Source organism: Lagopus muta, chromosome 2 (genome assembly GCF_023343835.1).
Source record: "Lagopus muta isolate bLagMut1 chromosome 2, bLagMut1 primary, whole genome shotgun sequence".
In the NCBI taxonomy this organism is placed as follows: domain Eukaryota; kingdom Metazoa; phylum Chordata; class Aves; order Galliformes; family Phasianidae; genus Lagopus; species Lagopus muta.
Genome location: NC_064434.1, coordinates 2717464 through 2789552, shown reverse-complemented (window position 1 = coordinate 2789552; position 72089 = coordinate 2717464). Strand labels below are relative to the sequence as shown.

The 72089-nt window shown below is 43.4% G+C and overlaps 1 protein-coding gene across 3 annotated transcripts; it reads right to left on the bottom strand.

The window, feature by feature from the left end:
* Positions 1 to 34083: 34083 nt before the first annotated feature.
* On the bottom strand, positions 34084 to 60057 carry TFAP2B (transcription factor AP-2 beta). 3 transcript variants are annotated; one of them, XM_048935359.1, is made up of 8 exons: positions 59956 to 60018; positions 54697 to 55155; positions 49411 to 49471; positions 41619 to 41838; positions 39534 to 39652; positions 36969 to 37110; positions 35201 to 35316; positions 34632 to 34733 (listed from the first exon to the last, which is right to left on the bottom strand). In XM_048935359.1, the coding sequence occupies exons 1-7, from the start codon at positions 60001 to 60003 to the stop codon at positions 35229 to 35231; spliced, it is 1137 nt and encodes a 378-aa protein (XP_048791316.1). In that variant the 5' UTR covers positions 60004 to 60018; the 3' UTR covers positions 34632 to 34733; positions 35201 to 35228. The 3 variants fall into 3 exon arrangements, with proteins under 3 accessions (XP_048791314.1, XP_048791315.1, XP_048791316.1); XM_048935357.1 differs by lacking the exon at positions 35201 to 35316 and having other exon boundaries at positions 34084 to 34733; positions 59956 to 60057; XM_048935358.1 differs by lacking the exons at positions 35201 to 35316; positions 59956 to 60018 and adding an exon at positions 56556 to 56953 and having other exon boundaries at positions 34084 to 34733.
* Positions 60058 to 72089: the final 12032 nt, after the last annotated feature.

Below are 72089 nucleotides of genomic sequence, written 5' to 3'. Positions count from 1 at the left end.
TGCCAGGGTCATCTTTCCAACAGAGCTAATCTGTCCACTTGCATGCTTTAAACTCTCCTACCCCCCAAAATGAGACAGACACATCCTGACTCCTTGTTGGCAGTTTTGGTCTGTGTGAATGCAACTGAGTCCTAGAAGATTTTGAGAGTGTGTCAATGGGCCTCAGACAAAACCATGCAAGATCTCTGGGCCTTAGCACAATATACATTGCTTTAAAGTCCACTATAACAGAAGATGAATTGTTGTCCAGTATCACTGTGTTAACCAAGATTTCAATTCAAGTGCTCAGTCACAAATGCTTAGTGTCATTTATAATGACATAGAATATTACAATAAAACCAGTTCTCTTGTATGTCCCACTTCGTATCTAATAGCCTGACTTGGATGTTCAATATCCAGCACCCTAATTAATAAGCACTATGGACCCAGCTGACTCAGTTAAGCTTGTGTTGGGTTTTCAGACATCTTTACATAAACACCCTAATTCAGACACATTAATCAGGAAGAGAATCCCATGCTAGAACTCAGATTCACCACTGCCTCCACTAGCTCAAGAAAGCAAGAGCAAAGAGTTCATTCTCACTCATACTTCAGTCAGGCATTTTTAATATTCTAGCAATTGAGTTTAAAATGAAGCTAAGTGGTTTCTGACATCACACTAGCTCGAGTCAACAGACTAGTTCCTGATGCAGCTGATGAGGAAATAAACTTGAAATAAAGTGTTTGCCACAGTGAAAAATTCAATACTGTAAATATTTTTCTGTGAGTAGAGCCTGAGTTACCAAGGATTTGAATCAATATGTTACATTATATTAAATTTCAACATTATTGCAGTCAAGTTAGAGAGCTATAAGAAGCCATCCAATTACATCTATATATCTTTTTTTTTTTTTCTTATTTATAATTAAATAAACCAGTATTTAAACATGTTCCTATGTCTTTCATACAGACTGTGAGACTGTGGTCTTTGAAATTAGTCAAGATACTCTGCATTGAGGCTGTTAGGTTGGAGAACGCAAGGAGCAAATTTCAGAACCAAACATGTATGAAAATTAATTAGTTGATAGTAGAATCATACAATGACCTGGGTTGGAAGGAACATTATAAATCATTTAGTTTCAACCCATCTGTCATGGACTGATTGCCTCCTACCAGATCAGGCTGTTCATGGACCCATCCAATCCAGCCTTGAACACTTCCAGGGGTGAGAAATCCACAGCTTCTCTAGGCAGCCTGTGCCAGTTCCTCGACATCACCTGAGCAAAGAATTCTCTCCTAACAGCCACTCTAAATGTCTCCTCTCTTAGTTTAAAATCATTCCTCCTACTCATGTAAATTGTAAGTCTCCATCCTTTTGATAGGCTCCCTTCAAGTACTGAAAGGCTTCAATGAGGTCTCCCTGCAGCCTTCTCTTCTCCAGGCTGAACAAGCCCAGCTCCCTCAATCTTTCTTCATGGAAGAGGTGCCCCAGCCCTCTGATTATCATCTTTGTTCCTGCATAGAGGAAAGCCATCCATCCCTCTCTGCAGTGGTTGTTTTCAAGTTGGACATGGACACATTTCATCTGTGATCAATTCAAACCCACTAAGATTGCTGATCTCAATGTATTTTAAATACAAAGTTGATCTAGGTCATCCAAGACTTAGTCTTGTAGACTATTCTTTGCAAAACACAGGAGCCCACGAGTGGTCCAAAGAGATCCCAACAAAAATTCAATTATCTTTCACAGTTACACGAGCTTCTACTGGTCTGTGCAATGTGTATCTGTGTGTACAGCCTTGATGTATTCAGTGGCCTCATTCTCTAATTTGTTTGGACCCCTTGCAGTCTGATTTTTGGTTACACTTATTCATTATTGTTTGGCTTCTCATAACTACTACTCCACCTTAAATGACATTTTTTAAACAGAGTTCAAGCAAGGAGGAATTTCTGTAAACAATGGTTGATGTATGTCTTCCTTAAATGTTTCTTCCAGGTGCTAAGATATGCTCATAACTATTTCCGTGGTGTTTGTATTGTGTTTATGTCCTGCCTCATGTCCTCATTTTACAACCTTTATTGCTCTCAGTTTAGAAGCTGAGGGGAGAGGGTGTTTCGTCTGTCTCTGGAAGTGTTCAAGGCCAGGTTGGATGTGACCCTGGGCAGCCTGGGCTGCTATGAAATGTGGAGGTTGGTGGACCTGCCTGTGGCAGGAGCACTGGAGCTTCATGATCCTTGAGGTCCCTTCCAACCAAGGCCATTCTGTGATTCTGTGAAAATGAACAATGGTGAACCAAAGTCGGGTCAAATTTTCAGATCCATATTTGACAAGTTTTCAAAACATCGAATTTACAAATCTTATGTCCTACAAGACTGTCCACTATGGTAAGATCTGCTTGGCAATCCATACCAAGATCAAAAAGGTCCTCAAAGTTGTCTTGAGTAATTCTTTTGTGTGTTTGTAGATATCAATGTCATTTTTGCCATTGCCTCTAATTGCACTACAGTTTCTTTCTTGCTGCTTTTTGTACATAGCAGGCTCATTTTTGAATAAAATATCTATTTCATAACAAATTGTGAGTTGACAAGAGCTTGTGGCTTGGATTTATGCTACAGGGTAATTCTTGAAGTGGAAGCGCTTTTACCCTGTGAAAATAGTGTACCTCAGTGCTAGAAGGCTTTGTAACAAAATATAGGTGGTCAAATAGACTCAGTGATGATATTAGGCCAGTCAAAAAAATCAGTATCTCTTTCAGGGAAGACTGGACAGTAGCATGTAGCTGTACGACTTGCTCACTGTTTTTGTCTGTTTCTGCTGCTCATTTTATAATGCATCTATTTGTCCTGGGAGTGGATATGGATGGCAAAGAAATTAGAAGCAGCTACCACCGAGCACAGCTGTTCATTGTCATCATTGATAGCAACAAATATAATCAGTCCAAAGGAAGATCACTCCTCTAAGGGGAAAGTATATTTAGCTATCATTCAAAATCCTCAGCCTGATATCCTTGATAGTTCAGTAACTCGCTGTTTCGCCAGTGGGGCTGGTAGAAGTTTTTTTGTTGTGATGGATGCATTTGCCATCACTCACCATACCGGTTCTCCCCTCCTCTCCCCTCCAGCTGTTTTACTGTCGTACAATATCCAAAACCCATGAATCTTGCAGTATCCTAGCAGCCCGGTCTGTAACATTCCAGCTTGACAAAATTAGAGCTAATAACTCAAATAAGCTAAAACACCAAGTGGGAATAAGTCAAAAGACACTTTTCATTAGAGACATTGAGTATTGGGAAAGCTGGGAGATAAATTGCAATCCAGTAATCATCCTTGTCAGATCAGAAAGTGTCAATGTATTGATTGCATCATTATAATTGAGTTAATTACAGCTGTGTCTCTCTGAATATTTAACTTACAGCTTGATATAAAGATTTGTTTCGCTTGCCAAAAAAATGAGGTTTTGTTTCACGGCCTTCATAAGTTTATTCTAGGGCCTTTGGTATTTTGGTTTCTATGGTTTTAGTTTTGTTGTGATTTTATTTTTCTTTTCAAGATGAATTTCACATTTTACAAAATGATACCTGGAAAATAGATCTCTCTATTTATCTATGCAAACAGATTACCTCTGTAAATCTGTAGTCTCTCAGCTTCTTATGAGACACTTCTATGAAGTATAACTAGAAGAAAAAAGATTTTGCATCTGTTCCACTAGAATCAGAATGACAATATATTCCACAGCATGATGGAATTGATGACTGCCTTTTTGATGTGCTTATCAATCTAACAAGCAAATGGACTGGGAGAGCCAACTCAGTCCACAGGATCCAGTGGATGATCACAGCTTTATGGATAAATGAATTTCAGTGATCTAGCAATCAAGCATTGACCTCCTGGTAAAATATCTGTACAGTAATTACAAGATCAAGTTGCCTTTCTGGTTTTAGCTATCTGTCCAAGATCTCTTTGCCTGAATGTCCCTCATATAAGTCAACAGCAAGAGGGAAACTAATACTTCACTGCATTAAATGTAGCATTTCAGAACAGAAGCTCCATGTAAAAGGGAGGGTGTGGTGTTTGCTCTCACAGCTGTTTTAGTAAATGTCGCTTTAATTTATTTGCTTAGCGCTGTTATGTTTGACAGAGATGATGTCTGATTTTTCTATCTCTTCACTCATCTATTTCCTGGTGCTCTATAGCACTGCTCCTTTAGTCACAGATGGAAATATAGACTCTGGAATACTGTGTTGTTTTTTTTTAAGTCCTCTCAGGAAAATAATTGCAGATTCAGATAGCTTGGGTGTCAGAACAGACAGGGCAGCAAGTTGTTCGGTAAGCTGTTTTCTCTTTCTGCAATGCTATGACAGCAACATTTAAGTATCTTGTTCCTATTTAAAGCTAGTATATTTTCTGCTTTGAAAGCGTCCTCATAATTAGAGTAAACAGAATGAAATCTAATACTGTCTCATATCTGCTGGTACATCAGAACAATCATTAATAAATCCAGTGCTGTTAGACAGCTCAGGCTAAGCTGTCTTTTATGTCAAGGACATAAAAAGTACTTGTGAAAGAAAACAAAAATGTACAGTTCTGTCATGATGAAAGGTATAGGTCTTTGCAGTTGCATGTGAGGATTATGTGAGGTATAATAGTTTGCTTTTAAGCTATCATAGTTGTCAGTGTTTGACTTCAGGTCCACAGTCAAAATTTGAGAAATCAAGAGAACATGTTTTTTGATTGTTAGGTTCTTCTGTGAATATCATCCTGCCTCGTGGCCCTGTCTCAGCAAAGGGTTGCATTAGCAAAGTGTCTCAAGTCACCCCATTCTCTCGTCTGAGATCCATTCACTATTTCTTTCTCCTGAAGTATGTTCAAGTTTCTTGGAGGCTAAGTCCTGTTTGACCACAACACTGGTAGTTTCTCCTGTGCAAATCTATGCTCAGCCTTGGCTTTGTCCAGTAGGAGAGGAGAAACCATGAGGTCTGAATTGAAATGCATCCCTTGCTTCCCATAATAAATGCAGGACAGTTCTCTTCGCTGGCAGGGGAAGAAAATGATCATTCTTTGAAGAACAGAGCCTAAGAAACCACATCTATGAAAACAATGTGATAGCAGGAAGACCAGAGTTTGAAAAAATATAATTCATCGTCTCTAGTTCCAAAACCTCATGAAGACATGGATGAATATCTTCTTCCTGATAGTTATCTTTTGGAATAAAAAAAAAAAAAAAAAAAAAAGCACATACAAACTGATTCATCACTAAAGCCAGGAACTTTCTGGTCCTTGAATTAGAACACTGTGTTCAATGGAAGCTGAATAAAGACACTTGTTGGCTGTGTTGAATATGTATTTCATCTCTACCTGCAATAGAAAGAGTCACTGTGTGTTTAGAAAGAGCAGTAAGGTGGACTCTTTCAAATCCAGATTCTATAATAACACTTCCCTTGATTTTCACCAATCAGTTATTCTCTATTTTTCCTTTTTATATTTTTCCTGATGGAGTGTAACTTCTATAATAATAATAATAATTACTTCACATGAAAGATATGAAGCTTTATTAAATAAAGGCTGAGTATCAGCAACTGAGAACATATACAGAGCCTGTTTGCTATAGCCAGGTTTTTGCTAAGCTTTGCTAGAGATCAAGCACTGGTTGCACAAGAAGTGATATGAATCATCTACATCAGAAGAAATATGACTCATTCAAACCAGAGCCATCCAAGACCACAAATGAGGCTTTATTTTGATAATGAGAGATTTATAGCAGATACATGGGGAAAAGTGTCTCCTGGTTCTTTAAGCAGCCTCTATTCTAGCCATACACAATCTCCTTTAAAACGTACGTAATCGTCATTTGAACATCTTGACTGAAAAGGACTAGCCAGCAGTTCATAGAAGATAGAAAGCAGATGAGCTTCACTCATTTTTACACCTAAACTCAAACCAGACTTCATCAAGTTCCTCTTCTACTGCCGTTTCCAAGCTGGGACTGGAAATGGAAATGCCAAAGCATCCCGAAGACAGACAGTGGTTATGATAGGATGAGAAACAGATGTTTTAGAAATCTCTGAAGAGATGATCTTCTCACAGAAATATCAGTGTGCTTTGCACAAATGAGGTCAAAGACGAAACAAACAGGTGTCTTCAAGCTTCATTCTGAAAGAGATCTATTTACTACATCACCTATGCTGTAACCAACTGTTCCATAGTGATTTGAAATATCTTGGAGCATCTCAAAGGGATCATGGCCTACACATGAGTTGCTGCCTCAAGCCCTCTGCGTACCCTGCCTCCATTGTAATGCTGCATTTGGAAAATGGAAACAAAAGGTAAGATTCCTCTCGCCTGAGTGTGTTTCAAACACATGGCTTAAGTCATACTTATTCACTCAAAGACATGGTGATCTTCTGCAGTAGTAAGTTCTCTAGTTAAGAGCAAGAAATAGGACGCCCAGAAAGTCATTCATCTCAGCTCTGCAACATTCTTGAGGCACAGGTCCTATGAGGAGCATCTGAGGGGAGGTTCAATTTGGGAAGAGGAGGCTCAGGGGAGACCTTGTCATTTTCTCCAGCTCCCTGAAAGGAAGCTGTGGTGAATTGAGGATCTGCCTATGCTTCTAGACAAGGGCTGTTGGCCTCTATTTGTGACAGGGGAGGATCAGCTTGTGTATTACAAAATATTTCTCCTCATAAAGAGCAGTGATGCCCGGGGACATTGCTGGAATGTTGCAGAACCATGGGGATGTGACACTGAGGGACATGGGCAGCGGGCATGGTGGGGTGGGCTGGGATCTTAGTGGTCTTTTCCAACCTGAATGATTCTAAGATTATATTATGCCAGTTTGTTGGGTTTTGTTTTGTTTTGTTTAAAAAAATCACTTCTCGGTTGACTACAAAAAAAAAACCAAAAATAATCAATATACACTTCTAAATCTTCAACATGTAAATTCCACCTTAAAAAAAAATCTCCTAGTAGAACGTTTACAATCACTTCCGTATATTAGATAACAGTACTTTTATTTTACTTACAATTTTAAGAATGAATGCATTACATTTTGCATTTTATGGTTCTACGAGAAACCAACAGAATGTAACGTTTTGACTAAAGAGGTTTTTTTAAGAGCAATCAAACCAAATGGATATTAAATGAGGATACTGTAAACACATTCATAAAATATTATTTCTTTCTACATGTGCACCATCTTTATTGTTGCCATTTACCTGAATATCATCATTTTTGTTCCAATTGTTACAAAAAATCTTTACGTGAATTAATTAATTAATTATACCTTAAATCTCTCTGATAAGAAAGCTACATCAGCTCCCTGAGGCACAGAGTGCCTTATAGTTAGAGAATAAGTGGGTAGGAAAATGAAATCTTTTTGCTTCTTTCTTTATCCCCAAGGAGAGACTTATACAGTATATGTTGGGGTTCAGGCTGCAATTTTTCATCCCTGCCCAATTTACTCATGGATATCTGAAGGTGCATGTCGCCATGGATGCTGATGGGAAGGTTCATGAGATGAAGAACAACTTCACATTCCATCAAATGCTCGGTTTTGAAGTAAACAGATACTTCACGCAGAGGATGGCAACAAACTGGAACAGGTTGCCCAAGGAGGCTGTGGATGCCCCATCCCTGGAGGCATTCAAGGCCAGGCTGGATGTGGGCAAGGGCAGCCTGGGCTGCTGGTTGGTGACCTGCACACAGCAGGGGGTTGGAACTGGATGAGCATTGTGGGCCTTTGCAACCCAGGCCATTCTGTGATTCTATGATTCTGTGATTCTATGATTCTGTGGTCTATTCCCATATACTGAACACAAAGAAAATTACAAGACATATGGAAATTCCATTTCTTAAAGAATGGGTGGCTTCTCAATAGAATTGGAGTGTTTATATTTCTGAATATCTCAACTCACAGAATGGTTGAGGTCAAAGTCATCTGAGGCAATCCCTTCTGTTGCAGGGTGCCCCAGAGCAGGGTGCCCATGGCCGTGCTCAAGTGGATTTTGAACATCTCCAAGGAAGAACCTCCACTATTTCCTGGGCAAACCGTTCCACTGCTTTGTCACCTGTATAGCACTGAAGTGCTTCCTGGTATTTAGGTGCAACTTCCTGTGTTTCAGTTTGTGCCAACTGACTTTTGTCCAGTCACTGGGAACATGTTGAAAGAGCTTGGCTCTGTTTTTCTGAAGCCTACATGAAGTTTATAACAAAAGCACCTAATAGTGGTGGAACTCATCATACTCATCCCCAAGTTAGGCATCTGGACCAAACCATACATCCAGCTTCTGTATATGGTTTCAGTGCAAGAGTAAGAACTTCCAGATGGTGATTTATTCTATCCTAAAACAGGATGCTAGTTGGTTAACCAGAACTAGGTGACAAAACTGTAGACAGCTAACACAAACAGCATAATTCATAGAATCATAGAATCATAGAATCATGAAATGGTTTCGGTTGGAAGGGACCTCAATGATCACGAAGATCCAACTCCCCCACTGTAGGCAGGGCCACCAACCTCCCCATTTCATAGCAGCCCAGGCTGCCCAGGGCCCCATCCAACCTGGCCTTGAACACCTCCAGGGATGGACGGGGCATCCACAGCCTCTCTGGGCAGCTGTTCCAGCACCTCACCACTCTCATAGCAAAGAGAGAGTTCCTTATGAGCAGCCAGCTACTGCTACAACGTAAGTAATACCCAAATTAAATCAGTCTCTTTTAGTACCAGATCAACCAAACCACTTGTTTCAAGTCCAAATAAACATCTTCCCTAACAACAACAAAATGTGAGAATTACCAACACTAATGTTCATTTTGAACAGTAAATAAATAAATAAATCCCTCTTTTCCAAAACGGTTCAGCTTAAATCAAACACCACCCAGCTAACCTTTGAACCAACTCTGGGAAGTTTCCATTCCAATGAAAGCTTTAGGAACACATGCCAACTACCTACACTCCATCCCCAGTTGGCAAGAGGTTGGCGGGGATACAAAAAAACATGTTAACAATGATGCTTTTTTTTTCCCCTATATATACAGTAAACCTTATGTGTATCAGCACACTTGTTTAAACAGCTATGTGAATCTGACTCACAATCTTCATGAATACATAAAAAGTTCCAGATGTTAAAATATCCCAGGACGTGCATTTTAACCAACTTTGTTCTGCATTTGTAGCCTGACATGCAAAGGGAGCATATTGATTAGAATTACCAGCATCCTTACTAATTCAGTTTTCCTGCTTCCTACTGAGTGGTATTTGCTATGAAATGTCTTGTCTTTGTGCTATTTATTCTTGGCATGATGCTCTTGGGATCCTGGTGCTTTGGGAATTCCTTTCCATCAGCAGCTGGACAGCTGAAAAAGGAAGAAAGAGGGGGGAAAAAAAAAAAGCAGTTTGAGACCCCACAGGTGCAATAGTGGAAATGGTGAGGAGAGGGAGAGAAGAAGCTGTGTGATAAGAGCTATTTCCCCTCCTTTAGCAATACACAGAGATCAGGTAATGATCAGATAACAAATCTGTGTCCAGGAAAGAGAACTGTTCAGCTACAGTTCACCATTGGCATGTCCATTACAAAGCCCTCCACACCGGTGCAAAGTCACTGTTTACTTTAACTCTTACCCGTTATTAAATTTAAGACTCAGAATCCCCTGTAGCCATTTGCTTTTATTAACAGCGAGCATGTGTGCACTGCCAGAAAATCCAGGGCCTGGGAGAAATAGACTGCAAAATGTTAGAGCTTCAGAAAAAGCCCGTTAGAAGCAAGATATTCTAGATGATTTGCATGGGAATTATCATGAAGGTTTAGTGGGGCTTAAAAAACAGATTTTGTGACTGATTCTGACCATGCTTGACTTTTTATACCAGTACTGCTTTGCTGATTTCAGTTCAGCTACTTCTGGATGCAAATAAATCACGCTTAGGTGCATTTTTTTTCTTGAAGTAACCCCATTATTCTGTTTTTAAACATGATGAAGTGTTTAGCTCTCAATCCATGAAGGCCTGACAGAGCACGTTGTCCTCTGCACTTTGATCCAGATCTTAGAATCTTATCCCAATTATCCGCTATAATCACACAGGAGAGACAGCGCAAAAAGCATCGGGTCCTCACTCATCTGGGTAACCCAGATAATGGCTACTAGTGCCCAAAGGAGAACAACAAAGATGAGGAAGGATCTGGAGGGCAAGGGGTGTATGGAGCAGCCAAGGCTCTTTGGTTTGCTGGGCCCAGAGCAGAGGAGGCTGAGGTGTGGCCTCATATAGCTCCCCTCAGATTCTCCTGCTCCTTTAAACTTTCCATTCCTCTCTGCAGAAGGACCTATGCCTGGTGGCGACAACTGTGAACTGCTGCTTGCTTCCTTTCCCCCCTCCATGCCAAATCTTGAGATGTAGAGTAGGTCTTAATGTGGAAGATGCTTTCTATGATTCCTTATGGGGAGAGGGATCGATGTCCTCTTCAGCCTCTAGCTGAGCCATCTCTGTGCAAATCTGGCTTCCGGGGCAGAGGTGACACCACAAAGCTTTTAGGTACTGCAACAGTTGATTCAGCAGAGAGACACTGCTGTGGGCATCACTCGGAGCTAAAGGGGAAGTGGGGCAGCAGTGTGAGCTACAGAAACTTGCCTGCAACTTTGGCTGCACAGACTATTTCAGTGTCAGGGGGTTAGAACAACATAACCTACATTTGGCTTCTGTGGTAGCAGATTAAAATTAAAACTTCATCTTCTCCATGCTCCACTGGCCACATTGATGAAGTTTTTGCTTCCCATAGTGGGATATTTGTTGCTTGGAGAGCCTATAGGCACCTGCACACTGAAAACAAGATCTAATGGCCTTAAACTCTCACTCCATCGCTTTATCTTTGGATGATATTCTAGGTATCCATGTGCTTGGTTTCATCTGGTATTTGATTAAGGGTGAACCCTAAACCTAGGAATAGGCTTCAGGTGTTGTCCAGGTGGCATTGATAACAATGAGAGAGAAAAGACAGATGAAGAAAAATACTGTAGCAATATAATTAGTGCTTAAAAACTGGAGGAGTACCAAAGCTTGAATAGTTCAAAGCCTTTGGCTTTCTAATATTTCAGTTAGCCATCTAACCTAATGCATCTCAAATATTAAAGCTTTTTATTTGGATTGGAAGTGTTAACCTGCAAGCACAGGAAAAGCAAATTCACCTCACCTAACTTTAGCCATCAGAAAGTTAGGCATGTGTCTACACTGCTTAATCAGTTCCTCAATAGCTAGTGAAGAAAGATGCAAACCTGCAGAAATGGTCTAACTCCTCCAAGTGTTAGAGGGATGAGACACTCTGGAGGATGCTGTCTGCTTCCACTGACTATGGTGGGATGATCAACAGCTTAGACAACTAGCTTAGATTAGGTACCAACCGTCTAGACATGTAACATTACATGAGACTAATCTACCCCCAGTTATGCGTTATCTTTTTAGAAATCTCATGAGTCTTGTTGCAGTAACAAATACTGCTTTTTCATATTTATGCTTTCCAGAAGCAAATTTTGATTTGTTGGTACATCTTTTCCTTCAACAGCTATCCATTAGCACCCTCTGATACCCCTCCCTAAACACATGTATGTGTACATGCTTGTGTGTATGAAGATGTAGATACATATATGTAGTACATATGAGAGTATGTCATGTCTTCATACGTAATGTAGCATTCATGTATTTTACAGCTGTTGGTTTCTTATGCACAGAAAACTTGCAGTCATATCTAAAAACCATGGTCTTCCTCATGTTGTGCTTAGTTTGTTCTGGGATACTTAATTCATGTTAACCATTGAACCTCTCCTCTTTTCTTCAAAACTGAGTCAGATGTTCAATGTTCATGTTCAGGATTACCTCCTTGTCTGCTGAGTCTTATGAACATTCTTCTAATCTATAGCTTGTGGTTCTATGGTTGGTGACTACCATCTGCACAGCAGAAATCGTCAGGTGTTTTCAACATCTGAAACCAATAAAAAAAAAAAAAAAAAAAAAAAAAAAAGAAAAATAGGTAGAAAAAGGAGGCAAACTATATATGAATATACAAAAATAGCTTGTGTATACCCTATAGTATCAGATTGGCTTATTTGCAGGAAAATAAATTACCAGATAAATAGCTTGCTTGGATACTAAACAGATTAGCCCTTCATACCATTTAAAGAAAGAAAACTACTTTGCAACAGGAAAATTATTTTTATATCTCCTATCTCACCTGGTGCATTTCCCTTCCATTCTACTGATAATTTCAACATACTTTTTACGAAGAGCAATTCCAGACCCCATTATTGTTCCAAGCTCTGACATTCACATAGGAAATGAAAAACTGCCCTAACCTTCCTTCCTGCTCATAAAGTCCTGGAAGAGGTGGATAAGACCACAGAATCTTTTGACTTAGGGTACAATCTTTTCTGCATTTGCATAAGTCCCCCAGGCAGGCAGGAAGAGACAATATTTCAAACCCAATCCCAAATATTTCATTTGGAGCGGTTATCTCATAATTACAGAGCTGCTGCCAATTAGCAAAAAGAGAAACCTGTCGAATAATTTTGTGCTGTTAGACATGGAAGGAGGGATGGCGTTGATGGGCTTTAGCATGCAGTGAATGTAGATACATAGTCCTGAACTAAAACCAGCAGTCCCACAGAGTGACCAATGATTTCTTTGCCTGGAGGGTACACACAGCCTATACACATCGATCGAAACTCCTTTTTCTCTAGAAGACATTTTCTGTTGTCTGTGGGACAACCATTGCTGCCACAGTGATTTAATAGAACAACACAATGTTATAGTCAATCTGAGGCACGGATTTTTTTTCACCCATCCAAAAAACAGTGAAAATTTGGAGGTAATTTGCTTTGGCAGAATCAAAGGGTTTCTGTCCACACACAGAACTTCCCTGGAAGTTTGACTGTTGTGGAGAAAAAAAAGGGTTCCCTTTGTTCTCACCTGAAATACAATATCTCCAATAGCAGTCACCCCCAATGTCATGGGATGTGCTCATAATACAGCTACATGAGGTTACCTTTGCTCCATCTGCAACTCCCACACTCTCCTTTTCCTCAACAACAGATCAAACTTTGTGATTTAATCCGATACATCTTAGAATCATAGAATCATAGAATTGCTCAGGTTGGAAAAGACCATAAAGATGAAAACCCAACCCAACCACAACCTAATCATGCTACCCTAACTCTAACAACCCTCAGCAAAATCATGTCCCTGAGAACCACATCCAGATGTGTTTTTTTTCTTGAAGGTTTCTAACCCCCTTACTTACTGGTTTGCACACTTCTTATATTTGTAGAGCTCATAAAAACACAGCTTCACAAGTCTTTTACACATAGTAAGGAGGGGATAGGGCAGAAGGGAAAAAATGAAGAACTCTTCCACTCCATGCTGTAGTCCATATTTATGAAGCAAACAGGTTTTTTGATATATCCTTAAATAAAGAATCTGCAGCATTTTTTGCAAATGAAAGAGTGAATGTGTTTTTCCTCACCTTAACATCAAATCCTGTGCCTGGATATGAGATCAGAGTTTGCTTTGGAGAAGCGATTAGTGGGCTTTTGACTCAGCAAAGGTGTGAAGGGTCTACTTATCTGGTAGAAAAGATCTGTTCATCACTCCTCAGCCTCAGAGATGAGAATGACACATCTTAAAGCATGTAGCTTGGAGAAGAGAAGGCTCCGGGGAGACCTCATTGTGGTCTTCCAAAGCTTGAAGAGAGTGTATAAACAAGAGGGAGTACGACTGTTTATGAGGGTGGATGGTGATAGGACAAGCAGGAATGGTTTTAAACTAAGACTATAAAACAGATCACTCAGTATTTTCTTTGAGAAATGTTTAATCGGGGCTTTAAAAACATTTGCATGACTTCTGGGACCTGCAGCCCCATAGCATATATCTAGTAAAGGCAATCACCATTTTCCCCCTGATATTAGAGGAGTATGATTATTGGCTCTAGGGGTGACAAATACATGGATACTGGAGTCATTGCTAATTGTGGGCATGACACTAGAAGGTTGTTATTGTCTTCTCCTGCATTAAAGTCACCTGAATAAAGAAGAATCAGCCCCATCTGGGTATGGCTCTGTTGTGTTGTCTCAGATAATATTTGCTAAGTATATGTGGCCTGATAACACCAAGCTGCCTGCTGTTGAGGATGGATTTTTTTATTTTCTTTTTTTCACATAGAATCATAGAATGGCATGGGTTGGAAGGGACCTTAAGGATCATGAAGCTCCAACCCCACCACCACATGCAGGGCCACCAACCTCCATATTTCATACCAGTCCAGGCTGCCCAGGGCCCCATCCAATCTGGCCTTGAACACCTCCAGGGATGGACGGGCATCCACAGCCTCTCTGGGCAGCTGTTCCAGCACCTCATCACTCTCATAGTAAAGAACTTCCCCCTGATATCCAACCTCAGTCTTCCCTCTTTCAATTTAAAACTATTTCCCCTTGTCCTGCTGTCATCTCCCCTTTCAAAGAGTTGATTCCACTCCTGTTTGTAGGCTCCCTTTAGGTGCTGAAAGGCTGCAATGAGGTCACCCTGCAGCCTTCTTTTCTCCAGGCTGAACAAGCTCAGCTCCCTCAGCCTGTCTTTGTAGTGGAGGTGCTCCAGCCCTCTGACCATCTTTGTGGTTTTCCTCTGGACCCTCACCGACAGCGCCTTGTCTTTCTTGCATGGGGGGCCCCAACACAAGATTACATTTTTTAACATCCAGAAAGGTTCACCACACTGGATGCAACCTGCTATACTTTTATTTTCTCATGAATCTTTTCCAATTGGACTTGTTGATCTTTGCAAGCCCCTTCCAACTGAGCTATTCTATTCCATTCTATTCAATGTTGTTTCCACAACTCCAAGAAAATGACTATGAAAGAAGAAGAAAAAAAAAAAGTGGAGAAGAAAAAAATGGAAGAATAATAAAAAAGAAGAGATTATAAATAAGCTAACATAATTAGCAAATAGAAGAAAGATTAGAATGTTATTAGTCCAGACTGTTATTCTTTTTTTTTTTTTTTTCCACATTTGCATCAAGTTAACAGAAGGAATAGAGGAATCAAGAAAGAAGGGTCAAAAATATCTCAGAGCTCACTTTGCTACTGTTTTTCCCATACACTTTGCCTCTCTGTTGTGCACTACACTGTTTTGTTTGGCTAGTTGGCAGACAAATTAATTTGTTAATTTTGGAAAGCCAAGTACAAGCTGTTCTGCATCAATGTTAAATGCTGTTGCTATCTAGTGAAAACTGCTGTTCTACCAATCAAAAGGAAGAATGTTATGGCTCTAGTTGGGAGCATAGGAATAGGTGCTTGAGTAGTCGGGCTCAATTCACCTACATACGGTTGTGAAGGTGCTTAGGGACCCTGCCAACACAGCATCTGTAAATGCAGTACATGTTTTCAAACCATAGGTCACAGCCAACCTTTGGAAAGTTTGCTCGTGTTTCAGCCTGTAATTAATCAAGGAGGTCTGAGGGATGGAGGGAATCCTATCCCTGTTTGTGTTTCAGCTGCCAAAAGCTTCTTCTGCAGTTCACACTTCCAGGGAACACCTCACAATTTTCAGCTGATGAGTGCATCAGAAAGGCCTCTCCCTGTCTCACTGCCACCATTCACACCCGAAGTTATGGTCTCTAACAACCTTTCACACGGCCTGATAAAGGCCTGTCCAGTTCCTCTGTTTTCCATATAATAACAAAGTGTAGAAGAAACTTTGCCGTTTATGGACACAATAATCTCATTAAAGCTTCTCTGTGGCTTCCAGAAATTTTAATAAACCAGCTGGTTAATCACAATAATATCCCTCCCCCCTTCACTTTATGGAAAGATCCCGCGGTCAGGAAATATAAAACTCTCAACACATTGACCACAGCAAGGATTACAGCCTCATGCAGTGACACTTTTCCAACTGTAGATCTTGTGTGCAGCACAAACCTCAAACAACCTCATAAACAAGTTTGAAGCAGACCTAACACCAGGCTTGCCAAGAAGAACATCAAGAGTGATTCTGTTAATGAGGTCTGGCTGTAGCTGAAACACCTCTCCTAAGTGTGTTATTTTTAATCAAGTCATTTCCAGCAGGAACCTTTACAGAAGTGTGCAGTGATTCATTCCTTAAAATTTACACTTGAAGGTCCCAGTTTTAGACCACTGACGTCACTGAAAGCTTTGGATGGGTGTTGAATCAATACTCAATGACTTAACACCCAGAGATCAGAGTAAAATCTGTGTCCCCAGACTCTCAGATCTCAGTGAAAAGGTTGAAAGCACGATCCAAGATCTCATTTCTACAACTGATAGAAAAATTAATAAAAAATCAGAGAACAACTCTTGCATATCATCACCATTCTCCTGAGCTGAGCTAATCTCCGTGAGGCATCCATAGGGGCCCTGCCCAGAAAAGTTGCTCTGATTTGAGTACGGTGGATGGCATCACTTCCAGTTCATGACCATTTTCAGTCAGTGTCTGTGACGTAATGGCTGCTTTTGTCCAGGAAGAAGGAGATATAAGGTCAACTTCCCACTCCTCATGAAAGACTTCATGTCCCTTTCTCCCCTAAAAAAAGCCTGTTTAACCCCTGTGCTACTTGAGAAGGAAGTATCCAGGTAGTGAAACCAGAGTTTCAGAGGAAACAAGAGGGAATATAATTTCCCTTGGGAAATATTTTGCATCCTACACCTGCCTTGATATTATAAATGGCTGTGATTATTAAATATTAAATATGGAGACTACATTCAAATATCCTCTGCTATTAGCAGAAAACATGTTACTATCAAACCTACAAATGAAAGCAAAGCAACACCAAGAAATGGTGCTGGAACAAAGCGGATGTAGTGAACACATCTATAGCTCTAAAGATTATGTGTAAGTTCAGTTGATGTTTTATCCAGTTGACTACAAAAAATTAATCCTCCTCAGTCAAACTGAGGGGTTCACCTCTATGTGTTACAAGCTAAATTTGCTTTTGTAAAGAAACACAGGACAAAGAAGAAGCAAAGAAAGAAGAAGCAAAGTTTATACTAGCAGTGAGATGGCTGAGGAAGCACAGTTCCACATATCTGAAGAACTCAAAGTCCTTCTCAGAATACAGTAGATAGCAATGGCCATCTTTACACTACTTTTCTGTGCCTAATTTAGCAGTACATTCATTAAGAGTAAGTGGACCACAAAGCATAAAAGGCAACACCTTCCACCTCCTCTGAGTCCTCTAGCTACCCATCTCTGTGGAGAAACAAAGGATGTAGAGATGATGTTTATCCAGGTTCTCTAATCACACTGGGGTGGCGCGGATCAACACACAGCAGGAGCTTTCTCCATCCATGTAGGGAGAACATCTACATCTTATTCGGGTTCAGACAAGTAAGATCTAGTGAAGTTAACCTTAGACCCTTAGTAAGCCACCAGAATATAACTCCTTATCCCTGTTGCAGGCAAATGGCTGAGCTGAAAAATGGGTGTTCTCCTCCCTCTCATGCCGTGTCTCTACTCACTGGGCCACGTTGTTTCTCTAACATTTTTTTTTCTCCTACAGATTTACTATTCCTGGGTAATGGTTCCCAAGTAGTTGCTTAATTGAAACCTCCATGTAGCCAATTTTATTCCAGAAGTCTGGAATAGCTATACTGGGAAATTCTGAAGCATCAAGAAGCTCAAAGGCATGTGAAGAGAAGTGTGTGCCTGTCTCAATGAGAAGCAGTAAAAAGGAAGGTAAAAGTAATAGGAAACTTGCGTACATTGGCAAATGGCATTGAGAATGTTGCTGGTAGCATCATTTTCAATCATTCTGGCATACAAACAACTCGACCTGAGCTGCTAGGTTAGAAGGAAAAAGAATAATTGAATGAATTCAACTTCTTTTTAGACTCACACATGATCTTTGAGGTTGCAGTCTATTCATTATCTGAAGTAACTTTACAAATGATTTCTTTGTGGTATCTTGATCTCCAGTCTATGGGCTGTTTCTTGTGTATGCTTGATATATGAAAATAAAGCGGGGCTAATTAGTTTTGATTAGATGCATAGTTTATGATGTGTTAGTTTTTTGCCTTGATTGGATTAATGTAGTTCCTGGAAACATGTGTCAGACATGAAAAAAAATTATTTGGAAATACCTCTGCCACAAACATCCTCTAAAAGCCATTTGAAATTCCTTGCTTATAAAAACCTTCCTCCAGTAAACTTACAGACTAAATTATGCATAAAAAATTAATACACTGGGAACAGAAACACAGCAAGAAAAAAAAAACAGGCATTAAATTTTATTTGAGCTAGTAGTCAATGTTTTGTAGACTAGCCCAGCACCGTTCACTACTGGCTTGGTTAATTACATCCACTAATTTTGTAGCCTTTGTTCCTGGTACTGAGCACTTATTCATGCATGTTCAGCTGTGTTAAAGTCAATGAGATTGCTTGTGACTTTGAGCACACCAGCGGAAGAGCTGTTCCAGCTCACCCTTCAGTTTAGAAAGCCTAGGCTGTGTTTTGATTCTACCCTCACTTCTTACACCTCCAGCTCCAAAACAAGGTTGCAGCTGGACTCCTGTGATCCTGCTGGTGCCACCCTGGTTCCTTAGAATCCTCCAGCATGCACCAGCTCCATTGCATACACACTCAGACACATTCACCTTCAGCTTCAATCATGCCCTCTTCCCTCCACTAACATGTACTCACTCAGACACTTTCACATTTGGTTACATACCCAACTCCTGGCACTCACATTCACTTATGTCCAGAGTGCTACACCCACACTTAATTACAATCACACCCTCACACTCCCCATTCAGTTACACCACCAGTGCTGCCCACCTCCCCCCACACTCAATTATAATCACATGTGATTAAACCTGCAATTCTGCACCTACGGTATAATCCTTCACTGGCATTCTCATCCACTTATGCTCAGCAGCCTTCACTGGGATGCACGTCTGCTCGTCACATTCACGCATGCATGGAAACACCAGATTTCTTCTTCTGTCCTGACAGCAGAATATTTTTAGAGTTGTTTTTTGGTTGTTTTTTGTTTTTTGTTTTTTTTTTTGTTCTTTTTTTCCCAGGAAAAGAAAGAGAATCCACTCCTCACTAAAGAGCAAAATAATACTCAAGGATTGCTGTTTTCCCATGACATTGCGTTGAATCCTCATTAATTTGTACCTCCTGAAGAATGTATCCTATGATTGTTATTATTTCAGTACCTAGCAGAAATGAAAACCAAGGTGCTATTTCACAAAATGCTGGTGTCTTCTAACAAAAGACAGCTCCTACCCTAAAGAGACACGGGCTGTGCCTGCCTTTCAGCTAGGGAAAGTGATAGAAGAATTTGAAGGTCACCGTCTTAAACCACTGCTGCATCAGTGGAAACATTCTGAGAGCAAATTATGGATGTTCCCTAACACATGGACAACCACTCACTGCTGCAGCAACTGGCTATCCAAGCCAGCTGTGTATCTACATTTCTGTGACATAATCTGCATGTATCATCTCTTCTGCACAACTACATGGCCACATTTTGCAGTTTGCGAGTAGAACTGCCCAGGTGAACTCCTCCTTTTGAAGCCGTAGAGTGATAGACTGATAGAATCATAGAAACGTAGAATGGCCTGGGTTGCAAAGGACCACAATGTTTATCCAGTTCCAATCCCCTGCTATGTGCAGGGTCAACAACCAGCAGACCAGGCTGCCCAGAGTCACATGCAGCCTGGCCTTGGATGCCTGCAAGGATGGGGCATCCACAGCTTCCTTGGGCAACCTGTTCAAGTCACCAAAGAAGTTGTTTTAGTGATCATGGGTCTGGTCCTTGTCTCTGTTCTCCCTGATGAGAAGAACTCAGATGGGTGTGAAGCCCAAAGAAATGCTAACAGGAATGCTGGGCTGCCAGAAACACCCAATTCCAGTAACACTAAACATTCTCATGAATATTCAGTAAAGGTCAGAGAGAGAAGAGGGTCATCTTTACCAATCCATGTGCAGATACATGTGTGGGCACCTTATTATTTTGTCCCATTATTTAAAACCCACAGTCAGTTTGAACCAAACTGAAGAGAAAAATGGTAATCTGAAATGAATTCTAAACATTTTCCTTTAGAAAGATATGGAAAACTTCTGACTACAACAAATTTCCAACCACTTATTCCCGATTTGGATTTTTTTAAATCAAGATATGAAAACCCAATGAAATTCCAGAAGAACAGAAATAATAATAATAATAATAATAATAATAATAATAATAATAATAATAATAATAATAATAAAAAGAAAGAGGAAAAGAAAGAAAGAACCCACCCTGCAGGATGAGATGGACTCTATGGGTAAGTGCCTCCTGACACAATAAGATACACATGGCCTGCTCAAAGATGCCTTTGCAAGGAGCCAGGCCACAAATAAATAAAAAAAGACGTGGTATAGGGTTGAATTGACCACTTTTTATTAAATAAACAATTGATCCAAATCAAGTAAACCTAAATCATTTAGGAGGCCTCTGTTGATCCTGACCAGAACTAACCGTGCAGATAACCTACATTTGCTCTTATAATTACCATTCCCCGAATGGCTACTACACATCAGAAATCCCACTTCTGTGAGAAAAGATGAGGGGGAAGATAGTAAGGGACAGAAATAGGAGGGATTATCTATTTTCTCCAGCCACACATCTTATTTAGCATCTAAGTAGACTTATGACAAAAGGGGGAGAACAGTCTGAACATTATGGGGCTGCTCCCCCAGGCTGTGACTACCACCAGGTGTTGCACTGAGGCTGCTCCTACCATAAAGGTTTATGAAGTTGACAGAAGGGGAATAGAAAAGTCAGAAGGGCAGAATTCATCCCACCATCTACTTAAGAAAGGTCAAAGACAGATCTTTCATAGGATCGTGGAATCATCACGGTTGGTAAAGACCTTCAAGGTCATCCTGCAGCCTGATGATGTTAAAGATGTTATTTCCAGTGGAAATGATAATGCAACATGAGGAAATCACAACAGCATTTGTCAGCGTCTACAGATCAGAGGGCTGGAGCACCTCCCTGTGAAGACAGGCTGAGGGAGCTGGGCTTGTTCAGCCTGGAGAAAAGAAGGCTGCAGGGTGACCTCATTGCAGCCTTTCAGCACCTAAAGGGAGCCTACAAACAGGAGGGGAATCAACTCTTTACAAGGTCAGATAACAGCAGGACAAGGGGAAATAGTTTTAAATTGAAAGAGGGAAGACTGAGGTTGGATATCAGGGGGAAGTTCTTTACAGAGAGAGTGCTGAGGTGCTGGAACAGCTGCCCAGAGAGGCTGTGATGCCCCATCCATCCCTGGAGGTGTTCAGGGCCAGGTTGGATGGGGCCCTGGGCAGCCTGGGCTGCTGTGAAATGTGGAGGTTGGTGGCCCTGCATATGGTGGTGGGGCTGGATCTTCATGATCTTTGAGGTCCCTTCCAACCCATGCCATTCTATGATTCTATTATATGATATGATGATTTCCATGATATCCAAAGGGCAACACAGAATAACTGTTTTGACCTATAGATTTTTGAAAGTTGCCTGTTTAAAAAGAGTGAAATTCAAGCTAGGCTGATGTGAATACTGGAGGTTGTGATTATTTTAGCTGCAGACACAAAGTTTGTTCTGCCGTTCTTGCATGTTGGATACAAGGCAGAGCACTTTTGGTCAATGTTCTTCAAGGTCTCTGCTGTGGACTATTTATTCCTTTTCTTTTTTTTTTTTTTTCAGGGCATTATATTTTAGCCACCTTGAAGAATAAAATAAGCAAAGATCTGGGTTCACTAGTGTGAATAATAATGACAAGGATAAATATGAGATCATTTACATCCAACATGAAATATTTTTTTCATGATGTCACTGTCAGGGAAATGAACCTTTTTTTTTTCAGTTGGTGATCAGTTGATGCTTAGAGATGAATCTTAGAATCATTCAGGCTGGAAAAGACCTCTAAGGCTCCCAAGCCCAATCCCAACCCATCCCACCATGACCATTGATCACATCCCTCAGTGCCACATCTCTGCAGTTGTTGAGCACCTCCAGGGGTGGTGAACCCACCACATCCCTGGGCAGCTGTGCCAGGTGAAGGTGATGTCAAAACATGGATAGTGCTTGCAAAGAAATAGTTTTCTTGGAGACGTGGTGATCCTTAAGGATCTGACTTAGCCTGAAGGGTCCTGCAGGATCTCAGCAGCATTCCCACGCCAACAGTGGCATCCCAATGCACCATTAAACTGCTTCTGTGAGAGTTATTGTTGGTTTGTGCCCCAAACAATCCAGAGACCATGTTCGTAGTGATCTTATTCCTGTGGAGAAAAGAAAGTGAGGTGTGATGACGCACAGGAACAGGTTGCCCAAGGAGGCTGTGGATGCCCCATCCCTGGAGGCATTCAAGGCCAGGATGGATGTGGCTCTGGGCAGCCTGGTCTGGTTGTTGACCCTGCACATAGAAGGGGTTGGGACTGGATGATCATTGTGGTCCTTTTCAACCCAGGCCATTCTATGTTTCTGTGATTCTATGATAATTCATATCTTAACACCAATACGACAGCTGGGACAGAACGGAGAGAAACTTGGTGGTAAAAAAGTTCACAGTTAAAAGTTTGGGTTTGCACCTCTCGAAAGGCTTGTGGGGAAATGATTAATAACAGGAACGATAAACACGGGAGGGACAAAAAAAATATGGGATCCCAGTGCCCGTGCCCACAGTGAGAATAAAAAATGCAAAGCTTGGGCCACCTCGCCTTTAATTTCCTAACTGCTGTTTTGTAAGGCTGTGTCATGCTTCTCAGTTCAAACACGCTTTGGCTCTTTATTATTCATGGGCCTTTTTCTCAGTCAGTGGTGTTGAATAATAAAACAGCCCAGGATCAAATGGGCCAATTCTCCACGCCTGACACCAACTGCTACTGTTCGCTGGGCTCTGCCAAGCGTTGCCTCTGATAATGAGTGGGATTTGGTTAAACAGTAAATTAATGAATAATGAAATATCCAGGTTGATCAGTTAGAGAGCACGCTTGCTTTGCCCCCGGCCAAACGCTCGGGGCAGAAATTACTCTCAAACGGCACTTGCCTGTGTGCTGGGCTGGATAACTATTTTACAGCCTATTGCTTGACAGGATGTTGGGATGGGGGTGAGGGGGAAGGAGGGGGAAAAGGGGAGCGGGCAGTGGCTGCTCGTTATCACCCCGCTCCGAAGGGACGGGGCAGGGAGAGGGATGCGCTCCTATCTAGATCTTCCCTTCCCAACTTCAGCAGAGAGTTTATTTATATCCGTATGCATATATATGCCTATATGTGTGTGTACATATATCCGTCTATAGATACAGAGAAGGGATTTCTGTAGATACACCGCAGCTTTACTTTCCCTTTCAGCTCCCTGTCCCACCGTGGCCACCCCCCTCTGGCAGCAGTCGCGGCTCGGGTTGCAGAAGGAGCCCTTCAGCTGTTGGGGGTAAATAAAAGAGGACGGCGAAAGCCTGCATGCATGGGATGAGGCTGCTGAGCGTGAGCGGGCAGAGGAGAAAGAGGCAGAAAGGAGGAAACGACCCTGTCCTGTCGCCTCCATTCTCTACGCGGGGAGAGATAAGTAGCTGTAAAATATTTCCCGCAGGTCAGTAACCAAAGTACATGTATGTACACACACACATACACGCAGAGTGTCTACAGCCAGAGGGGAAAAAGAAAAGCCCTTCCTGACTTTCACACCCATCCTCCAGAATTGCACAACGCCCGACGCAGGGTGTGTATTTTGGAGCTCCTTTGGGGTGAGCAAACCTCTAATTATCACCTTTTATGCAGAGAGAAGGAACTCTGTGCAACTAACGCCTTCTTTTTGTTTGTTTGGAGTGGGGGGGGGGGGGGGGGGGGGGGGGGCTAGAGGGAGGGAGATGTGCTTTCCAGGCTTTCCAAACAAGACTCAGCTTCCCAAGGCGAGGTAGGGAAAGAGCAAGGAAAAAAAAATGATTATGATAATAATAAAAAGAAGAATAACAAAAGAGAAAATTAAACAAAACCAGGAAATAAGAACCAAGGGGGGGGGGGGGGGGGGGGGGGGGGGGAGTATTTCCAAAATACGAGTTTACGGGTCAGAGCTGAGTTACTTTCCCTCGTCTCGTGTCGCTCCGAAGTTAAAGTTTAAAGAGCCCTTTGAAGCATAAGGAAGGAGGTCCCTGCTGCTCAACCCCAACTTCTCGCCCTCCCCCCCCCCCCCCCCCCCCCCCCACCCTCCCCCCTTCCCCCCTCCTTTAAGCAGCTGCTCCGGGCTTTGCTGCAATGGCGATGTCCCAGGAAAGCAACACGGGAGGGGTCCAAACGCCGTCTTCTGCCCTTTCCCAGCCCTCCTCCTCTTTCTGCGCAGGGTTTTGCGGGTTTAGGGCTGCGGGGAGTCAGCGGCTGAGTCTCAACGGCAGCTTAAAGCCGGGCTTTGCTTTTCTCACCGACCAAACCTCCCTCCCTCCCTCACCGCCAAATATTTCTCTCAAAATCCCAAACTTTTCGTTTCCGAATGTTTCGCTCCGTCCCACCCTTCAAACACCTTTAAAAATCCAGCTGATTTCCGCGGAAAGCGTCGATCCCCAATACGCTCTCCGTCCTCAACGTGCGGACCCCCAACCTCCCCCCACCCCTGTCATTACCGGTTATTTTGCTGTGATTTTAACAGCCTTCTATTTTTACTCTTCTCTCCCTCCCCCCCCACCCCCTTCCAGCCGAAATAGGATTTACTTTAGATTAAATAAAGCAGTGTCGGTTAGTGTGGAGGACTTGGGGGTGCTGCTGTCCCGATCGCCACTCTCAGAACTGGGGGAGAGCAGAGCCGGCGGTGCACAGCGGCGGCTTCGGGTGGGCTCATAGTGAGTCCTGTAGGAACGAGAGCCGTCTGTGCACCCACAGCAAGATAAACATGTCCCAGAGATGCTTCCGTGAGCTAAAAGATACTTTTTTTTTTCTCTTTGTATTTGAATGGGTTTTTATAAGGGGAAAATAATGTCCCCCCACGCTCATTCACCCGGGTCACACTCTAAATGTCATTGCGTTTATGCCATTTCGATGCCAACTCACCACCATGGAAGGATCAAAGGTTTGTGTTTTTTTTTTTTTTCTGTTTCTTTTCTTTCTTTCTTTCTTTTTTCCTTTACTCTTTTATTGCTATTTTATTTTATTTTTCCTGTATCATGGGGGACTTTTCATTTTCCCCCCATCCGGCGCAGATCCGAAGCGAAGGACGACAGGAATGATCGCCTTCGAATAATCGGATGGAAAAAAAAAATGCACACACGCACTTCTCCGTCTTGTTGTCGCTGTATTTTTGAGCTGAACTGCAAAGTAATTTGCGGTGTGACTTCAGTTCTTCCACTTTAATGATAAGGACGGGACAGAGATGCTCTGAATTCGCAGCTTCCCAGAGATTTTCTTCCCTCGGAGACATCGCAAAGAGGTTTCCCTTTGCTCCCGGGGAGGCGGATCGGGAGCGGGGGTTGTGGAGATGCCCCGGGGTCCCAATGCCCCGTGTCCGTCCTTTTGCACTGCTTCGAGTCTATATCGAAGGCGAAACCAAGGAGCATTTTTGCCCCAGTAACTCATAGAAATCGGTAGTGATGGGAGAGTGGAACTGTGAGTTTTTGTGCCGTGTAACACAGTGTCCCGGTACGGCTGTGCGCATGCATATACACGTCCAACGCATGGAAAACTAAAAAAAGGAAAAAATAAAAAATAAAATAAAACATGCCTGTTTACGGGAGAGACAGAGAAAACAAAAGAATTCGGGAAATACGTTGACATTGGGGATTGTTGAAGACATTTGTCGAGTTCCATCATAGGGATGCCAGATGTTATTTATGAGTTCTCGTATAAATATGGGCAGTACTATTCAGGTGGGGAGGGGAAAAGGACAAAAGCAAAAGGAAAAAAGAAGAGTTCGCCCCAAAGGGATGGAAGACAAAAAATGATGTTTATGACTACATAAATCAAGGTGAAGTTTTGTAATGGAAGCTAGAAGTACTTCGAGTTAAAAAAAAAAAAAAAAAAAAAAAAAAAAAAAAAAAAAAAGGAGAGAGACTGGGGCAAGGCAGGAGAGACAGAGATAAAGCCCCGCTGGTCATGGCTGGAAAAGCAGATTTTAACACCAGACCTGTGGGGAGGGGATGTTGTTATGAGATATAGGTTACTGCTGCTGTTCGTTTGTTTGTTACTTTAGCTGAGGGAGAAGCTCAAAGAGGTGAAAGACCAGGAGATGGATGGGTGGATGGGTGGATGGGTGGATGGGTGGATGAAGGGAGGGAGGGAGGGCGGGAGAGAGGGATGGATGGATGGATGAGTGGATGGATAGATGGATGAGTGGATGGATGGATGGATGGATGGATGGATGGACGGACGGACGGACGGACGGACGGATGGATGGATGGATGGATGGATGGATGGATGGATGATGGATGAAGGGAGGAAAGGAGGGAGGGAGGCAGGGAAGGAGGGAGAGAAGCAGGGAGGGAGGGAGAGATGAAGGGAAGGTGGGAGAGAGGGATGGATGGATGAAGGGAGAGAGGGAGGGAGGGAGGGAGGGAGGGAGGGAGGGAGGGAGGGAGGGAGGGAGGGAGGGAGGGAGGGAGGGAGGGAGAGATGGATGGATGGATGGATGGATGGATGGATGGATGGATGGATGGATGGATGGATGGATGGATGGATGGATGGATGTGTAGGTAGATGTGTAGGTAAGTAAGTAAAATAGGTTGGTAGGTTGGTTATAGGTAGACAGGTAAGTAAGTAGGTAGGTAGGTGATAAGAAGAACAGATTCTTGAATTGCTGAAGATCTATGGGAAATGCAGTGAAGTAGATATCAGCAGGCGCATTTCTCCCTTCTGGACACCAGGTTCCAGACTTCAAGCAGTGCAAATGCTCTCAGAGCAGCCACCTGTATTAGTTACAGACATGGACATGCATTGGATTTGCAATCTCAGAACTGGGGATTAAGAAACTGAGGGTGAAGCTTTCCTCTTTCCACAGGGTCTGCTTTTAAAAGAAGACTCCGATTTCTCCAAGCTGGTGTTTTTGCTGAGTTATAAAACATTTTCCCTCGCTCTTTTATTAACTTATTCATTTCAATCCCCTCCTCCGTTTCTTTTCTTCTTCTTCTTTTTTTTTTTTTTTTTTTTTTTAATTTACTTTTTACATAACTGTTGCACAGCCCTTGGACAACACAGAAACTTCCTGAACCTTCCCCCCACTCTTCCCCCTCCTTACTCTCCAAACGGCCCTCCAGACTCCACTGGGAACTCCACGAACTGTTGTGAAAGCTTTCATGCAAAACATATGCTGTCCTCAAAATAATATCGTCGGGGCGATGAGCACAAAAGAAAACAAAACAAAACCGGAAAATAAAATGAAATAAAATAATTTAAAAAAGAAGAAAAGAAAGGAAAAAAAAAAAGAAAAAGAAGAAAAGCTCGCAGCTTTTGGAAACCGGCTCCGGTGTCGCTGCTCTTCCCAGCGCTCTGTGCCCCCGGGCAGCCTTCACCGCACACCTGCTCGCAGCTGGGGTGGATCTGGGGGTGCTGGGAGGGGGTTTGATCCTCTCCTTGCCAAACCCCGGTAGGAAGAAGGAGAAGAGAGTGAGGGATTCTGATAATTTTTTTTTTTTTTCCCCTCATTGCCCGCCCCCGTCCCCCCCGTCCCCTCTCGCTTTTCCCCCTGCTCCGACCCCTAGCACTGCTGTCTCCATGCCGTCTCCCCCTCCAGTTCGACCCCCGGGCGCTTTCGCCATCGCACCACGGAGGGAATGTAGGTCACGGCCGGGTCCGAGCCGGGCTGAGGCTGGGATGGGAGAAACTCGAAAGCTTCCCCCCTAAACAGACTTTGGGGTCGTGGTTTGCAATGCTTTTTCTTTTTATTATTATTAGCATAATTATTAGGATGATGATGATGATTTATTTTGGACACCTTGGGCGATCAGCTGAGCCGGCTCCTGTAGTCCAAGCTGGAAGGAGAGGGAGAAGGGAGGTAGTTTGGAATTCGGAGGTGGGGATGGATTTATTTTCTGCTGTCCCCACACCCCTCCTCCGTGAGGAATATTAAATTGCAAAACCCGATCCGCTGCTCTTCTCCATCAGCCCTCCTAGCTACCTCTGCCCCTAGAAACCAACAGACAATCCCGAACCCAGCCAGCAACTCAGCTACATTTCATTGCAGTGAGGGCGATGCTCTCAGCCCCGGGACCCCCGAGCACACGAGGAGGTTTTATTCTCATCTTGAGATTATATTGACAGTTCATTCCAGCACCGATTGCCGGGGGGGGGGGGAGGGAGGGGTTGGAGAGGAATATTGCTTAATATTGCTTTCTATGACAGCACTGAAAAAAAAGAAAATAAAATTAAAAAAAGAAAAAGAAAAAAAGAATCCCGAGGCGTTTGCCCCCGCTCTCCCCTTTGCTCAGCCTCGGGGTGTCAGAGTCACTCCGGAGTGGCTCCGGATTGGCCCCGGAGCTCTGCCCACAGCCGTTCTATGTCAGTTGCCGCTTGCAAACCCAAATAAAGGCGATTTGGGAACACGGGGGGGTCGGGGGTGTTTTCTAATTTTTTCCTTTTGGTAGTGATTGGTGTTGCGATGTAGACCTAGAAGTAGAAAATAACGCTGCCAACATCACTCCCGTTCCGTATAGAAGAGTATATATCTACATATATACACACTCACATCCACACAGACATCAGTGAAACGTACAGTAACTGTAATACAGCAATGGGGACCGCAGGGGAAAAAAAAATAGTAATAATTAAAAAAGTAAAGTTTCTTGATATCGAATGCTTGTAATGATACAAAACACTTTGATTCAATGGCTAACACTCTGCAAATGAAAACATTTACTGCCAACTCAGCCAGTAAAGGCAAATTGAAATGAAAGATCACGTTAACATGACGTGAGGTTTATTATTGGTCTGCTTAGAATGAAGAGGTAAGAGTGGTAAAAATATGGACATTTCCGAGTCAGACAGAAATAAAATACCAACATTTCTGAGAAGCAACATTTATTATCTTTTTTTTTTTCTAGCTTTTCTGGGATTTTTTTTTCTATTTTTTAATGTAGAGACACGTCCTGTATTTTCCCAAAGCTTTGACTGGGAAAATAAAGACTTCATGGCATTAGAACTGAATCCGTCTGCAGAATCAAAGCAGCACCAACGTTCGAAATAATAATAATAATAATAATAATAATAATAATAAAAATCAAATTAAATTAAATAAAAAAGTTGTAAAATAAAAAAAAAACTGAAGAGGAAAATACAACAAAACACAACAATCTCTTTGTTTTTATTCTTATTATTTATGTAAATCAGGTCATCACGGGACAAGAAACCAATTTCTACCCATTACCATAACAGCTTGTCTATAAAGAACAGAAGAGATTCCGATAGGATACTATCTAGTCAAGCGTTTTTTTCTGTGTTTTCTTTTTTTTCTCTTTTTTTTTTCCTTTTTCTTTTTTTTTTTTTTTCCTTTTAAATTCCCCCACCCATTCACAGAGGTATAGATTCACAGATAAATAACCCAAAAACTACTTGCTCGCCATATTTACACATTCCCGTTAAATTAAGCATAAATAAATATATACAAACTCAACACCGAATGCCTCTCCGCGTTTCTTCTCAGGAAGAGTCGATAAACCGATATTTCTCACTTCGTGGTCAGATTTTTTTTCAAGAAGAGGAGGTGAAAGGGATCATTTGGGGCACAGAAAGGAGAGCGTATTTCTATCCTCTTTCATTTTTCTATTTCCTCCACCGCTTTGCATTGGTTTGGTTTTCCTTCCCTTTATTTCTCGCTGGCACGTAACGTTTCGCCACTCTCGAAATGTTCCGGCGTTTGCCAGTGCGCTCGGGGATATTTTCTCTTATTTATTTATTACTTTTCATCTTTGTATAAGAAAATAGACTATTTGTAAAAAGCCTACGGTCTTTCACACAGGGAAGCCAGAGGGGAAGGGACTTTTGCCCGGATCCATCTGGCAATGCTTAGGGCTGCCAAACCCAGCACCAAAATCTCTGTATTCAACCCGAACCAAATGGATCTGCGTTACACCAATGGGAAAGATATGAGAGGGGGAATTGAGTGAACCCTGGAAGGCAGCAAAATGTCTTAACACCATCCTCCTCATTCCCCACCCGGCCCACATGGAAACTTAGGGCTATGGGGAGAGGTTCGGACCAGGATGCGAAGGGACTCGGAGCAGCTTCTCACAGAGAACTTCCATTGGGTGGGACAAGATGCAACCACTTGGTTTTAGAGAAACTGCCGTGCTGTGAAAGGTTTCCCATAACATTGCCTTCTTGTTTCCTTCACACTTTGTGTGAATAGCAACCAGGAAAGGGAAGAAAAAAAAAAGAAAAAAAAAAAAGTCGAGGAGAGGACAAAAACTGAGCTCTTTCTAACAGCAAACAGAATTGTAATTAAAGAAGAAAAGGAAAAGCGAGGCTAAGTATGAAATAAAACTTACAGTGACCCACCTGTTTGGTTTGAAAACAAACTTTTCAGTCTCTCCTCAAACTTATCCCTCGAGTTACAGAGCAAAGCTGCCAAGTTAATCCTGCTGTTTATTGATTTACCATCCCGAGAAAAAAGGAATCTTTTAATAACTCAATTATCAGATAAATGTTCGAGCCACCCTGCCAACAAACATGAGTGGTTGGGCTGGGAAAGAATAGGGCAACAGGGAAAGAGTTTCTAGTGGGTAGCTGAAGTCAACTCTGTGGGGAATCCCCATCCTCAGCACCCATAGCCATCAAGCATGGATGTGTCCTCTGGGGAAGAGATAGATGTGTGCTCTCATCAGAGATGGATGGGTACTCTCCTACATCCTAATTTCTCCCTGCTTGCTTTTGATTCAGAAACCTCGTTGTTTGTTTCTTTGTTTTTCTTCTGGACTTTGGAAGCACAAGAAAAAAAGAGAATAGAAGAACAGGGCAGTCCTTCTGAAAGCAGTGGGGATTTTATCTTGGCTTGAGCAAAGCACAGCCTGGCCTCTGCAGTCTGTCTCTTCCAGGTAGGAGGCACAAAGAGCAGATCCAAAGTTGCCATGAGTCGACTGAAACTCTCCCTTTGACTTTCCCAGGCTTTAGGTCCTGCTCCAGGAGACCAAACCTTCACCTAGGGAAGATGTCAGCAGCAGCAGGATCAGGCCCTCACAACGTGTAGATCTTTCCCTGAGAAGATGCAAGCAGTTCCCTCTCCCCATTAGGTCACAGTGGTGGTGTGTTGCCCTTTCACATTTAAAAGGAAAGAGCACCCCCAGCATCCCCTCCAACACCAAGGAGCACCCCCGTGGCCCCCCAGACCTCCAGCTGGAAGCTCCTGGGTGATGAGGAGTGGGTTTCCATGTCTCCCTGCCCCTGCAGCTGGAGAGGGCTCAGCTCTAACCTGCTGTCTCCCTGGTGTGTAGCATCCCCCCCCAGGTTGGGGATATTGGAGAGTTTGGATCCATGTGTTCCTCACAAAGACGAAATGATGTTTGACACTGAGCTGGCTTTCAGCAAATAGTCTCAATGGACAGATTTGCTTTCAGGTTGTGTCACTGATTCTTCTCCTTAGACACCCACATCCCTACTCCTCCTCGTGCATCCTGCTGCTAGAGCATGTCATATGCTGGAATCCAGTTTGTTGCTATCCAGGGGGATGGAGGGCAGTGATGGGCAAGGAAAAGGCTTTGGAGGGCCAGGGCTGCTGTTCAGTCCACGGGTCCCCAGCATCACAGTAGGGATTTTGTGAGATCTATATTGCCCAAGGATCTACACTTCCTCTTGGGACATCTGCAGGGATCTGCCAACTGCCAAACACACTGCTTGCTGCCACAACTGAAGGCCAATCCCAGCTCATCCCTGCAACCCACCTGCCTCTGTTTCCCACTCTCCTCACATGAGAATGCCCACAGCACTCTGCCCCACAGGGACCAAGGATGATGAGCATTTCACAAGGGCTGGGTGCTCCCTGGGGCTGATCAAGGCAGGACAATCCCTGGGCTTCTGCTGCCACATGTCCAACTCATGGGGGATGAAAGCTGATACTTCCTTTTTCTGTATTATCTAAGATAGTTGGGGCGTTATGGATACAAATCAAGAGTTTCATCTGCTTTGCTTTAAGAAAGTTTTGTTGGAGGCCAAGGAGAAGTGTATTGCTAAATTATTTCTCTTCACTGTCTACTCTGGAAGATATTTAGGACTTAAACCAAGATTACGGCTTCTCTTCCCTACTCTTTGGGAATCAGTTGTGCCTGCTCAGCTTGGTGGCACACAGCACTGAAAACCTAAGAGAGATACTAGGGGGGGCCATGTTCCCACTGAATCTTTGCCATCAACTCCAGGAGAGCCAGGCTTTACCCCACGCATACCCAGAAACTGTTCTGACATAAGCAAAAAGATGCATTAGCGCATGAATCCTGCCCCACTGAGAAATACATGCAATTACAATAGGACAGAATCCAAACAGCAGTTCACATCCTTACACTTCAGCTTTTTTTTTTTTTTTTTTTTTTTACCATATAAGACAGAAAAAGATATGCTAAAAACAAAAAAAAAAAAGGAAGAAATCAGACTTCCCCCACCCCTCCCAAATCATATGCATAAGACATCCTGTCACACACCAAACCACCGAGAAAAACATTGGAGTTCAGCAGATTTCCCCCTACCTCATCGACTCATTCCAAAGCAAGAGTCACAAGACAGTTCTGAAAAGCTTTCTAAGAGAAGCAGATTTCATCAGACTGAGATGAGAAACCAGGATATTCCCTGACAAACCCTCCCCGCTCCCATCACGAGGAGCCAACTCACATGGCAGCCCTTTCCTCCCTGGTACAAAGCCCCGGTGCAAAGCAAGCGAGGTAACATTCAACACAGCTCTTATTTTCTTTGCAGTATCACACCTCGATTTCAACTCATAGTTTTATCTCCTTCCAATTATTCCCTTTGAGCTTCTTTAAAGAAGTGCACCTACGGAATTCAGAAACAACTGGCTTTGATTTGAAAAAAGACAAAAAAAGTATCAGAATATCAGAATTGTGGATTTTTTTTCTCTGTACCTGATATATTGTGTAGGGATCTCTAGTCCTCTTTGAAGAAGCTCATAAGCCAAGCGGGCAAAGCTTTAGGAAACAGAAGAAAATAAAATAGTGCATACTCCTGAGAAAGAATTACATACTCATATCACTCATTTTTTTTTGTTGTTGTTGTTGCTGTTAACAATTCTTTAAAAATGGGGAAAGATATCTCTCACACACACTCTACTCGAGGAAATTAAGGACTGAAACATTGGCATAGTTAGGAATATAAAACTCCCTAGAGAAAGAGGAGACCTCAGAAATTAAGAAATCAGATAGCACTGACATTATACCAGACCTTACTTTCAAATTTTGCAACCCATTACAGACAAGGCATTGTACTAAATCACAAAGGTATGTTTGCATGCATGAATATGTGTGGTTGATGCACACATATTAGATATATATATGTATATGTCCAGCTATATACATATATATGTACAAACATACATAGCACACACGCACACCCCGAGGGGTTATGTGCCTGCATAAGCATATGCACACACATACTCACACACGCACACATACACACCTGTAAACGTTGGCAATCTAAACAGAGAGTCTGTCTAGACCAGGAAAAATATAACAGTGGGATTCTTAAGAACTAGAGTGAGCTAATTGGGTTGAGCTACCATGACTCAAAGCGTCCCATCTGATGCCATTAAGCGAAGACACAGCCATGAGTAGTTGATGGTGATGTCTTCGAGAGAGAGGTCTGGGGAGCCCGGGCATTGCCTGCCCTCCTTTCCTAGTCTAGACAGAGCTAAAGGGGTGAGATGAGATGGGAAGAGTGGGGGATGAGGTGATGGGTTGCTCAGAACACTCTGGAAGATTGTTTTATCTAAGGTGGAGACAGGACGTCGTTAAAAAAAAATAATAATAATAATCAAATCAGAGTAAGACAGACCGTGCAGCTCAAGAAATCAAAGCACTGACACCAAAAATGTTTCTCCGATTTCTTCCAATAAGTTATTCATTTCTTTCTTTTATTATTATTATTAATTATTATTAGATTCCTCCCCCTCCCCAAATCATTATTTAAAAAAAAAAAAATGTGAAAGAACAGAAGTGGGAAAAAAAAAAATCCTGGTGGTTGTCTTCACATGTTCCTGGCAAGAGACTCTGAACCACTGGTCTTGCGCCATTGTGCTCCTCTGATCTTAAATTATCGTCTTTCTTTTATTATTATTATTTTTATTATTATTATTATTTTGTCCTACCTAATAGAATTCTTCCAAAGCCCAATCCGATATTTTTAAAGCTAAAATTAAGACGGTTTTGTTTTAAAAGATTATCTCTTTCTCTCTCTTTTCTCCTTTTATTTAACTTTTTTTTTTTTTTTCCTCTTTTCCTTTCCTTTTTTTTTTTTTTTTTTTTTTTTTCCTCCTCTCATTTTCTGTGTTTCTCTTCCTTGTCTCCAGTTTTACTACCTGGTCCTTCGCCAGATGTGTGCCTGTTAGCAGTGTTGTTGTTCAAGAACATCTTGTCCATGCCTTTGAGAGCTTCAGTCAGGTAGTTTTGGAGGGCCGTGAGGGCGGCGCAGATAGCGGGAGCCCCAAAGCCGTGAGTGATGAGACTGAAGTGAGTCAAGCAGCTCTGAATGCCTGGTTCCAAAATAGGGGTGGGTCGACTGTTTCCAATGGGTGTCCTGTCCTGGGCCAAGAGATCTGTAAATTCTTTACAAAGTTGCCTGAATAGAAGAGAGAAAGGTAAGAAAGAGGAAAAAAAAAAAAAAAAAAAAGGAGAGAAAGGGGGAGAAAAGAGGAGGTTAGACTCATCTCACACTTAACACGGTTCTCTGAGACAACCAAGGTTGAAGGAAGGAGTGTGTTCAACCAAGAGCTGATCCCAGACCAAAGGATGGAACATTTTTGCCTTTTAGGATTTCCATAGAACCATGTGACTCTGAAATTGGGGTGGTGAGGCACTGGCACAAGTTGTCCAGACAAGTGGTAGTTGCCCCATCCCTGCAGAACACCCAAGGTCAGGCTGGATGGGTGCTGATGGAGCTGTGGGTGTCCCTTCTCACTGCAGGGAAATGGGACAGATAGACTTTAAGGGTCCCTTCCAACTCAAACCATTCTATGATTCTCCCAGTGCTTGAGGATCATCCTAGGATGATCATAGAATCATAAAATTGCTCAGGTTGGAACGAACCTTCAAGATCATCAAGTCCAACTGATGCTTAGGATCCACAACTAGGGTGATGCTCTTCAGGAAACACATTTCTGCAATTGCAGGACTGCAAGAAGGTCCAGAGATACAAATCTATCCTGCAATCACAAGGACATCTCCAAAGCACTGAGAAAACCCAACCCTGCTTGGTGCACCCAAAAATGACCAGGCTGAGTAGGAGATGCACCATGCATCTGCCAACCACCCATCTGGACCAAAGCAAATCTCAAGTGTCATTTCTGGAGAAAAAATCACATCCGTGTGCTGCTGAGGATGTGGTAAATGGACTAAATGGAAGTTTTTTTGAGACTGCTTGGGCCACACAAACTTATTGAGAACGTTCTGGATTCTAGAGCTCCATTCTGGCTTATCAAAACCAGCACTTCCTATTTTGTTCTGAGGAGACAAAGACCAATTGAAGTATCAGAGGAAACGTGTGGCCTTGTTGACTTTTTTCCACACTTCTGAAAATCAGATTTGATTATTACTATTTATATGATTTCCCCCTTCTTTGCTTTTCATTGTCCTTCTAGTCCAGAAGGCCTTCATGTCAACAGGTGCCAAGGCCACGTAGGAAAGTGGGAGCTGGGGGGGGGGGGGGGGGGGCAATGGGATAATTTCTTTGAGTAGATGCCTACCCAGGGACTGAGGGGAAAAAAAATAAAGAAAGAAAGAAAAAAAAGAGCATGGGGAAAAAAAAAAAAAGACATAAAAGGAAAAAAAAAAATGAAAAAGAAACACTTAAAAAAGGAGTTCAGCTCTCATCGCCTGAAATTCCCAGTGGGTTAAAGGTTTCAGAGGGTGGAGAAAGATAAAGGTCTACTTCTATGTGTATTATCCATTAAGAAAGTGCAAGAGAGGAAACTTTGAATTTGGAGAACAAACAGTAATGAGTGCAACATTTTACATCTTCAAAGAGCAGAGCAGGGTCTGCGAGCAATTAAAGTTCTGGGACATTAATATCTTCTGACCCTGCGGAAAAGGGCAATCAAATTCCAATCACGTCTAAAAAACATCTGGACAAATTTGAGCAAATGATTTTTCAACCCTCCATATATTTCTTTAAATTACGCTGTCATCGGAGGCAAGCCACGTCCCAGAGCACGAAATAAATGAGAGCTCCTTCGGCTGTTCTTTTACCTTATTTTTCCTTTTCCTCACCCCAACAAAAGAGATAGAAACACAGCACCACCACCACTGAGGACCTGAGCACTCAGTTAGGAGATGCAGCTGGGTGCAAGTCATCCCATACAACACCACCAACAGAGTCCCCATGGAGAGAAATGGGTCGAGGCGACAAAAAGTGAGGGTAATTATCAGTTCGCAGTGTTTTTGTTGGATTTTCCAACCTTGCTTTCTTCTTTTTTCCCCCTTTTTTCTTTTTTTTTTCTTAATTAAACCATCTGGATTAGACATTGCAATTTAGTAGCAGGCTGACAGGTGTGCATGAGCAGCAGGAGAGACAGACCACGGTGTAGAAGTAACCCACTTTTTGGTTGTTGCCTTCTCATGGTGGTTTTTGGATTGAGGATGGCTTGGAAAAAAAAAACACTGTAGATGCAGGGTTCAGGCCCATGCATCTTCCATAAGGAAAACACTGTCCCACTGCAGAGTGACACACAGACAATAAGAGCTACCTTACCGACAGGATGATGTGGGCACCCCTTCCTCCCCTTGAGGCTACTATAATTTTGGGACTGGAGGCTCTCTCTGCCTTTAAATTGACCTCAGTTATAGGGTTGGCACTCACTTTGTAGCAAGCAGCATGTTTTTCCTGGAGTGGAGGTCGCTGGGGTCTGTGTGCTGTCTGTTCAGGTATTCAGAAACAGCCTTGGCTGGGAACTCCGTTTCGCAGATGTACCCAAAATCCCGGGCTAAATGAACGGCCTCACCTGGATGGAATGAGAGGGGCATTAATACCTCTGGGCTGGGGCCGAGCTGCCAGGGCTTCGTGTAATGCTTTGCTGCTGCATGCTGCTTCTCTGGGAGACAGCAGCTCTTAGGGTCACGTTTATAAACCCAACTGCACCTTAAGGCCAAGCTGCAGAGGTTACCCCTCTATAAATCTTACAATGGGGGAAATAGGAAGTTTTGGGTACAGATTTACAGCCGTCTCTGCAGCAACGTATTGAGGGATGGCTTATAGACACACATGCAACTGATCCCATATGGAATTGTGGCAGAGAACACATACACACACACACACACACACACACACACACACACACACACAAATTTAAGTGAACTGGGCCAAAAAAAGGGGAAACTCAGCAAGTCCCGAAAGACAGAAGGACTCAACCTTCCCTTAGAGCACCAAAAATATTCCTATTTCAATACTGTGGAAGAACATGCTCCAACATTTTATGGATGTGGACATAATGCTAATTTTGATGTCGATTTTGTACAGGATGACACGGCACTTAAATCACAGTTGTTGCCACATCAGTAAAATGGTGAAAGTAAGTCTATTTTGTTTGATGGAATTCATTACTCTGCTCTCTTAACTGATCACCAGGAATGGGAAGTCCTCTTTGACCTATGGAAGGATATAAACTGATGGCAATTTTGTCTGTGAACAACACTAATTCTTCTAATTATAACTGTCATTTCCACTGCCTGCTTTCTAATTCCTTGCCTACAGAGAGGTTCATGTCATCAAACCCCTTCTTATGCACCCTGATGCTACGAGAAGAGGACAGAAGTTGAAGAAAAGTAGAAAAGAAGAGGGGGGAAAAGTAGTTAAAAAGAAATAGCAGACTCCAAGGGGATTCCACCAGATTACAGCTCAACTCCTTCAGAATAAAGTGTTAAACCCTTTAAAGCACTGCCTGAGGGAGCAAAGGGGAAGATTTCCAACACACAAAACAGATAGGTCTAATAACTCCAGGCCCGTGTTATTTTTAATGACCAGGAGTTGCCTTCCAACGTCATCTCTGCTTCCCAGAGCTTCTCCCTAATCAACAAAGCTCTTAATTGAACGTGAGGGCTGCTGAGGTGTCCCCACAGCAGCCACCCCATCCCCCCGGTGACACTCAATTGATGCTGACCGGAGCACAATGACAGCATCACCAGAGCCTGGCTGCTCTCACCAAGCAAACTTCACCTTACATCAGATGCAGCTTATTCCAAAAGAAGGAAGCTCTCACGAGAGAAACTGCTCTTGATTTGTAAGGAAACCAGGGGAAAGATGCGCGCACCTTCCTACTCTCTTAACGTGGGGTTTCGCATCACTGTGTAACCTCATGGGCTGCAAGCCAGCTTTGCTTTTGCTCTGAGTAGACTTTCTCGCACACAGCTGCATTCACACCTATGGTTCAGCACCCTGGGTGCATCCATAATGCTGCACATCCCCTATAGCGGGCACCCCCGTGCCTATATCTGAGCCCTGCACTACCACGAGGAGCTGCTATCAGCCCCAGCTCTGCATGCAGTGAGGGCTTATCGCTGCCACAACTCCACCAAGAAGAGCTGGAAAGTTGATATCTAGCACAAATGTTTATGCATGCTCATATGTGGAGGAGATAAGTGGATTATTCCTACGCCTCTCGGTGTGTGTGTGTGTAAGGTAGATACATACAATTCATAATTGCATCCGCACTATTCTGGTTATGGTTTCTTTGGAGAAGGTCCAACTTCCCTTAGCATAAACTTACACGTATCCTAAACGTATTAGGGGCTTTAAGAATGGCTCTTCTATATAGTAACAATAAATCAAAGAGAACAAACGCCAAACACCAAAACGGCATCAGCTGAATGAAGAGCTGGATCCTATGATCCTTATGGTCCCTTCTAACTCGGGGTATCCTATGACTTGAGATGAAACTTCAGCCCTCCCTTCCTTCTTTGCTTCCTTGGGAATAGCTTGAGTCCTTGTCCTGTTCCACCCGCTATAGGGCAAACTGTGCTCCCGAAGTCTTCGATTGATCATTTCTTTCACCAAACATACTTTTTGCCCTCACTGAAAGTCAACAAATAATGAGCCTCAACCACAAATAAACTCGGGATGAGGGAAGCAGCAGGAGGATGGAGCAGACGGTGGAGTCAGGGAGCACAGCCCGGTAATTGATAGCAATGAGGAACGGGACTTCCCAGCTCAAGCATACACATACACACACAAACACACCCCATTCTTGCCACCAATTCCCCCTCCGGGCACATTTTGGGGGACGGGATCGTTGACAAGCGTTCCTCCAACCCGCCCTGCATTTCACCTCCTCGAGGCTTTCCCACCTGATCCCCCAAAGCCTTTTGTGGTTCGCGAAATACCAGCCCCGAGGTGGGAGGGGGTGTGAAGGGAGCTGCGAGCCTCGCTTACCTTCCACCAGGGAGGTGAGTAAAGTGACATTTGCAGCCTTACGCCTGCCGGCTGGTAAATTCAAACCGATTTTTTCTAGCCTTTCTCGCAAAGATCTCCCCCCGTTTTTCGATTTGGCTCTAGAATTGCAAAGAAATCGAGATGATCGTTAAGCCCCGCGGTACTCCTGGAAGAAACGTTCAGTCTGTGCAGTCAGTGGAGCCCTGAAAAGGTTTTCATCCTGTGTTCGGCACTCTGAGTGTGTTGATTTGTGCCCGAGTTCGCTGCTATTTGCTTAATTTCTCCCAGGGGTGGGAGTGGGGATGAGCCCGCTTTTCTTCCTCTTTTACCCAGGGAAATCAAATAATGCCGGTTGGCAATAATTACCGCAGAGGATTGTGAGGTAGAGAACAAATGAGTTCCTACTGTATGGCATTCTGTTAGGATGGAGCGTGGGGATGGACAGAAAGATAGAGGAGAAATAAATAATCGTTTAGTCCGGGTATAATAAGAAGAAAAGGTGAGGAAAAAAAAAATGCTCGAAGGGAGAACTGCGGGCAGGCAGAATGGGAGGAAAGCACTGAGGAAACTTCGGGATCGGTTTCGTGCCCGTGTGAACGCGTGCGGAGAGGCAACGCTCAGCCGGAGGCACCGCGTTCTACACGGGGATTTGGGTGCCTGAAGGAAGACGTGAATATTTGTCGGAGGTTACTGATAAGGACACTGAAAGGATAAACGAGCCATAGGTGGGAAACACGGAGCTATTGTTCACACACCCCTAGGTACGTACAGCTCGAGGGGTGGAAGCCTTCCACCTGTGATAACAGTGAGAGTTTTGGCACTGAGGTCACAGACCATCCCAAGCACTTCTTGGTTCTTACTTAACAGACGTTTAAGACTCAGCAGTCACGCTTACAAAAAGGAAGCCGGCAATGCTTTCTCTAAAGCAGGCTGACTTCTCAATATTTGCTATCAGAGTAAATAGGGGTACACGGCAGAACAGCTTCCTATATTTCATCTGCCCTGAACCAAAGCTTGTCTAAAATTCAGATTCAAGATAGGAACTGAAGTCAGCAGTAGCCAATGATTATGGCTTGGGCCATCTCCGGTAATCCACTGAAGCTCTATAATGAGGTTTCTTTACCTTGATAATTACATTTTCTACACTGTATCTCTCCGATGTCCTCCTGCTCCATTTGCAGGCGGGTTGCCGTCTCTAAGCAAACCTCTGCTCCTCTCCCTGGCACAGATCGCAGCTGAGCATTGATTACAGACATTCATGTGGAACAGCAGCTATTTTAGGAGCTCCTCATTCCCACGTGTGTTATAGGGTGACTGCACGGAGCGGGGCATGGTACCCTTCTCCTGACACAGAGCACCTGACCTCAACACGATTAATAATAATTATGTTGTAATAATTGCAAGGAAACAAACAAACACGGTGTGTTTGCCTACTAGTTGGCAACTTCCTCCCTACTCTAAGACTTGCAGCTTCCATGCGTAAACTGAAATTTATTCTGGGCCAATTCATATTTGTCAGTGAGCTGCCTGAAGTCGCTCCTTATTCCCCAGTCTGCCATATTTCCACTGGCTTGGGAGAACCTCCATCGTAACGTCTTTTCTGTTCTTATCGATGTATGTTCTTAGCTCAGTTTTCCTACAGGAAAATCACGCTGGCAATTAAGTCTTTCATAAGATAAAGCCCATTCTCCGCGTTCATCCAGCCGATGACTTCGGAGCTTGAATTCTTGTTAGTGACTGAGCAATCTCCCACTCATCGGGTTGGTACCCAGGCCTGGAGGTCGCTCCCTACCTCTCACTTAACAAGGACCGATAATGTTAACTACTTAGAGGTATTCAGCAGCACTGACCGGGCAATTAGGAGGTGATTTGCACCAACAGCGAAGGATTCCGATAGCAACCCTCTCCGGATGGAAATCCAAATTACTGCTTTTCCGAGCTGCTGGCTGTCTGTATTTCGAGAAGCTCTGATTAAAGCTACACCGGGCTTGATTTGGCTGCACTCCCCCTACATTCATCTCAGAGCCCGAATGCAGAATATTTCCACCTTACCCTCACTGTAACACAGCCTCCCCAACCCCTTACCTTCTCAGCACTCCTCCTAGCAGGGATGCGTTCAGACACTCGGGGGGAGAAAGGCGCCTTTGAACTTCTCCCACTGTTACTTTGTACTTGGAAGTTGAACTAAGCAAAGACAAACGGCCGGGGACAGAGCAGAACACCTCTCCGGTGTTGACCGAAATTCCACCCAGGAAGCCATCTTTATTCATCATCAAAGAAGTAACGGATTTTGGAGGGACTGGAACTGGAGAAAGAAAAGGGAAGGGAGAGGAAGAAACCGTCATGGCACGAACAGCATAGCGTTAACACACTCTAACACGCACAGCAGAGCAAAACGAAAGGGAACTTTTCAGCTCTACAGCAAACTAAAAGGGGCTGTTTCCCCCCCCCCCCCCCCCGAGTGAGGATAACAAGGAATGTGATAATAACAAGGATGGCGATGCAGCACAGCCTCTGTGAAGGCTTGAGAAATACAACACGAGTCTGAAGTACTTGGCAACTTTGGGTTCTCAGTCCCTCGCTTCCCCTCCCTTTCCCCCTTCCCCTTGTTTTTGTACAGCTGACAGCACCTGACGCAGGGAAAGAAAAAGAATTACTTCTTTCGCTCATGTTTCCCATTACTTCTAAGCCGAGCCAGGAATAAATTCACTACACTGAGGGAGTTGCTGCCTTAAATAAGTGTGGAGGCTGGAGGATACAGCAACCAGAAGACAGCTCTGTTATTGCTTTGTGTTTTTATTAAGTCTGGTTTATGAAACAAAACGAGCCTTTTCCTTCTGATAAAAAAAAATAGAAAAAGATGAACAGCGGAAAAATAAATTCTCGGTTTTAATCATGACGTGCACCAACTGAACCGTGTTGTGCTGTCCTCAAAGTAGTGGGAACTCATCTGTTCCTACTGAAAGGAAGTCTGGATACAGTATTATGTATCATCATAGAAAAGGTTGGGTTAGGTCGAAAGGGACCTCAAGGATCATCAAATTCCAGCCCCCCAAAGGAAGAGCTAGAAGTTATGGAAAGGAAGTTAGGAAAGGTTAATAATAATAATAAAGAAAAAAAGGCGAACCAAAACAAAATAGAAACTTTTTATCCTACCCACGACCAACGTACCCCATCGCTCTGAGAAACGAGGGCTGTGTTAAGACCAAAGGAAATCAGACTCAGCAAATCCCCATAACGGCATCCAGAGCCGCTCAGAAACAAACAGCAACAAGCAACGGGCCATCGTTTGTTTGCCAATGGACTTCAACCGCTCGCTCGTAATTGCGCGCAACCGCTCTGATTTACGGCAGGTGCGCTGATCAATCAACCAATCGCTTTAATTTATAGGGAGCCTCGCCTTTCCTTTTCCCAGTTGTTTCATTTCGGCGAGTAATTGATAACAAACCGTACTTAAGGTATGTTTTATGTAGGAGTTAATAAGAGCTGACAGCTGCTACCGCTGCTTCCTCGCGGATCGCCGCCAACCGCGATGCGCGGAGAGAATTCCGCGACCGCGGAGGAGAACGCTTGAATTGATTACAGATCCTCACGCAGCGCTGATACCGCTTCGGCCTCTTGCCGTCTTCCCACTCAAATCAATTGCAAAACCCATCCGGCAAATCAGAGGGCTCTGATTTCTGCGCATATGCCGGCTATTAGCCATAAAAACCCTGTTTATTTGCGACATATCTGGAGAATCAAACCATTAGGGTTGAGGGGATATTTAAGTCGTCTGGAGTTGCTAAACAATAAGATCGGGTATCCTAATATATTACCAAGTGCTAACTACTGGGCAATTGCCAATTTTATAACCTCAGCGTATGGAATAGACACAACCGTATTGCACTGTTTTTATTACAGATCATTTCCTACCGCCAGACCAGACCCCCACAATAAAAACCCTATAACAGCTAAAAACCAAAAGGCATGTCGATTTCAGATACACGTATTGCTTCTATATAGTCCCCTGTATAAACAAATTATTCGGAGTGGCTTTACTTCGGGGAATCGGAAAGTGAAACGGATTCCTATTTATTATTTTTAGTTGGGCACATTATGCAGCTCATAAAGGCGTTTGCAAAGAGTTGGAGATCGGCACAGTAACAGTTACAAGAGACTTAGAGGCCTTCCCTTGCTCTTAATGGGATTTTTGCCGTTGATTCTATAGGAAGAGACTCCTTCGGGGTAGTAAGAATAAAAGCGAGAGACTGCCTTGCCCTCCGTTATACGTAGATATATCGTATATGCCACATGCAGTGCTCTGCAGCATCATGCGAGCGCACCATCAAGACAAAGTGAAAAAAGAGTTGGATTCATGCGTTGCCACACCAAATGGATTTTCATCACTGGTTTTGGTTGGTTGGTTGTCAGTTTGTTTGTTTTTTTGTTTTGTTTTTTTCTCTCTCCTCCTCCGGACAAACGCACGGACTCGGTGGTTCGGGCTCACCTCTTTCTACCGGGGCTATATTTAGTGGCCGCTTTATCAGGTCACTGTCCAATGAACTGAGAAATTAAACAAGAGGCAACAATTCCGCGGCCATCTGATCTTAGTCTAAACTCACTAAAGAGAGATTTACCCCTGCGACGCTTTCAAGAGACCCCACACCGCCCGTCGTACCACTTCCCACATTTGTTAACCTCTGAAATAGGGGTTTTCACGTGCTCGGGGGGTTGATTTTCCCTTGCGAATTGCTGTCGGTGAGCAGTCAGGCTCTTTCCCTGCTCTGCTGAGCCCCTTTGCTCCCAGCGGTGCCACCCCCTCCCCTAAAAGTATTGCGCGAACACAGCTGGGAGCCTTAATAACACCCATCCCATTCTATAAGCTTTTTCCAGGCGGTGCAAGCATATCTATCGCGATTTCATAGCTTCAGAGAGATGTGTTCTATCTACGCTCTGTATCTTCTGTAAATTACCTAATGCTCCCTCCAAAAAAAAAAAAAAGGAAAAAAAAAAAAAAAAGAGGAAAAAAAAAAAAAAGCCCGTGTTTGCCACGGAATGAATTATCGCTATCTACATCGTATCTGTATGTTTATGGTGGGCTGTCGCTTTCCGGCTGTAGGCAGAGAGAACAGAACGGCCACACGCGTCCGCGTGTGCACTGCGCGTGTCACAGCCCCGCGGGCGTGCAAACCGATGCGCACCGTAACGGGAGGTGATTTTCAGCCTCCCCGTAGCTCAGGGATTGCTTTGCCTGCTGACAGAACACCACACAACTCCTGCACAGCGTCCCCACCACCTCCGCTTCAACTTTATTTATTTATTCCCTCCCCCCCCCCCAGATTTACTTCTTCTTGTCCCTGCGCTCCAAAACTCTCTTTAATTACGGGCGTGACCGCTCTCATATCTTTCCTACTTCTCAAATCATCTATTTTCCTCCCCATTCCTCCATTTCTTCCCTCCCTCCTTCACACCCGTGATGACTTCCACCCTCTTTGTCATCCCTTCCCTTTCCATTTCTCTTCAGCTTATCAATAAAGCGGGAGAGCAACAGTAGCCGCTTGATTTGTTAGTAATTATAAGCATACTGTTCCTGCAAACGGGATCTCTAGATGAGCGAGATCGCTTTAAAACGACAGCAGGAAATGGTGGGGAAATGGAGCATGGCGAAACTCAGCGTGAAGCTTTCAGTTCTTTACATGTTTACAATTTTCTGTGCATACATTAAGTCTTAGGGGTTGGTTCTTTTTTTTTTTTTTTTTTTTTTTTTCCTTTTTCTTTTTAATTTTATTTTTTATTTATTTATTTCGTGCTGGTGGTGATTTCCTGTGGGTTTGCGCTCCGCACACGCGCGAAATTGCGCACGCAGGAGCGTAAATGGCACTAAAATGGCATTTTGGCACCACTCAAACTGAAGGGATAAATAGAATCGTGGCCTGAAAATAGCTGGGAAAAAAAAAAAAGAAGAAGAAAAGAAGCAGGAGCTCTGAGCTGCGGACATCACCGCAGTAACGCTGCAAAATAATATGATCGCCGATGCATCAATCAATCAATTAATGGAACAATCCATGGCGATTAGTATGTCTTATTAGCCAACAGCGCGGGCGAACTAATTACTGAAGAGGTGTCAAACAGCCCTCAGCCCCTTTAATCTGCCTACTGGGTGTGAAGTGAGCAAGAAGTCCATCAGAGCAGCAAGGCTGTGTTGTTCCTGGTGATTGGATCCGCCTTTGTCGCCAAATAGAGGGACAATGACTGCCCGCTGCCACTAAAGACCCAATCATTACTTAAGACTTAATGAGCAAATACAGAGAGTGTAAGCGTCCCCTTCCCTTTTATTCCTGTCTTCTCTTCATCGCTCCCCTTCACCCTGGATGCCGGAGTACGTTTCAAAGTGAAACATATTCCCTCCGAAATTGCTGTGCGTTAAATTAAAAAGGAATCTCAAGGCTCAATGGGCAGCCCGAGAAAAGGCGCAGATTCCCAGATCTATCATCTGGAAGGCTGTGTCCGGAGTGCTTTTCAGTTAATCATTTATTGCTGGATACTTCAAGAGGGGGGTGGGGAGGAGCTCTGCTCGACTCAGAGTTATTTGGGAAAAACAAAGTTAAGAGAGCTCCTTTCATATCTCTCCTTAAAACAGTGTCGTTAAGAGAGCGTGTCAGCAAGGAGACGACGAAAGAGGTGTTCGGGTTAAAACGGCCCTTCGTGCTAAATCTGATGTGAAGGTAAGGCCAGGCTTCAGAAATAGCTGAAAGTAAATAAATACATGGGGATAACGTTAAGGTCACTGACTGTGCCCCAGAGTCACTAAAAATTAACTTCTCGCTCGGGCCACGCAGGGATTTGAGCGACGACGACTGATTTTGCCATAGAGAGTGCCAAGCGAATTTCAGATGAGCAGATGACGAAGGGAGCCGGCACTTGGAAAACCTGCCCTTCATTGCAATGGGAACGGAGGGAAAGGCCTCCAAACCTGCAGCCAGTAAGTTCTTCGGGCTGAGTTAAAATCTGGTATTCGTTCCCTTGATGATTGTCATCATCTCGATGATTTATCCGGCTCCCTCCTTCCCACTCCCACCACCCAAATCTTAACGGGACTAGGAGTGAACGATGATTTTTTAATGTCTCGTTGGAGTTTGAGACTGTTAATGTACCGAATCCTTCTCATTATTAGTTTATTGATTGTTCATTGACCAGCCCCCTTCAAATCGTATTAACCACCCTCTGCCAGCTCAGATTAGGAGAGTTTTAAAAGCACCTTTCATTATTTCGCCACCACCGCAGCAGAGCTCAGGCTTGGGAGCTTAATGCTCGCTCTAATGGGGCAGCTAAGAGATGAGGGGCCACGGTCCCTGCCTATTGCATTAATAGCTCAAAGGGGGCTAATACAGAAAATTAGCCTTAAACGAGCTCTGGAGATCTCCAAATGAAAGAGCCATTTATCACGCTGGCTACCTTCACTCCACTCGTTTGCTCTCTCTACTGGGAACAACTCATTTCCTCTTAACTAAATTACTTCAGAAATGTCAAGTAAGCTCAGATAGCAAACATAACAAGGGGCCGCGTACGAGGGATCCGTCGTGCGGGATCGATCCGAGAGATAAATCGATAGCTGCCTATGAATCCCTTTATGATTTCCTTAATATTTTTGGCAATCCCTTTGCATTGATGGGTAGATAATTCCCTCTGCAGGCCTCAAAGTCCATAAAGAAGGAGGCACGCGCAGCCTGGATGATATAATTAACTTGATGCTTCGAGTTCACGTTGTATTCTTTTCACTACAGTTTAATTAAAGCATTTTAGGAGCTATGCTACGTTTGGGCGAAATAGATCTCCTCTGCTGCTTATTTAGTAAATACTTAACACGAGGAGTGCTCCAACCCATAACTCTTTGCATCCTCCGCCTGCAATAACCGCTCACAGAGTTTAAATAACTTGTTCTTGTTCCAAAGTAGCTCTCATAGCACAGGGAACAAAGTGAAATTCGGATGGAAGCCTCTATGTGCCACTCCTCTGGCCCCAGGCCAGGCTGGATGTGGCTCTGGGCAGCCTGGTCTGCTGGTTGGTGACCCTGCACATAGCAGGGGGTTGAAACTAGATGAGCATTGTGGTCCTTTGCAACCCAGGCCATTCTGTGATTCTATGATTCCATTCCCCGCTGCCTGCCCCAAACGTTACCCCTCACTCAGCTCCCACTTCGCAGCCGAACCCACACCGTGCCCTTTTGCTGGCGAGATTCATTAGGAACAAAACGCAACTACTTTAGCACAGCAGGAGATGGATCTCGGTGCCTTTGAGTAATCTGATTTCCAAAGCGCACGTGTAACGCCGGTAAGAACTCAGCGTATCTCTCCCTATGGCACCGTGCGGTGCCCATCTCCGCTGCTCGAGGCACAACGGGCACATCTCATCCTGTCCTTAATCCGTGCCGGATCTGAATGGGAGAGGGGTATGGAGGTGTGTGGGGCGAGGGGAGGATGGGAGAGGTTTAAATGCTGCGAAATGAAAGTGCGAGCGCGGCCCAGCGTTATAAAGGAGGCTCCCGACCGCAAATCAACCACCAATTAATCAAACAACGCCCACGAGGAAACATCGCTCATGAGGCAGCAAAGCGGGGTGGGGAGGGGAGGATGGAGAATAGAGAGGGGAGAAGGGGAAAAACACCACCAGGAGCCGTCAGGTTGCAGATCCTGACCGCAACACCCACTCAAAGCACAGAAGCCGAACTAACGCCTTTCCCTTCAAGCAAGGAATTCTTTGTCTCTCCCTCTTCGACGTTTCCAACCGGTGGCCGCAAACGATCTTGGAGTTTTCATCCCTCAACCAACTGCAAGCTCGTGGTAAAGGCGCACGGGGGTTGAAACAAGAAACAATAAACACAACGGAAGGACCTCACGCTGCCCTGAACGCGTTTTAAATAAACACTATAAACACTCCGATTATTTTGCTTTGGGTTCTACGAGATCCTAAGTGTTTGTAGCTGCACTGAGGGTTTGACAAATCATAAGGTCCCGGAGATAAGCTCTGCTGATCGTAAGCATAAGGGCCAGCGCTTCTAAGCCTCGTCTCTGATACTTAAAATTGAATCTAGAAATAGAAACTCCTTAGATAATTAAAGATAGCTTCCCCTACATTTGCAGTGTGGGATCTGTTTAATGTCTACCAGCATAACACAACACTAATCGCCAAGCATCTTCCAGTGACTGTCAGAGAAATGTAAAAAAAATTAAGCAGCTGCATTACGCCCGAAATGAGTTATTGTAATTACATTTAATTAGTTTAATTAGTTAATTATTTTGCTTACAGCTGTACGAGAGACTGCAAACATTTGTTAATATCACATTCCCTTTAACAGTATGGGGTGATTCTGCAGTTACACTAAATCATGTGCGCATATGTAGGGAGATTTAAAAAATAGGCAGGGGGAAGGGGAGGTTGGGGGGGAGGGAAGAAGGCAGAACTGCTTTCCACAGGCATTGCTTTCTCTCCCTTCCACCTCCCACCCGCCTGGGAGATGCACTGGAGCCCAAAAGTGGAGTCAACATCTCCCCCCCCCCCCCCCCCCCCTTTTTCTTTTTTTCTTCCACGTATAAAGCCACGCGATCCCCATGGAGGACTGCTGGGGATGAGGGACAGCATGGGGTGCCCCATTTGAGGGTGTGATTGGAGGAAGGGGGGAGATCGACTTTCCCTTCCCTTCCCTTCCCTTCCCTTCCCTTCCCTTCCCTTCCCCCTTCTCTCTATCTAAAGACCCAATCAGCGTTTCATCTTGCTGTCTCCTCCTTCCCGGATCCATTCATTGTCCCGAAATATATATACATATACACACACATATATATCACGAGGGTATTGCCACACTGTAAAAGTTTGTCTAGCTCGTTGGAATAATCCATACCTTTTTTAATGACAGACTGGTCCAATAAGTTCATACCGCTGTTATTGGCATCTTCAACTGACTGTGGATATAAAAACATCTCTATTCAAATTGACTGGATATTAAAGAACCGCGTACATAAATCATGTCATCCCAAACTGGGGTTGCTGTTATTTCCATTTATATTAATTCACTAGGGGAGGAGGGAGTTTTAGTCCTATTATTGTTATTATTATTCCCCCCAAACGACAAGGAAATGAAATTCTTACAAATTATACAGTCGCCTAATAAAAAAAAAGAAAAGAAAAGGAAAAAAAAAGGGAGGTGTGAAGCATATGGGGCGCAATATTGGTTTTGTTATCTTATAAAACCGTGGCTATCTCATGGACTTCTTTGCATGCCAGAAAGCTTTACATTTCTCCCTTTGAAAATCCTGCAATTTAGCAACATCTGCAAGATCTATTGCATGGCATAAATGAACACGATTAAGGACAACTTCAATTCTCCCTCCCCTTTCTTCCCCTCCCCCCTCCTCCTCCTCCTCCACCTCTCCTATTTTCGTGTTGTTTGTTTGCTTAACCCCGCTACATCTTAATAATTCAAGGGCCATTTACTTCTTACATAGAATAGTTTGCGTTATGGACTTTTAATTAAAGCCTGGGCGATTTGAAGAGCAGCGCAACGCCCACTTCGTGTAGGGTGTGAGCAGAAAGGGATTTACAGCTCCCGGGGTTCCCAATTTGTGGGCCGGGAGGGCCGAGCGGGGTTATGCCTTATCAAAAGTACCAGCTATGAAATTGATTGCCTAGAAAAAAAGGCCCCCCGATCCTCCTTGAAAAAAAAAACATATCCCTTTTTACGATTTGTTGCTCTTTTGGGTCCCTGTCGGAGCACACCTGTTATTACGGCGCTCGGGAAGGGGAAAGAACAAAGAGGGGCAGAGCCCACATTGGGTCGCTTATCTCAGCTTGATGGTTTGGTCCACGACTGCAAACCAACGCAAACCAGAGCTCGGTGCAGCGAAACCACCTCCATCAGAGCAGCGTCGAGAGGGCAACTCACTGCGGAGCTGCCACAGGTTCCGCTTTAGGGTGAACTCTGGGTTTCAGGTGGAAGGAGGACCTGTGTGTGCTTTTTACACTTCTTGGCTTTTTTTTTTTTTTTTCTTTTTCTCCTTCATTTGTTCATTTGTTGTTTTTCTTTCTACCCTGATTTTTTTTTCCTTTCCTTTCCCTTTTTTATTTTTTCCTTTTTTTTTTTTTTTTTTTTTTTTTTTTTTTTAATTTCTCCTTTTAATTTTCAAAGTATGCCATACTTAAGAACTTCTCCCACACACACCTACATATATTTTTTCCACAAGGAAAACGTCTTCTCAACAGATCGGCGATTCCCTTCCCTATTATTTCGACTTTATATTGGCTTCTCCGAGAAGCTGAGCTCATCCGACCTCAGCCCTTATCTCCAACTTTCCAACCCTGATACGATTTAGGAGAAAATCGCATCTCCCCCCTCAAAAACAAAAAAAGGTGATGGAGCAATTTTTCCCATGGACCTTTCCACTGCTTTCGTTGCACCGTGAGCTCCAAAGCGCGCTCACAAGGCTGTTCCTCACACCGTGCGTGGCTCAGCCTCTCCCCTAATCAATAGCCCGCATACCTAAAGGGCACAACACACAATTACAAACTCTTCCCTCCTTTCCCTCAGCAGCTGCCGAGGAGGGATGATGAGCAAATCCTGCAGCCTGCCGGAGTCCTGCGCCTTGCGACTCGATGGCGCAGAGCTGGAGGTAAATACGAAACGCCATCTTCTCTCCCTGTCCTTCCTCCCCCCTCCTCTCTTTTCTCACCTTATCTCTGGGGTATAGGTCTGTGCACACGCTTTATGTGCGTGCGTGCACTCCGCTCGCTCCATCAGCAACGTGGGTTAGTTGTTGTAGTTAATGAGAAGACTCCTGTCTGATTTTCTATCTAATTACGCCCTCCTGCTGGGTTTTTGTACAGGATATTCGCTCAGCATGCTGGCAGTTAATAGTCACAGAGAGGATCGTAAAGATTTAATTAGGACTGCATGCGGAAACGTGGAAAAACAACTCAGACTTTTAATTACTAGACTTCTTTAGTTAAAAGTGATACCAGGGGTTACTTTATAAGAGAGTTGGGTGTTTTTTGGTGTGCAACTCAACTTTCCGTGCCTCTTGCTGGCACACAGAAGGGGACGGCCGTGAGCGTGGGGAGGAGGAGAAGTGGAGATGTGTGGTTGAGGGGGGGTGTGTGGTGGTGATGGGGGCCCTGATATGCTTATAACTGAGAGAGGAAGACTGCCTTCCCTCCCCTCTGCCAATAATCCCATAGCATGGAGCTTCCTTTATACCATATATAAGTACACATATATATGTAGACAAGCCACATGAATACACACGTCATATATATGCACATACCATATATATATATATGCCAGACATGCTGTTCATATACATGCCACATAGATACATAAATACCTCATATATATATACACATGTCGCATGTATATACACCTACACCTTATCCAACAGCAAGGGAAATATCTGAGAGGAAATCCTAAAGAACCCTGTTTTCCTTTAAGCCTGGATTTTCCCCTGTGCACAACGTTGCCCCATCTATTTCTAGTAGAGCCCTGCTTTGGTCTAAATGGTGAAGAGAAATAAGGATCATCTGGAGTTGCAGTGGCATTTTCCAGCGCCGCTGTGAAATAATGCAAATTTGTTTTCCAAAAGTAGGTCTTGGCTCTCCCCTCCCTTTGGCCGTCAGTGGCAGATTGAGAATTCCTCTCGAAAGGGGCAGCAATAGCAATACAATACGTCCTGTTTACAATAACAGAGAGCTATCGTGTTGCAGTCACTTAATTCTAGCCCTGGACAATGGCTTACACATGGCCTGGATTTGGTGTTTATATAATAACCACTGTTTCTCTCTGTCACGCACTCCCCTCCTCTCTCTTCTCTCCCTTGACAGCCCAACCCTTTCCCATGGCATCTATTTAATCAGAGGTGCGTAAGCTAAAGCAGAGATACACGTCTTCATCTGTCTGACCTTATGGCAGTTCAACTTTTAGGACTTCATTAAATTAAAAAAAAAAAAAAAAAAAAAAAAAAAAAAAAAAAGAGGGTTGGGACCATTTCTGGAAGCACTTTCTTGGATAACAACGGGAATCCTCATAGCCCGAGCAGAACCTGATCCATAATAAATTTTTCGGTGGAAAATTGCCCGGTTTCATCTGTCGTTGGTGGGGAGGGGGGACAAGAATAGAAAATGCCGAACAGTAGGAGAGGACTGGGCTGCTTTCCCCGCTGCCTGCTCTAACTTGCAGTTGGACACCTCTCCCTTCACGTGTTTCTCCTTGGGATATCCTCTCCCTCTTCCCCTCCTCCCTCAGTTTGCCACCAAACTTTTACAAAGAAGGGACCGCTTCCATTCCCGGTGCCTTTAGCATCCCGAGCAAACAGCTCAGCCCGCAGCCACAGCTGCTTCCCCCCTTTCCCCATCCCTACCCCAGCCGGGGAAGCAGCCCATGTGCGGCAGCAGCAGGCTGAGCTCGGAGCCGCGGGGATGTTTCATTGAGGAAGAGGGGAAAAACTGCTGATCTGAGCTTTTCAAAGCTTCTCCCTCTCTCATTTTTTTTTTCCCCTCTCTTTCTCTCCTTTTTCCATCCCTCCCTGAAGTTTTTCTCTCTTTTTCTCTTTCTTCCTTCTTTCCTTCCTGTCTTCCTTCCTTTTTCTTCTTTCCTTCCTGTCTTCCTTCCTTTTTCTTCCTTTCATCCCTCTTGTTTTCTTTCTTCTTTCTCTCACTCTCTCCTTCTCTTACCTCTCCCTCCCCTCCTTTCCCCCTTTCTTCCCCTCTTCCCCTCTCTCTCTTTCTCACAAGAGCCAACAATTACCGGCTTTTATTTGGAGAAGGTATAAATATCAAAGCACAAACAGTACTTAACGCCTCTCGCTTGCTGAGCGAGAGAAGGGCAGAGGGAGCAGAGCCTCTTGCTGCATTCGTAGAGGAATGCGAGCCGAGACCTGCACACTGCTCCCGTGGGGCTCAAGACTACCCTCAGGTCTCCCAAACCAGCTTAGAAACCCGCAGAAACCAATGACCCGTCGGTCATGGAGCTCGGAGGCAGAAGCAGAACCGGGCATAAAACCTTCCTGGTCATGAAGTCCTCATTCCCAGCCAAGCAAGGGTTTTTTTGTTTTTTGTTTTGCAGCCCTTAGACAGTCCTTAGGCTGATGCCATATATCCCTTCTGCTTCTCTGCCACTGATGTTCACTAGGATCCTTTTCTGCTATTCTTCCTCTCTTCTTTTCTCCTTCCTTTCCCCTTGCCTATAACTTTGCAATCTACGCCTCGTTCCCTCATCCCTTTCCTTTGCGTATTTCAAGTTTTAATACGTATCTTCTTCGTATCTCTGATAGATAAACTTGGAAGAAAGAAAGAAAGGCAAACCCCCAAACCCCGACTTTTTGAAGCCCGATGCCGGAGGCTGAAGCCTCCCACCCCATCCCTTCCCCCACCAAGGGGCAGTGCCCTGTTCCAGCAAGGTGCCAACCGCCCCAGCACCGAAGCTGTTAAGGGTCACTTTGTTTTTAGGAAACAACACGTGACGATGAGTTTCGCGTGGGATGGGGGAAGGCTGGGAAATGCTGCGCTTTCCTCCCCGTGAAACTCCTTTGTCATCCAAAGGAGCGAACAAAACTACGTAAAATCAATGCTACCCTAATAATTGTGCTTAAAAAAGGAGGGATGGGGACGGTTCTGTCCCGATAACCCCTCTCGATTTGGGTTCTGTTGATATTCACGGATGGAAGGAAAAAAAAAAAGTAAAGTGGTAATTTGACAGTTTCATCAAAGTCCCTGGAGTGAAGGAAATTAGCGTGGGGGGTGGAGGGGGAGTTGAGATTGCATGGGAAATAGCTGGGATTTGAAAAGCCAGGCTTCAACCCTGCCAGCTTTGGAAGCACGTGGAGAGAGCAGAGCCTGCCTGCCCCAACGCACTCTGCTCTTTGCAGCAGACAGTTGGCAAAGCAGAGCCCGTGCGTGACAGCTATGAGATAAACTCGCCTCGAACACACAAATCAAAAGGGAAAAAGCAAAAAGTAAAAATGAACTGGGGGAGGGAAGGGGCAATATCATAAAAAGATATATATATATATATACACACCAAAACAACAACAACAAAAAAAAAAAAAAGAAAAAAAAAAAGAAAAAAAAGCGTTTTAACCCACACCAAAACCATTCCCAGGTGGAAAGCATCTCCCATAGAGAAAGAAGCGCGTTGCCTTACCTGGACCTCCTCCATCCCCGGGTGCCCGATGCCGTGCAGGGAAAGGCTGTCCCCCATGCCGGAGTCAAGGCCATGGTGAGCTGAGTGCAGCAGGACATCTGGTCGCCGTACCGAGTGGTAGTCCCGCCTGGGGTCCAGTCCCGAGAGCTGGGGCAGGGCGGCCCGAGGCTGTGGCAGCAGTGACCCGGTGTCTGATCCAACCTCTTGCCTCTGCCTCTGTCCCCAGGGGTGCTGCTGGGGTTGATGCAAGGGGTTTAGGGAGTAGGGGTCATTGACATGGGAGTAAGGGTCCTGGCTTTGGTGGTAAGGAAGAGGCTGGTAGGGGGGTGGGAAATAAGGCGGCTGGAAATCCGAGGACGGGGTGTGAGAGAGCGGAGGAGCGCTGGAGTAGGGTCCCTGGGAGACGGATCCCAGCTGGGACAGCCTGGAACTGTGGCTGGGCACTCCATCATGCCGGTCCTACAGGCGGGATGAAAGAGAAACGACAACAACAACAACAACAAAAGAGGAACGCTTTTTTTCTCTCTCTCTCTCTTTTTTTTTTTTTTTTTTTTTTTTTTTTTTTAATGTATATATATATATATAAAGAACGCAAACCCAGCAGTAAATCACCCACCCCGAAATAAAACAAAATAAAGGAAAAGTGAAACCATGGTGAACCGGTGTTGGTCGGTGTCCCCCCGTCCCCTGCGTCTCCCAAAGCTTCGTACCCAAAACTATGCCCAGGAATAATTCAGGAAGGGCAAAGGGGGAGGGGGGAAGGGGGGGGAAGAGGGAGAGACGCTTCATGTCCTGATTAAACATGTAGGACTGATGCTCCGTACACGATGTGTGACTCCGCTTTACTAACACGGTTCTCCCTCCACCGGTCCCCGATATAAAAGTTTAAAGAAGAGAGAAAGCCCTCAAATCCACCCCTCCTCACCACCCACCCCCTCGTCCTGCCCGAAGTTTCCCAACATCTCTTTTATTTCCTTCCCTGAAGCCCCTGCGACTCAACAACTCGACATCAGCGACCCATCTTCACGTGGGATTAAAAAAAAAAAAAAGAAAGACCCGAAGGGGAAAGTTTGCACTTCTCGGAGGAGCCCGAGGTAAAGAGTTGTCCGAGAAAAGAGTTGGGAAATAATAATAGTAGTAATAATAATAATAATAATAATAATAATAATAATAATAATATGATCACAGGGACCCTTTGGATAAGAGTCTAATAGTAATAATAATAACCAAACAGAATCAAAGTGAAACATCTGTACTGAACGAATCCAACCGCTATGATTTCTGCAGGAACTCCCGGTGTCTTTTTGTCTCTTTTTGCAATGTTATATTCCGGAGGAAAGGGGGGTGGGAGGGGATGGGGGGTGGGGTGGGGGGGTAATTGTAATGTTAAATCTTTTGGGGTGTGGGGGGGTTGGGGGAAAGAAGTGTGTGAAGGCTTCAGAGGAAAGGTGGGAGCGGACTTTTGTCCCACTCCGTCGCTGCGAGGTGAAAGTACCGAAGAAAAGGTGATATTCCACCAAGTGCAGCTCGTACCCCCACAAGCAATGGCACACAGGGTTTAAAAAGAAAAAAAAAAAAAAAAAAGAAAGAAAGAAAAAAAAAGGGGGGGGGAATAAAGTTTTTTTTTCCCCTGCTCCCCCCCCCCCCCACCAGCGCCCCCCACCCCCAATCTCAAATGGAGAACACACAATGCAAAAAGGGAGAAGCAGCTGCAAAGCCTCCTCCAATTATTGTGCTAAATTACCAAGCCAAAGGCGTTTAAAAGAGAGAGAGGGAGAGAGAGAGAGAGACAACAGATCGAGAGAGAGAGAGAGAGAGAGAGAACATGCAATTCTAGTACAACATGGATCCAAACTCACCATGGCGGAATAGGTGTGGACTAACATCTGGAAATAAAAAAAGTCTTGTAATAGCTAAAAATCAAAGAGTGTGGCGATAACACTAATATTTGGAAGGGAAAAAAAAAATATATAGATATATATCAAGGAGATCTGCAAAGGGCCGTGTTGGACACAGGAGAACAGCTTGAGGTATTTCGGAGACTATCCATCAAAAAAAAAAAAAAAAAAAAAAAGAAAAAAAAAAAAAGAAAAAAAAAAAGAAAAAAGAACCAATGCCCCCAAAACCGAGCCTGGAAACCTCGATCTACATATATGATTCACCCCTCCCTCTCTGTTGTTTTTTTTTTTTTTTTCTTTTTTTTTTCCTTTTTTTTTCTTTTTCTTTTTTTTTTTTTCTTTTTTTTTTTCTTCTTTTTTCCCCCCCCACCCCCCTTTGAGCTCCCAAACGCAATCCTCTTCAACCCAAGGCTGGGCTCAGACTGCTCCGCTACCCCTTCCTCCCTTTCCTTCCCTACGCCGCCTCATAATAATTGATATTCATGACTATTAATATTACACGACTACTTTAAAGGGAGAATGCAGGACCAAATGGAGCGTGAAGCTGGCAGCCAGCTCGAGAGCTCCCCTACTATTGTAAATGACGTTCATTCAGTGGAGAATTACTCGATGTAATCAGACGAGGGGGGCTGGCAGGGGCAGAGTTTGGGGAGAGGGAGAGGGGGGAAAAAGTTTAGCAGGGAAGAGGCAGAACTTCAATTAACTCGAGCGGGGGAAGACGTGGAAAGCAGACACTGAGCAGGGAAGGGAGATGGAGCAGTGCTGGAGGCGAAGAAGAAGAAAAAAACGTATTTCTTTTTTCTTTTTTTTTCTTCCCCTCCCTCCACCCCCCCTTTTTACGTTTAATTATACATTCCCAATACGGTGAATTGATTGCCTTTGGTGCTTTTGTTCTTGTAGATATATATATTTTTTCTTTTAACAAATAACGAGGAAAATAAGAGGCTTTCCTAATCCTTTCGCTTCTTTTTTATACTTTTTTTTTTTTCCTCCCCCTTTTTCATTTTTCCCTCTCAAAAAAAAAAAAAAAAAAAAAAAAAAAAGGAAGAAGAAATGCTCACTGACTCCAATCTATCTATTTACAGCGGAGATTAAGCCCTTCTGGTGCGTGTTCCCGACCGTGCTCATTCGGAACAGCCCAATAAACGCTGCAGCGGGGTGAAGTTGGGCTCCCTTCAATTCCGAATCCTCCTCCAGCCCGATACGCAGAAAGAACCCAACCCGCCGTATAGATATGCACATATCTATCCCGATTTTCACCCAAATGTAAAATGTATGCAGTGATTTTTAAAGGATAGTAAATTTCTAGTTTCGAGGCAAAGCCGGGGGCGATGTAAAACCTTTTTGATGTTGCAGGAACTCGTTCAACTGGACTGTCTGCCATTTCTGTTAAAGTTCAACTTACGTTCCTTCCTAAATAGACTCACACTTCCCAGAGCAGCCCCCCCAATCCCCATTACACGCACACACACACTTTTGTTTTAAGAACAGATTCCATTTAAGCGCCTGAGACGCCCCTGTAATCGCGTTCTCAATTAGAAATCGGAAAGAAAAAGGAGGAGAAGGAGGAGAAACACCTTTTTTTTCTTCTTCCTTTTTTTTTTTTTTTCCTTTAAGAATCCTTCCTCCTCTTTCAAACCGACCCACAAAAATATTCTTTTGAAAGCTGCCCACTACGGAATGACCCGGAGCTCATCGGCGGGTTAGGATCGCTCTGCCCCATCCCACCGCTCTCACGGCCGTAGAGGGACGCACGACGCTTCCATCTCCCCTTCCAAAAACCAGAGAGGGGAGAAAAACCCCCGACATTCCCCCACCTCACAGGACGAGAAAAGAGACGTTTTGTCGCCCGCTGCTGCGGCACAGACAATGGCCGGGCTGTGCTGGGGACGGGGAAGCTTCGGCGGGTCTGGGGGCTGCAGGGAGACCCGGACACCCACCGAGCTGCGATGCCGGTTGATAACGAGCCTGAACGCAGCTCGGAAAGCCGGAGATATTGCGGCTCTTTCCCATCCTCACTCCGGCTGCGAAAAGTCGGAGCAGTGCCCTCCCTCTCAGCGTTTTTCTTTCTTTCTTTTTTTCTTTTTTCTTTTTTTTTTTTCCCCCCTCTCTTTTCTTTTTATCTCTGACTGCTTTCCCGATGGAAGTCCGAAGAGATGCGGGACTGCTTTGGGGCTGTTGCAGCTGTGCGGCCCCGACGGCGCTTCCCCGGGCCGGACGGTATCGCCCAAAGCCTTTCCAACACCCCCAACCAACAGCTGTGAGAATCCTTCCCCAATCCTACGAACACCAGCATCACCAAATCCAAATTAAAAATTAAAAAAAAAAACAACAAAAACAAACAACAAAAATTCATTGACGAAGCGGCAAACCTTTCCTTCCATCTAATTATTATTATTATTATTATTATTATTATTATTTGTTCCCATTTCGGAGCCGATCCAGCGCGCTGCTTTACTTACAAGGAACGCATTCGCGGAGTCGCTTTGGGAAAGATCCGGGCAAAATTAAGAACCGTTTGGCTCTGCTGTGATCCTCCTCCCCCCCAACACACACACCGTCCCCTCCCGCCTCGCTCTGCTTTTGGACCTCAAAAAAAAAATCCCGAGGAGGTCTCTGAAATCAAGCCCAGAACTTTCCGTGCTCGCTTTGGATGGATCGGTTCGGCTGCGTGTACCCAAAGACGTGAGAGAATGTGTGTGTGCTTCGTCATTAGCGCTGGTGGATGAGGACGCGCACATCTTATCTACCGGTGTATGCGTGTAAAAAAGAGTCGTAAAAAACGCCATCCGGTCGTGAAAACGAGAAAAAGACAATCTATCTATATATCCGAATTCAGGTAGAGCTTAGATTGGGATCGGAAATTAAGAAACTAGGACAAAAAGAAAAGAAAGAAATGCATCCCGTCCCCGAATAGCAGATCGCGTTTCTCTTCTAATTTCATCTTTTTCCCTCTTTCTCGACATTTGCCCGTATTTAATCGAATTACATTTAATTCGGGCTCTAAACAACCCAACTCTTGCCTTTAAGTTGCCTCATTCCAACCCTCAGATCGTTTCTTTGATGTTTTAAATCGCATCAAACAGCTTTTCCACGAAAGAAAAAAAAAAAAAAAAAGGAAAAAAAAAAAAAAAAGAAAGTTTAGGACTTGACATGCCGGCTACAAATTTGCAAATAAATAAGCATTTAAGCATTTACTGTCTGTTTCCCATCTCTATTTGTGTGTGCGGGTGTCTGCTTCTCTATATGTGCATGTAAGCAGATGCAGAGCTATATATATATTATATAGTGTGCCTCTATGCAGCTAGATGTATATTTAAATATACATATACTCTTACTCATATGCATATTATATACTCACCTCATAGATATCTTCGTACTTGACATTTTCAACCAGTTTCCAGAGCATGATGGCAGGCTGTTCTCTAGGAGGTGAGTGCATTCATGTGAAGAGCAGATGTCTGGATTCTCAGTACTTCTCTGTCTGTAATGATCCATCTATAATTGGAAATGGGGGACAGACACCAAATCCGACGTTCCTCTTCCATCGCAACTTATATCTGTTGTCTGAAACAATAGGCTGCAGAAGTAAACCTCCATCGGATAGTAAAAACATTATCTGTTACATAGTTACATATATCTACAGACATATATGTGACTATATCTCTGCTTATACACACATATAGAGACCTCTGTGCAGGCAGATAAAGACATAAATGCAGTTTCACACACATACACAGGCTCACGTACACACTTATATCTCCAAACATATAACTTTTCCCATGTGCAGACATACATAAAGTGACCCATTTAAGTATGTAAATTATATATATTCTCGCTTATGAATGTATTTACATAGGCACATGTATACTACACGTTACATATGCATATAGGGGTGCAAACCTGATCCATTTATACTGGACTATATAGAAAAGCATATGTATGTACTCCTTTATACACCTACCCTTATGTACATGATCAGAGATGAATATTATGTAGTGCATTTACCCGCTATTTTTATAGAGGGCAGGATGGACAGATAGATACACGGATACATAGATAGGTAGGTAGGTAGGTAGGTAGGTAGGTAGGTAGATAGATAGATAGATAGATAGATAGATAGATAGATAGATAGACAGACAGATAGATGGATAGATAGATAGAAAGATTAATGGATAGATAGAAAGATGGACAGACAGACAGACAGGCAGACAGACGGATAGATAGATAGATAGATAGATAGATAGATAGATAGATAGATAGATAGATAGATGGATGGATGGATGGATGGATGGATGGATGGATGGATGGATGGATGGATGGATATACAGATAGATAGACACATAGAATGGAGAAAATAACGCACATTTTTTCAACCCTCTTTAAACTAAAGTAAAGGACAGGCTGTCTCTGCACCAGGCGGTTCATCATTTGCAATGAGATATTACTCTTTCCCCCGGATGCAAGATGCTTTTATTTACATGTCCAGAAATCATCCTCTCCTATGCAGTAAAGCACCAAAGCGGCGTCTCCCCACCGCATCCGAGCCAAACTAAGAGGAAGACATTTAGATCAATGGTTTTCCATTGAAAGCCTTTTACTTCGGACTCGGGCTGTCTATTTTAGAACTTGGAAACACTTTCCCTGCGAAAAAAAACGGAGAAGAAATAGAGTTTCGCAAGCCCTCCTCTGCACGCATTTCAATAGCGATTAACTACTTTCTGCTCAACGGTTAAAGCAGAGTTGGGATCTGTGCGGTTCCATTGCAGCCCTCGGTTTGGAAGGGGAGAGGAGGAGTTGGACCATTTGTAACCTTTATTTCTTTTCTTTCTTTCTTTTTTTTTTTTTTTCCTTTTTCTTTTTTTTTTTCACCCCCCCAGGCAAACCTTCGCTCGCATTGTCCTTTTTTTTAACACGTCGTACCGCACAGAGGCGACTTATTCTGCAGGCGAGCAGAGCCCATCTCTGCCTAGGAAAGGGAACAATTGGGCTTTGCGGTGGGCTGGTGCATCAGGAGGAGGGGGAGAGAGGGGTGAATCAGCATAAGAGACACATGCGAAGACGGAGAGAAAGGTGTTTCTAAATTCAAGGTCCTGATTCCTACCAATCTTCGTTATTCTGCACGGGATCCTATGGGGGAAGTGCAGTGTCCTTTGCACTTTCAGAGGTCCTACAAGTAAAGAATGCTTTTATAGATGGGTAATCTCGAAAAAAGAGGAGAACTTCATCAGGAGACACTTGTGGTGCCGTTTGGTTGGCTGATGGGAAGGGTGGGCTTGTCTCTTTGTGTTCCCTTTGGCTTCAAATCCAAGCAGGACGAATACGTTCACCCCTCTTTCCCCCACACTATGCAGCCCCCCTCACTGTTCCTAAGCTCACATCTTCCCCAAACTCAACCAGCAAAAGGCAGGAGACAAACAACAGCCAGATATTGCAGCAGGAGCTGGGCAGCGCTCTCGCTGAAAGTTATTAAAACAGATGCGAGTAGGTTTTCTTTCTTCCTCTTTTATTTTTTTCCCCCTCAGCACAGCTACTGCACAGAGGAGGAGGAGAAAAGAGCACATCCCTGAGTGGGTTGGACAGAGCAGCACAGCCGAAGCAATAGTGCTAAAAAATGCTGGGAAGAAGAGAGCTATGATATGTGGAGATCCCCACACAGCCACCCCACAGCGCTCTCTTTGCTCCTACAGATCCGAATGGCCCTCTTAGAAAAATATCAGGCTCATAAAGGGACAGTGTGCCATCACTTCTCTTAAAGTCTTTGGGTCATATCCTGCGAGGCTGGCACAGGGCAGAGGGAACGTGCCGCCTGACAGCAAATGCTTCACCATCTCGTGGCACCCTGAATTAAATATGCTCTCTGTGCTGGGGGAGGGGTGAAAGAAAAGAAGCTCAAAAGGATATGACGGCCTCTGCTTCTCTGCTAACAGAATTGTGGAGACTTGAAACCCTTATTTCCGTGTCCTACAGTCATTACATTCATTTGTAGTTGCGAAACATGGCTTACGTGTGTCCAGTGTTCATTAAGAATAATTCAAAGAAATGAGGGTTCTACACAGTTTTGGGGCTTGTTTTGCAGCCTTTTTTTTAAATTTTTTTATGTTTTTATTTTTATTTCTATAGCAGTGCATTTGTTTTAGCAGTTCCAGTTAGGAAGTGTTGCTCCCGAAGCTCTGCTTCAGAAATGTGAGCCAGGCCTTCCAAAGCGACCCTCGAAAGCTATTTAAGAAAAGGGATCGGAGGGAGGGGGAAAGAGAAACAAGCAAGAAAAGAGGAAAAGAGACATTTCTCGGTACATTTTGGGAAACACTGTAAGGAGTGAAAACCTTCACTTCTCCAGCACGGAGCGTGGAGCTCTGATCGATAAGGCGAATCTTCGAGCCGTCTAGTTCTGTATTTCACTTGATTCTGTCACTCTTTCTGCCATCCCTGCGAACAAAAGGCCGCCTTCAAGCCGAACCCCGCACGCGGTCCTGGTGCCCTCCCCGCTCCGGCTGCGGGCAGCGCGCACTGAGCCGCATTGCGCGGAGCTGCGGCGCCCTCTGATGGGCGCTCCCAGCCCGGGGCTGAGATTTCCAAACGGCCGAAGCCTTTTTTTTTTTTTCGGCTGGGAACGTTGATGCTCGTAGTGAAAAAAATAAAATAAAATAAAATAAAATAAAATAAAATAAAATAAAATAAAATAAAATAAAATAAAATAAAATAAAATAAAATAAAATAAAATAAAATAAAATAAAATAAAATAAAATAAAATAAAATAAAATAAGATAAAAAAAATCCCTTTTGATTCCGCAAGTTATCCGTATTTCATTGCATATTTCATTCCAGTACTTCAAGGGAGGTTATAAACAGGAGGGGGACTTTTCACGCGTTATGATAGCAATAGGACAAGGGGGAACAGCTTTGAACTAAAAGAGGAGAGATTTAGGTTAGAAATTCTTTACTCAGAGGGCAGTGATGCCCTGGCATTGCTACCTAGAGCTGTGGCCTGCCATCTGTGGAGGTGCCCAAGGCCATGGATGGGCCCTGGGCAGCCTGAACTGCTGGGGAGCACTCAGATCACAGTAGGGGTTGGGGCTGGTCGGGCTTTAATATCCCCTTTGACCCAAACCATTATGTGATTTTTTGATTCTAATATATGATTTTTCCAGGATTTTTCCTTAGAAACTCTACCTGACCCTCCTCACAGCTCCTACCTCACAGCTTTCAGTCATCTTCATCAAGCTTTCAGCTTTCTAAAGTCAATGTGTGCCTTTATAACAGCATATGCCCCCTTTATGCAACCCCATAGAAAATCCCCATTATCCGTGGAGTTAGAAATAAATCAATTTATCTCAGCGCCCTCTGCTGCTGGTTGAGGGCTCTCCGGTTAAAAACAGTTTCTGTCATTTCTAACTGAAACTTCAGTCCTTTCAGTACCTTTTCTTGTAAAGTAGATCTTTTTCTTCATTTTTTTTTCCTCCCTTTTCTCTTAATTTTCCATATACTCCCATATGTATTTCAGAATTCGGTATTTTTCGTGAAACATTAACTTTGGAATCTTACTTTGGAGGCAAGAAAGGTATATGACAGCAAATATCTCGACATGTCGCTTAAAACTCAGTGCCTGCTCATTCATGGGTGCACCTTAACCCTTTTCTTCATGAATAATAGCAAGACTCATCTCTTAAATCAAGCTCAGCTTCCCATTATTTTTGCTGATGAATCAGTTTTCCCCACGACATCCGCAGACGTAATAAGGACTTTCCTCCTTTTCTTCTGGCTTTCTAAAACCACAGTGCTGGATTGTCTTGGAGATATACCCCAACTCCTCTTTCTGCTGCCTGTTCTTTGACCTGGCAAGAGCAGCACACTGCGAAAATGCAGCCACGAGTGCTGAGCCCGCTTGAATGGATCCCAGCTATTTGCAGTGTTTAACAACCCTGTGGGTAAGAGATTGGGTTTTTCCCATCAATAGTGAGCTTCCTGGAATCCCCTTTGCTATAAACTGTTCCAGTCCCAAGATCAGGAGGAAGATGTCACCGTGGGGCACCAGGATGTGCTTCCTGCCCCCTTGGGGCCGCCAGCTCCCCATACCACTGCTCACAACCAGAGCAGAGAGAGTAATATATTTGGAGATGTGGTCAGTGTACAGGAGGACATTTCTGCTGCCTTTGCTTTGGGATTTCCCTCTGCCTTTCTTCTTTGGATATGGGATGAGGATGAGCTGCAAGGGATGAACAATAGCAAAAAGCATAACAATCTAATGGCAATCCCAGTCCAACACCACAGATGGACATTGTGGATGTTCTCAGTATTTCCAGCTGAGAGAGATGGCACTTTTCTATTTACTTTTGACACCAATTATTAAATCTTCAACTAGATGGAAAAATGGGGAGAAGAAGGAACTTAAGAGAGTAGATAGGTAGAGAAGAATTTGAAACCAGCATCTCAGCAATTTTGTATTTTATTATTTTTAGGATGAGGGCTCGGGGTCATTCTCTAATCATGATGAAAGATAGTGCAGATGTTGCTTGTCTATCTGTGGTATTCACTTGGCTTCCAGTCTCTGACGTGAATTAGAGCTCTTTATAAACAGGAAATGAGTTATACAGAATAAATGTCTCATTGCACAGTGATGCTCAGAGATTCCATTGTATCTGAATCCAAATTTCTGTTTTTCCATGCCAACCTATTCCTTTCTTCTCCTCAGCGAATGAGTTTTAAGCACCTCTAATGCATATTTTTCTTACACAGAGCATTATGTTGTAACATGGAGCAAGATGCTGCCTAAGTTCTGGTGGATATTTCCACCTTCTCCAGAGGGGATTATTTTGCCCGTGTTAGGAAATAATTTCTTAGAGTTTATTTAATTTAGACAGTGGGAGATGAAAGATGAAGACTTGGTTCTTCCCTTATCTACCTTGGAGCCAAACCTAGTTTTCCTAGATCGAGTCTTGCACAGTGTGTGGGCTATTTGGAAGAATGAGCCCTTCCAAGTGATACCTCTATTACTAGAACAAAAAAAAAATGTTGATACTCAAATTTAACTGCCCTACTCATATGCTGATGTTTTATTCCTCTGTACTAACTGCATTTGTGTGTGTTTTTTTTTTTGTTTTTGCTTTTTTTTTTTTTTTTGAAGAAGAAGAAAACATGGGTACATGGTGTTATCAAGGATCTAGACCATAGGGCAATGTGATGGGATGTCTCAACAAACACTTGGATGAAGCCTTGGTGCTTCCTCTTCTGAAGCATTCTAACACTTCGGAGCAGGAACGGCAGAGATCTCCCAGATTAAGAATTTAGAGTTTTTCAGGCTTTCCTTCTCAAGCCACAATGTCTTCACCTTTATAGTGATTTGATGTGAGCCCTTAACTCAAAAAAAGGGTAACAAACTTTGGATAAGTATTTGGCTCACTAAGAGAGTGCAAAGGCTTGCTTCTATCTATTGTCCCTTCCCACATGCTTGGGTTGTTTCACCTCACTGACAAGTGTATTTATCAGTCCCAAAAATTCATTTGAATTAGTATCTGGACTGCTATCTTTAGGGATTTCCTTGACTGAAAGGAAAAGTAGGGGTTAGATGATGCAATGTTAAACCGAAGACTTTATGCACAAGGTACTACTGAATGATTTATTCTTCACAACACAAGAGTCTGGGGAGTCCCAGGAACTGCTGTTTCAGCTGCAGGGTCATCCTTCCTCTGTACTCTCACTTATTGAATGGGACTTAATCCTTTCTAAAACCACTTCCTCTTAGAAGCCAAACAAAACAAATACAAAAGTTGCCAAAGTTATTTCCTTAAAAAAAAAAAATTAAACTAGAATTATAAACATATCTTTAGTTTCCTCAGATTTGGATATTTAAATTTAGAATTGGCTTGTTCATCTGAACACACCGCATAGTTTTTAGTTCTTTAATTCTTTATTTCTTTTATTTGTTTAATTGAATTCAACTATGTTTATGTGGTTACAGAGAGTTTGCATGTGATTTAGTCAGAAAAACAAGGTTTAAGCTACATTTATACCAGGAAATACACCCACCACACTTCAGGACATAGATTGTAGAGTGAATTATCAAAGTAGAGCATATAAAATTTCTGTCAGGAGAGAATTTTAATAATAAAAAGAGTTTTAAGAAAGAGAATAGAAATTAAGATCTGTCCTATTATCTGAATTTTGTTCCATTTTCCCTCTTTCTTTTTTCTCCCTCCACTCTCTAAACTTACTTTCTGGAAGTAGGCACTCAGAAAGTATGACCATAGGCAATGCTTCAGGGAGTTAAAAACTTTCTGGGTACATGAAAGGAGGCATAGCAAAGCCAGGAAATTCTATCTTAAGGGGAAACATATTTCAGGCTCCCAAAATTGCTTATAACATATCAAGAGTCAAATAATTCCCCAGATATTCTGTTCAGCTTAGTCCTGTATTGCACTGTGGCAAATATATCCCAACAAGGACTTCAACCCAAGAAACAGCAGAGACAAGTTACAATTCATGTTAGCCCCTTCCCTTCCCTTCCCTTCCCTTCCCTTCCCTTCCCTTCCCTTCCCTTCCCTTCCCTTCCCTTCCCTTCCCTTCCCTTCCCTTCCCTTCCCTTCCCTTCCCTTCCCTTCCCTTCCCTTCCCTTCCCTTCCCTTCCCTTCCCTTCCCTTCCCTTCCCTTCCCTTCCCTTCCCTTCCCTTCCCTTCCCTTCCCTTCCCTTCCCTTCCCTTCCCTTCCCTTCCCTTCCCTTTCCCCTTTCCCCTTTCCCCTTTCCCCTTTCCCCTTTCCCCTTTCCCCTTTCCCCTTTCCCCTTTCCCCTTTCCCCTTTCCCCTTTCCCCTTTCCCCTTTCCCCTTTCACCTTCTGTCTCCCCTTTTTGGATTTATGGCACAAAATTCAGATGTAGTCTTAAAAATTTAGGCACAAACTTGTTAAACTGATTTAAGTTAACCGCTTCCTCATTGCTTTCCATGCAATATTAATTCTAGTGATAGAATGTGATATTAATATTAATATAAACATGTCATTTGGAATTGTAATCCTAAGGTAATTGTATATCATTGCTTTCATTATTGTAAACGCACAAGCACAGTACAAATCAATATTTCCTACCTAAAAGGCATAGGAATGAGCAAGTATAAATTAATCATTTTTACAGTTTTGAAATTAAGCATTTTGTTTGTTCAGTATTGAAATAAGGGAGGTGAAATTTAAACTTTTAAATTTCCTCCCCTCTCCCCCCCCCCAATTTTTGAAGTAGACATTTCCTGCTGTTGACTATTTGACTACTTGAACCTATGTTGCAAAAGCTTCCAGGCACCCACTCTTTGATAATCAGACTTGTTTATGGAGCTTTGAAACATCCTATTGAAAATGTGACTACAACATTCTGTAAATAACGGCCACATAGCATCTCTGTCTTGTTTTTACATTGTTGATCTTCACTACTGAAGCTCTTCATCACCATTTTTTTTCTCCAACTAGGTGATGGTATATGATGAATCTGACTACACTGAAGACATAGAATCATAGAATCACAGAATCATAGAATAGCTTGGGTTGGAAGATGAGGATCATGAAGCTCCAACCTCCCTGATGCAGGAAGGACCACCAACCTCCACACTTAATACCAGCCCAGGCTGCCCAGGGCCCAATCCAACCTGGCCTTGAACACCTCCAGGGATGGACGGGGCATCCACAGCCTCTCTGGGCAGCTGTTCCAGCACCTCACCACTCTCACAGGAAAGAACTTCCCCCTGACATACAACCTAAATCTTTCCCCCTTTCAATTTAAAACCATATCCCATAAAAGAGAGATATGGAATATAAAAGAAAGAACTAAGTCAGGGTGGTGGAGAGGGGGCTGGAATTTGGGAGTAGAGTTCCACCTCCCAGCCCTACCTACATTACTGTACTCCCCTCAAGCTCTAGTGCCCTCTTGGCCTTTGTCTGAATCTGCTTCTCTATTGAAGCTCCTTTCTAGCCTTCATCAGTTCTCATCACATTATTAATTAAAAGGAACCTGATCACACCAGAATGATATTAGAAAGACATTCATCAGAATGCCCTCTAACATCAAAACCCCTTTTTCACAAGTTGTAGAATCACAGTATGGTTGTTTGGAAGGGACATCTGAAGATTAGCTGGTCCAATTTTCCTGATAAAACAGAATCACAGAATCACAGAGTCACAGAGTTGTAGGGGTTGGAAGGGACCTCCAGAGATCATCAAGTCCAACCCCCCTGCCAAAGCAGGTTCCCTACACCAGGTCGCACAGGGCCATCAAAACAGGTTGCCAAAGACCAGATCTTCTGAATATCTCCATGGACTGAAATTTCACAGTCTCTCTGGGAAACAGATTTCAGTGCTTGCTCACCTCTATGGAAAATAAATTATGTCTGATACACAGAGGGAACCTCTTGTGCTCCAGTTTGTGCCTGTTGCCTCTTATCTTGTCACTGGGCACCACTGAAAAGACTGTGGCTCCATTTCCTTTCCATCCTTCCTCCAAGTATTCAGAGACAGTGATAAGATTCCCTTAAGTCTCCTCCATACTGAGCAGCACCAACTCTCTCAGCCTCTCCTTGTAGGAGAAGTGTTCCAGTTCCTTCATCATCTTTATGACCTCTTGTTGGACTGTCTCCAGTATGTCCATGTCCTGCACGTACTGAGGAGCCCAGAGACAGAGTCAGCACAAGTGTGGTCTCAGCAGTACTGAGCAGCAGAGCAGGGTCACCTCCCTCTATCTGCTCATGATGCTTTGCCTGGTGCAGCCAAGGATACTATTGGTCTTTTTTGTAGCAAGAATACATTGCTGGCTCATGTTCAACATAGTGATAGGACAAGGGGGAATGGTTTTAAACTGAAACAGAGGAGGTTTAGGTTGGATATGAGGAGGAAGTTTTTGCCCCCGAGGGTGGTGAGGCACTGGCACAGGTTGCCCAAGGAGGCTGTGGATGCCCCATCCCTGCAGGCATTCAAGGCCAGGCTGGATGTGGCTCTGGGCAGCCTGGGCTGCTGGTTGGTGACCTGCACACAGCAGGGGTTGGAACTGGATGAGCATTGTGGGCCTTTTCAACCCAGCCCATTCTATGATTCTGTGATTCTATGATACTATAACCCCAGGTCCTTGTTTGCAAATTCAAGTCAGTGCTGCAGGATTGTGTCAGTGGTGCTACTTCATCCTTCCTCAATTCACCAAAAGATTTTTTGAAATGAGGATATCACAAAGAACAGTATTTCAACTACAAGTTAATGACAGCTGCAAGGTTGTCTTTATACATAATTACATTATATACTTTCCTTAATTTAGTCACAAGACATACCTGACCTTCTGTCCTGAAGTTCAATCTTATACATAGTGAAGTGTCGTAACTAACAATCCCCTTTCAGAGTCAGTGCCTTCTGGTGCAGAACGAAACTTCTCCAAGGGAAGAGATACAAGTTTTCAGATTTAAAAGTTCATTTTCTGTGTATCAACACATTGTTTGCTGACATCCAGCTTATCCAGTTCATGATAATTTTTTCCCCTTTATCAGTTTTCCCACAATCTTTCAGTCGTGTAATCATCAGTGATGTAGTATGTTCTCATTGGTAAGAATGCAAAGTAGTGTCATGGCAGGAATTGGAATTTGAATTTGAATTAAGAATTTATGTGCTCAGTCATAATTCTCCCTTTGTCATCCATTTCAGGTTCAAATATCTTTAGATCCATCTGATACATGGAGTATTTTGTCTAATTGTTGTAATTGTAGCCAATATCCCTGTGATTCCAGGTTAAATGTGCACTCAGAGTCAATCAAAATTGTAATCTCATTAAACAGAAGAAAATCAAGTTCATTTGACAGCACCTACTTTCTGTGAACCCATATTGATTAGTATTAATTATATTATCCCTCTTTAATTTTTCATTAGCTGAGTCCTCATCCGTATAATACGTTAGTGGGCACAGTACTGATACTATATTTTTAAGCATCTCATTATGTAGACATTTCTTTTTGTCTTTTTAGAATTTTGTCAGTAAATTTGCCTCTATGCTTCAGCCAGTCATAAAAAAGAAATGCTTATTTTCCATGCAGCTGATAATTTACTTGAAAACTCAAACTGTTGCATTCTGAGAGACTGAGCAACCACAGGTGAAGTCAGTTCTTATTCATAGTTCTTATTCATAGTGTTTCTATTGTCTTCTTCTGAGGCATTAGTAACAGGTGGTATCAGAGGCAGGTTGGTGAACCCAATGGTCTGGTTGTACTCTTCACCTATGTACTCATGCACAGAGCAAAAACAGCACTTTTAAATGAATATCTTACAGAATAAATAGTATATATATATTTTTCTTGTTCTCGAAGCTTTGTGAACCTCAAAGTTAAAGGGAAAAAATGGCTGTCTGTGAGTTCATTGAAAACAGATATCAGATAGCTGTAACAAAAACAACAACAAAAAAATTGAAAATGTGAAATGTGAAATATTCCCGCTCTTTTTGCCACCAAATCCCCACAAAATGACTATGAAACCACATCTGCTCATGTCTATCTTAAGTTTTTTTCTGCAGAATATGATCTGAAACACAGAAAAAAAAGCCCTCTGTGCAGATAACACACATCACATCTAAAATGTGCGAGTGAAACAAGCAGGAATCTGTAGCTCACTAATTACAAATCCATTCATGTGAAACATGGTATTCCTCCTTGCAGCAGGCTGAACCATGCTCAGTCATGCAGCACGTGTGCAGTGTGGTTGCATGACATGACTGCTTGGAAAGAACATCTTTGGGAGGGTCATTTGGGTTTCCAGGCACTGAAGAGAACTGGGTTTTGTCATGGTCCCAAAGGCTGTCACTGTCTGGTACATTCATGGTTTTTGTTTATTTTTCAGTGTACTTGTCCTTCAGACTTCACACGTGTGTGGAGTTCAAGAGGTAGCCTTATAGGGAAAGGGTAAAAAAATACTGCTAATAAATGGAGCTGTCTGAAATTAACCCCCATTCTACCAAAATCCAGAATTATTTTTTATTGACTCAAATGAATACTAAATAGGGTCATTAGCCCAAACAAATTTTCAACACAAGTTAGTGACTTCTCCCTGTTTGGTTCGTATGTAGTGGTTTGAATACAGAATCTTCAATTTTGGAATCTTTGAAAGTTTAATTGTACGAATATGGCCAGACTGTGACAGTTGTCCTCAAGACAATGATCTTGAATCTACCTAAGCAGATCAATAGAAGTCAACAATCCGGAGTCAAAGCTGTAATACCAGCTAATTAAAATTCAAATAATCACCCAGACTGTTGGATGTATTGAACCTGTATAACTGAAGGACTGTGTGGGTTATAGAGAAGACCATTGCTCCCTCTTCACCAATTCAACTCTGAAATGACTAAAAATTAATAAAATTTTCTCTCAATTATATGTAACTGAAGACAGGATTAATATTTTTCCTTTTCTATCCAAAATTTAAGCACTTAGTGAAGCTAGGCTTCCTCCACATTCAGTGGAGATAATTAACCTATCTCCACTGCAATCAGTTTAAA

Coding starts and splice junctions, on each gene's coding strand:
- TFAP2B (XM_048935357.1), bottom strand. CDS start 60,036: ATGCACTCACCTCCTAGAGAACAGCCTGCCATCATGCTCTGGAAACTG. Junction 41,839..49,410: donor CCAGTCTGTCATTAAAAAAG/GTATGGATTATT, acceptor TTCTTTCTCCAG/TTCCAGTCCCTCCAAAATCC. Junction 37,111..39,533: donor ACTCACCTCCCTGGTGGAAG/GTAAGCGAGGCT, acceptor CATTCCATCCAG/GTGAGGCCGTTCATTTAGCC.